Genomic DNA, 72089 nt, shown 5'->3' on the forward strand with positions numbered 1-72089 from the left:
ATGACAATACAAGAATATGAAACCAAAACCAATATGTGTAAATTTTTTCCTATAGCCCCCATATAGCGTTACCACCCGATTTAGTCCAAATCTAGTAACTCATTTTTAACGCAGTTGCAGTTGACCAATCGAACTAAAACTTTGCACACTTTCTGATTTGGATGACAATACATGAATATGAGTCCATTTTTTCCTATAGCCACCATATATTTTGTCTACATTTTTAGCCCGAATTAGCTGTCATTTGGATTTTGGGATTCCCAATGATAAAGACATTTCCCAACCAAAAATTGTGAATTTAGGTCCAGGCTTTGGTATAGCCCCCATATATCGGCACCACCCGATTTCACTCTGAGGATTTAATCTTCATTTTTAACCCGAATTCTCTGTAACTTTGCATTTGAAGTTCCCAGTGGTACAGAAACTTCTCCACCAAATATTGTGGACATAGGTCCAGGTTTTGGCATAGCCCCCATATAGCGGTACCACCCGATTTCAAGTGCTTTAGAAATTGTATCCTAATTTTTAGACCGAATTGGCTGTAACTTGGCATTTGGAGTTCCCAATAGTATAGAAGTTTCTTACAGAAACTTAAGTTTCAGTGTTTTATTTTTAAATGCATTTATGCTATGTTTACATTTACGAAATCCACTCGATTTCATCTGTCAAATCCATAGGTTAAACGTCAAATGAAATCCAATGGATTTCAGATGAGATTTCATTTGACGTTTGAGCTATGGAATTGACAGATGAAATCGAGTGGATTTTGTAAATGTAAACTTAGCATTAAACCTAGATTTCGATTTCGAATGTCAATTCCATAGCATATACGACAAATAAAATCGAGTTGATTTAAAACTTGGATTTATTTGACATATACGCAATGAAATTAACATTTTAAATCGAGTGGATTTATAAATCTAAACGTATTCTTAGCCTCAATAAATATATTTTTTCTCATGATGGAATCTCTCAAAATTAAACGCTTGTATTTAAATTAAAAATGGTGAAAAAATTATGAGAAATAATATATTTTTTGAGGCTAAGCGAAAATTATTTTCTAGTTTTAAGTGCATATAACGGTTCCTCCAGATTTTTGGTATTTTGAGGATTTTAGCTAAAATTTTTCACCGAACTGCCTGTAATTTGACAGTTGAGTTCCTAGTAACAATGAAATATCACCTTCAAAAACTGTGAACAGTTTTGGAATATCCCCCATATAACGTTACCTCCAAATTTTCGGTATTTTGAGGATTGTAGCTACAAATTTTGACCGAACTATTTGTAAGCCGACATTTGAGGTTCCCAGTGGTCACACAACATCTCCACCAAAAGCCACCCCCTCTTTAAATTGACTCAACTATCTGTAATTCGAAGAACTATCCACATTGATACATCTCTTGGTAGAGCCCCCATATAACGGTATCTCCCGATTTTCGGTTTTTTGGATTTTAGCTACAATTTTTGATCCAAGTATCTGCAATTCGACATTTTAGTTTCCCAGTGGTCACAAAACTTCTCCACCAAAAACATATACACGGTATAAAAAGTTCGGCCGGCCGAACATACCACGTTTTTACTTGTTTCTAAATTATTTTTTATTAATAAGTCAGTTTGGTGTAGAGAGAGGTGAGGCATATGGTAACCCTTTGCCTCTCAATACCCTCTCTCACCTACAAACTGACAATTGCCGCAAGGAAAATTGCTTAATGTAAATATGGTCTAAGGTAAATGCATGAATTAAAACAACAAATTTACAAAAACAACATTGTTGTTATTGAAAATTTATGGTATGTTCCAGAACTGCAAGAATCTACTAATTTTCACATAAAGGAAAAAATGTTATGGTAGTAAAAAATAGTAGCTAATTGCAGGTTCTGGAACAGACCAAATGAAAAGAAGTATTTTAAGGTCGCAAATTTCGATGTTTCAAATTTCATGAGTAGACCCTATTGTATTTTGAAAACCAATGGTATGTTCCAGTACTGCAAGAATTTTTACTACTTTTTTCGATAACATACTCGTAAAGGAAAAAATGTTATCGTAATAAAAAATAGTAGCTTCTTGCAGTTTCTGGAATAAAGCATTTATAGTTTGTTCAATCAAATCTTAAAAAATGGCCTGTTCCCGTACTTTATAAAGTGGTAAAAGTCGTAAAAGTTGTAAAAGTCGTAAACGATTTTAATATAAATTTTGTGTACAGGAACGCAAAATGTGTAAAAGTGGTAAAAATTGTAAAAACTTTTTAGTTCTGGAACAGAGCTAAAGTTACCAAACCAAAAACGAAGTTACCAAGTTACCAAACATATAAAAAGTTACCAAATTTGGTAATATTCTACCAACTGTGGCAACCGTGGTCGTCGCTGCCCTAGACAGACGGCAGCGTTAATTTGCATTAGCTGTGTCTGGTTACCCTAAAATTTGTAACAATTTGTACCAATTGTTGCTGGAAGTCGTCTGTTAATACAAAAAACCAGCAAAAGAGAGCGATTCGAGAGAGACATTTTGACAGTTCTTTCACTGAGAGCTTGCAAATTCTTGATGGACAAATTTCTTCTAGCAAGCACTTGCAAGCTCTTCTTCTTCCTGAAAACAATCAATCATCTGTTTTTAATTTGTTGTTGATTTATGTTTGTGGAAATTAAAAACAATTTTATTGTGGAAATAGCAATCCTAATTGTGTTGTTTTATGGAAAACAAATTTGTAAAGTGGAAAAATACTTTTTTGTTTCATTTTCTTTTTTATTTTTATAAAAATACAACGTGTTTGATTCCTTTATTGGCGGACAAATTGTCTGTTTTGGCAAGCCAGCTGATTGCTTGCTGGTTTTTGCTGGGAAGGTGTCTGTTTACTTTTTACAATTTTCTAGCAAAAGAGAACAAAAACCCCTTACTCTCTGAGAAAGTTCTTGCTGGAAAATTTTTGCTGGGAAAGTAACCAGACAGACTTATTAACTGCCTTAATTCAAATTAATTCGTGCATTATCCACATTCTTAATGCACAAAATGAAAGGAAATTTAAACTGAATTTAGCAATTTCAATATGGCAATGCTGTTGAAAATCAATTGTCTTTTGTCAAATTTCCATGTTTAAGAAAATAAATAAAGAAAAGCAAATCAGAAATTTTCGCGTTTCTTCAAAATAAGTAGTGGTCTTTCGCGAGTAGAATAGCAGTTAATCGTTTTTAACGCCTTCTAACAAATCTGTTTTTAAAATTTTTATTTTCACAAAAATTGTCATTACCCACCATACCAATTCTATCGAAAATAATATCTTCCTCAAATGTTCCTTTAGAGTTTTGCGACATTTTTAATATTAAAAGGACTCAAAAATATCGCGAATAAATTAAATTTATTTTTGCATTATCGTGGTGAAAGGGTCAATGGTAGATAGTGTATTTGTTTCGCATATTTTGGCGAACTTTTGTAAAACTTTATGAAATGGTCTGCTGGGTACAAACAAACAACACAAACAGCTGTTTCATAAATGCAGAAACTATCGTCTGTCAGGGTGAAAAATTAATTCAAATTAGGACATTTTTAATGCAAATTAACTCTGCCGTCTGTCTAGGGTATAATGCACGAATTAATTTGAATTAAGGCAGTTAATGCAAATTAACGCTGCCGTCTGTCTAGGGTATAAGCTAGTTAGCACCATCTGACAGAAGGGAAGCGTACTCGATGGAACGTAGGGCGCTCACGTCCCGTCCACAAGAAAGTGGATAAAACTTTGAGCTCAAATTATAGGGCCATAAGTCTGCTCCCTGGGTGTCACCGTGGTTCAATGACAATGGATGCCCGGGTTCGATTTCTAAGCCCGGCAACATCACATTTTCAACGGTGGCAAAAATACCCCTCGGCGTAATCTTGGCTATACTTACTGAGTAAACTTCTCTACAAGTGGTGTCTTAAGACACGCCGTTCAGACACGGCTATATTTACAAGTGAGTTAAAACGAAAAATTGAAATATAAGTAACATTTTCATTTATTTTAAGTGAATTGTTTAATATTATATACATACGTTTTTTGGTGTTTGAGTACTTATAATGGCAAAAAATACTACAAAACAGCAATTTGAAATGCTGGTTGAAAAAATGGAAGCCCACCCAAACGTAGCTCGTGGAGTCAGGCTTTTTGGCGAAACTAAGGCCACTAAGGCAGAGTGTGGATTCATTTTAAAGCTACAATAAAGAGAAAATTAGCTAATAATAAGAATACCGCAACTACACCAACGTTTACACAATTTTTCCTCTATTGACAGCAACACTTCACTGATACCACGGCAATGTGGGTTGAGCCATACCGAGGTAAAAGTCATTGCCATGGGATCTTTGAAAACTTCTTTTTGGAAGCCGAAAATAGCAATTAAACCTAAATTATAAACAATTATTTTGATGATTGTTGGAAACAAAACAGCTACTCACAATCCTGATGCTACGTTAAGTATATCTCCACCATCATTAAAAATGGTTCCACTGGCTTATAATTTTAGAAAAATATTCCTTTTGTTTACAATTAATTATTCAAATCAAAGTAAAAAACGCTCCGCTACATCGCCGATAACTTGTTATCGGCGATTATTTTCTATCACTTTACGTAATACAAATTTTAAAATTTGTCGCAGAGACGACTGACAACGCGACACGACTCGTGTAGCAATACGGAATCGACCCATAAGTCTCATATCATTGAGGTAATATGAAGCAGCGTGCACTCATTGACATTGAGAGTAGTCTTCCTTGTTCCGTCTGGGATGTCTGAGGGACAATTATATATTTTCATTGATCTTGGATTTTTTAAACGAATATTTTTCATTGATCGTGGATTTTATAGACGAATATTTTTTCATTGATCGTGGAATTTTAAACGAATATTTTTCATTGATCGTGGATTTTTTAAAAAAATATTTGTTAATTGATCGTGGATTTTTTACAGAATATTTTTTCATTGATCGTGGATTATTTAAAGAATATTTTTTCATTGATCGTGGATTATTTAAAGAATATTTTTTCATTGATCGTGGATTATTTAAAGAATATTTTTTTCAAAAATCAAGGATTTTTGAAGAATATTTTTTCAAAAATCAAGGATTTTTTAAATTTTTTTTTTCATTGATCGTGGATTTTTTACAGAATATTTTAGATTGATCGTGGATTTTTTTTAAGAATATTTTTTCATTGATCGTGGATTTTTAAAGAACATTTTCGAAACGTGGATTTTTAAAGAATATTTTCGAAACGTGGATTTTTAAAGAATATTTTCGAAACGTGGATTTTTAAAGAATATTTTCGAAACGTGGATTTTTAAAGAATATTTTCGAAACGTGGATTTTTAAAGAATATTTTCGAAACGTGGATTTTTAAAGAATGTTTTCGAAACGTGGATGTTTAAAGAATATTTTCGAAACGTGGATTTTTAAAGAATATTTTCGAAACGTGGATTTTTAAAGAATATTTTCGAAACGTGGATTTTTAAAGAATATTTTCGAAACGTGGATTTTTAAAGAATGTTTTCGGAACGTGGATTTTTAAAGAATATTTTCGAAACGTGGATGTTTAAAGAATATTTTCGAAACGTGGATTTTTAAAGAATGTTTTCGAAACGTGGATTTTTAAAGAATATTTTCGAAACGTGGATGTTTAAAGAATATTTTCGAAACGTGGATTTTTAAAGAATATTTTCGAAACGTGGATTTTTAAAGAATATTTTCGAAACGTGGATTTTTAAAGAATATTTTCGAAACGTGGATTTTTAAAGAATATTTTCGAAACGTGGATTTTTAAAGAATATTTTCGAAAGGTGGATTTTTAAAGAATATTTTCGAAACGTGGATTTTTAAAGAATATTTTCGAAACGTGGATTTTTAAAGAATATTTTCGAAACGTGCCTTTTTAAAGAATATTTTCGAAACGTGGATTTTTAAAGAATATTTTCGGAACGTGGATTTTTAAAGAATATTTTCGAAACGTGGATTTTTAAAGGAGATTTTCAAAACGTGGATTGTTTTAACAATATCTTCAAAACATGGATTTTTTAGGCAATATTTTCAGAACGTGGATTTTTTAAACAATATTTTCAAAACGTGGATTTTTTAAACAATAATTTCAAAACGTGGATTTTTTAGACAATATTTTCAAAACGTTAATTGTTTAAACAATATTTTCAAAACGTTAATTGTTTAAACAATATTTTCAAAACGTGGATTTTTTAAACAGTATCTTTAAAACATGGATTTTTTAAACAAAATTTTCAAAAGGTGGATTTTTTAAACAATATTTTCAAAACGTGGATTTTGTAAACAACATTTTCAAAACATGGATTTTTTAAATAATATTTTCAATACGTGGATTTTTTAAACAACATTTCAAAACGTTGATTTTTTCCACAATATTTGCAAAACGTGGATTTTTTCAACAGTATTTGCAAAACGTGATTTTTTTAAACAATATTTTCAAAACGTGCATTTTTTAAAAAATATTTTCAAAACATGATTTTTTTAAAGAATATTTTCTAAACGTGGATTTTTAAAGAATATTTTCAAAATTCTATTTTCTTTAGAAAAAATCCTCAGGTCCTTGAGTACACTTATTTATATAGAAAAAAATTCATCAGGTCCCTGATGACACTTTTTTCTATAGAAAAAAATTCATCAGGTCCCTGATGACACTTTTTTCTATAGAAAAAATTCCTCAGGTCCCTGAGGACACTTTTTTCTATAGAAAAATATTCCTCAGGTCCCTGAGGACACTTTTTTCTATAGAAAAAATTTCCTCAGGTCCCTGAGGACACTTTTTTCTATAGAAAAAAAATCAGCAGGTCCCTGAGGACACTTTCTTCTATAGAAAAAATTCCTCAGGTCCCTGAGGACACTTTTTTCTATAGGAAAAAATTCCTCAGGTCCCTGAGGACACTTTTTTCTATAGAAAAAAATTCCTCAGGTCTCTGAGGACACTTTTTTCTATAGAAAAAATTTCCTCAGGTCCCTGAGGACACCTTTTTCCATAGAAAAAATTTCCTCCTCATGGAGGTTCTCGCAGATCTGGAAGGCCAAAGTTTCGTTGGAGCGAACAAGTGAAACGAGATATCACAAAGCTACATATCCCAGATTGGGAAAATACAGCAGCAAACAGAGAGGATTGGAGATTTTTTCTTAGTTCGGCTTATGGAACAAATGTTCTGTAAAAGGCCAGCTAAGTAAGTAAGTAACGGACCTGAGGATTTTTTTCTATAGAAAAAATTTGCTCAGGTCCCTGAGGACACTTTTTTCTATAGAACAAAATTCCTCAGGTCCCTGAGGACAATTTTTTCTATAGAACAAAATTCCTCAGGTCCCTGAGGACAATTTTTTCTATAGAACAAAATTCCTCAGGTCCCTGAGGACAATTTTTTCTATAGAACAAAATTCCTCAGGTCCCTGAGGACAATTTTTTCTATGGAACAAAATTCCTCAGGTCCCTGAGGACAATTTTTTCTATAGAACAAAATTCCTCAGGTCCCTGAGGACACTTTTTTCTATAGAAAAAAATTCCTCAGGTCCCTGAGGACACTTTTTTCTACAGAAAAAAAATCCTCAGGTCCCTGAGGACACTGTTTTCTATAGAAAAAAAAATCCTCAGGTCCCTGAGGACACTTTTTTCTATAGAAAAAAAATCCTCAGGTCCCTGAGGACACTTTTTTCTATAGAAAAAAAATCCTCAGGTCCCTGAGGACACTTTTTTCTATAGAAAAAAATTCCTCAGGTCCCTGAGGACACTTTTTTCTATAGAAAAAAATCCTCAGGTCCCTGAGGACACTTTTTTCTATAGAAAAAAATCCTCAGGTCCCTGAGGACACTTTTTTCTATAGAAAAAAATTCCTCAGGTCCCTGAGGACACTTTTTTCTATAGAAAAAAATTCCTCAGGTCCTTGAGGACACTTTTTTCTATAGAAAAAAATCGTCAGGTTCCTTATGACACTTTTTTCTATAGAAAAAATCCCCAGGTCCCTAAAGGACATTATTTTCTATAGGAAACAAATCCTCAGGTCCCTGAGGAAACTTTTTTCTATTGGAAAACAATTCGTCAGGTCCCCGAGAAAAAATTCTTCAGGTTACTGAGGCCTTTTTTCTATAGAAAATAATTCCTCAGGTCCCTGAGGACTCTATAGAAAAAAATTCCTCAGTTCCATGAGGACACTTTTTTCTATAGAAAAAAATGCCTCAGGTCCCTGAGCACACTTTTTTCTATAGAAACAAATTCCTCAGGTCCCTGAGGACACTTTTTCTTTAGGAAAAAAAATTCTCAGGTCGTCGAGGTCACTTTTTTCAATAGAAAAAATTCCTCAGTTCCCTGAGGACACTTTTTTCTATAGAAAAAAATTCGTCAGGTCTCTGAGGACAATTTTTGCTATAGAAAAAAGTTCCTCAGGTCCATGAGGACAATTTTTGCTATAGAAAAAAGTTCCTCAGGTCCATGAGGTCACTTTTTCTATAGAGAACAAATTCCCGTCTATAAATACTCCCTTCAGCTCGTCTATAAAACGCCCTTCAGCTATAGAGATTCCCTTCATCCCGTCTATAGACTTCTTTGAATATAATTTGCCTCCCTTTCAAGGTTATTAAAGCCCGTTTCGGTTTCAATAAAGACTTCAAATTTCGTACGTTTGTCAATGCAAGACAAACATTCGATGTTCTTTATCTAATAATTTTATGTGTGTTTTTAATTAAATAAATTATTGATAAACCGAAATATTATTGATTTTATTAATTACTTCATTTAAAATAAATAAAATATTAATAAACAATTGTATAAATAAACGTATATAAATTGTTAATATTCCAACCTTCTGCTTTCAATTATCGACAATGGATTCTATTGGTTGGAATCGTCCTCCAAGGGGAATTTATGTAGATAGGTAGGAGGTAGCAGATAGGTGTCTATAGTCTTTGAAAGCATCCACTCATATTGACTTCTTTGGATTCCAATAAAAATATTTAAAAATACCTACAATTTTATTCGAATATTTATATTTAAGGAATCCATATTTTTAAATGCGTTTTCCTTAATCTTTGAAATGTTGGATTTTTCGTTTTTTAGTTAACGCATTGTTTAGGTTTCCACTCACACTAGCGCAAGTTATAATCTGCAAATGTGTGTTTTTGGCCATCACTGGTTTAAAGTAAAAACTCCCCACATATTTTCCCCACATTACCCAACAATAATCTGTCAACTCCCTGCATTTTTATAACAGCTGACGATCGTTACGTTGTGAATAAAAGAAACCACCGACAAGCATTCTCTGCGAGTTCGCCGTTAGCTTTCGTTTGGGACGTCTCTTGATCATCGTTGTTCTTCTCTTCACTTGTCCGACGGTTGTTTTACTTCATTTTTGATTTGAATTACATTTGTGTGTGCGTCGTGTAAATTTGTTTTTAAAAACATTACTTACGGTCAGTGTCTCCCTTCTTATTTTGAAATACCAAAGTGAAGTGTAATTGAAATTCGTAACCGATATAAAAAAATTCCGATAAAAACAAAAAAATACAAAAAACGCCATGCAGTTTTCAAAATTGCTGGCACTCTGTGCAATTATTTTCTGCTGTTATCATTTTGTGCCGGTTGTTGGTGTTCCCTTACAGGGACGTGCAGATAATACCACCAAGAAACCATGGGATCTTATTGAGGCATTATCAGCTCCGGGGTCAATACGGGGTTCCAATATTACATGGATAACAGGTAAGTGGTATTAAGACGGCCGTAATAACATGTCAAACATGTGTACATCCTACCTACAAACATATTTAAGTGTGCTTGTGACTTCTTCAAAACATTTGTAGACATATGTATGTTCAAATTAGATACACTGTGTGTAGGTGGGAAACCCAAAAGTGTTTTGTGGTTGCTTTTGTTAATGACCCATTATTGTTTGCCTTTTTTTTTAAAGAACAACCATATTTGTTAAATAAATTTTGCAATCATTTCTTAAAAATATGACAGTTAAATATTAAATTGATCCATAGATGGGAAGGTAAAAGAAATGAATAGCTCCACCTGTTCGAGAAATTATTATCGAATCACATTTTCTTTTATCAATCTTTGGCTGTTAATGACCTGTTAATTGCTTTAGCTTATCTATTTTTGGTGTAATTCAGACGTGGAGTTGAATGAATTTGTATAAATTATAAAAAGTTTTGGAAGGGACTTTTTGTAGACGAGCTGAAGGAAGTCTTTCTAGACAGGTTAAAAATATTCTTAAAAATTCCAGGTTATGAAAATATTTTGTAAAAAAACAAATTTTGAATTAAAAATATTGTTTAAAAAATCCACATTTTTAAAAAATTGTTTAAAAAAATCCACGTTTTTAAAATATTGTTAAAAAAATCCCCGTTTTGAAACTATTGTTTAAAAAAAAAAAACAAGTTTTGGAAACATTGTTTAAAAATCCACTTTTTTAAAATATTGTTAAAAAATCCACGTTTTCAAAATATTGTTTGAAAAAACACGTTTTCAAAATATTGTTTAAAAAATCAACGTTTTGAAAATACTGTTAAAAAACCAAATACTGTTTAAAAAATCCAAGTATTGAAAATATTCTGTAAAAATCCAAGTTTTGAAAATATTCTGTAAAAAATCAATGTTTTGAAAATATTCTATAAAAATCTATGTACTGAAAATATCGTTTAAATAATCTAAGTATTGAAAATATTCTTTAAAAAAACTACGGTTTGGCAAATGTTCTTTTAAAAATTAAAGTTTTGGAAAATATTCTTTAAAAAATCCACGTTTAGAAAATATTTTTTAAAAATCCATGTTTTAAAAATATCCTTTAAAAACCCACGTTTTGAAAACATTCTTTAAAAAACCACGTTCTGAAAATTTTCTTTAAAAAAATCCACGTTTTGAAAATATTCTTTAAAAAATTCACCATTTGAAAATATTCTTTAAAAAATCCACGTATTGAAAATATTCTTTAAAAATTGGGGGTATATTAAAGACGAGCTTAAAAACTCCACGTTTTGAAAATATTCTGTAAAAAATACAAAATTTGAATACATTCTTTAAAAAATATTGTTTAAAAAATCTACGTTTTTAAAATATTGTTAACAAAAATCCACGATTTGAAAATATTCTTTAAAAAATCCACGTTTTCAAAATATTTTTTAAAAAATCCACGCATTGAAAATTTTCTTTAAAAATCCAAAAATTTTCTTTAAAATCTTGTTTCTTTAAAATATTGTTAACAAAAACCCACATTTTGAAAATATTGCTTTAAAATCAACGTTTTGAAAATGTTATTTAAAAAAATCCACGATTTGAAAATATTTTTTAAAAAATGCACTTTGGAAAATATTGTTTTGAAAATAGTGTTTAAAAAATCCGGGATTTGAAAGTGTTGTTTAAAAAATCCACGTTTTGAAAGTGTTGTTTAAAAAATCCACGTTTTGAAAATGTTGTTTAAAAAATGCACGTTATAAAATATTGTTTAAAAAATCCAAGTTTGGAAAATGCTGTTTCAAAAATCCACGTTTTGAAAATGCTGTTTAAAAAATGCACGTTTAGAAAATATTGTTTAAATAATCTAAGTATTGAAAATTATCTTTAACAATAACCACATTTTGAAAATATCCTTTAAAAAAATCCACGCTTTGAAAAGATTCTTTAAAAAATCCACGTTTTGAAAATATTCTTTAAAAAATCCACGTTTTGAAAATATTCTTTAAAAAATCCACGTTTTGAAAATATTCTTTAAAAACTCCACGTTTTGAAAATATTCTTCAAAAATCCAGGTTTTGAAAATATTCTTTAAAAACCACGTTTTGAAAATATTCTTTAAAAAAACACCCTTTGGAAATATTTTTTAAAAAAATCCACGTTTTAAAAATATTCTTTAAAAATTGGGGGTATATTAAAGACGAGCTGAAGGGAATCTATTATAGACGAGTTTTCGATAGGAAAAAGTGTCCTCAAAGACCCTAGGATTTTTTCTATAGACCTCAGGGACCTGAGGAATTTTTTTCTATAGAAAAAAGTGTCCTCAGGGACCTGAGGATTTTTTTTGTATAGAAAAAAGTGTCCTCGGGAACCTGAAGAATTTTTTTCTATAGAAAAAAGTGTCCTCAGGGACCTGAGGAATTTTTTTCTATAGAAAAAAGTGTCCTCAGGACCTGAGGAATTTTTTTCTATAGAAAAAAGTGTCCTCAGGACCTGAGGAATTTTTTTCTATAGAAAAAAGTGTCCTCAGGGACCTGAGGAATTTTTTTCTATAGAAAAAAGTGTCGATTCTATAGAAAAAAATTCCTCAGGTGACTGAAGACACTTTCGTATAAAAAAAACAAAATTTTATCAGGTCCCTGAGGACACTTTTTTCTATAGAAAAAAATTCCTCAGGTCCCTAAGGACACTTTTCTATAGAAAACATAATATTATCAGGACCCTGAGGACATTTTTATACCCTACACCACTATGTGGGGAGGGTATTATAAGTTGGTTTTGGCCAAAAAGTTTGTAACGCATCGAAATAATGGCCGTAGACCCATACTTATATATACCAAAATGAATGTCTCGACGAGCTGAGTCGATCTGGCTATGTGTGTCCGTCCGTCAGGCCGTCCGTCTGTCCAACTTTTTATTTTTGCGATTTGAGTTATAATGACGAATATCACAGCTTTGGTTGGGGATCTTCCAAAAGCAAAGCCTGACTATGAAAGAAGAATATCCCACCTTTACAATGATTCAAAGCAGGTTTGCGTAGGTGGCCAAATAACGGAGATATAGCAATAGTCGGTAATACATCCCATTTTTAATTTTTTTCAAAATCGCGCTACAGGTCGCAATTTCGATCGGATCGTCACGAAATTTTGGGAGTTAATGGGGTTCCCACAGAGGAAGAAGCCTATTGATTTTGATGGTGGTCGGATAATATTCAGGGGTCGGAATGGGCAAAAACTTATTTGGAGAAAAGGTCAACGTTTTATTTCAAAGCCAATAGCTCTGTTTCTTTAAGAGGTATATCAAAAGCAAAACCTGGCAAGGAAAGTAGAAAAAATCAGCTCTACAACGATGTACAGTAGGCTGTCGTAGGTGGTCAAACAACAGAGATATCGCAATAGTCGGTAATGCATCCCATTTTCCGATTTTTTTGTAATCACGCTGCAGGTCGCAATTTTCACGAATTTTTTGGGAGTTGATGCGCGTCCCTCAGAGGAAGAAGCCTATTAAGTTTGGTGATGGTCGGATAATATTCAGGAGTCGGAATAAGCAAAAAGCTTATGTGGAGAAAAGTCAACGTTTTTTTCTTATGCTTCTGGTAGGAGTATTCCAAAAAGAAAGCCCGCCAATGGTAGAAGAAAATATCTCCTTTATATTGATGCAAAGTATGTTGGTGTAGGTGGGCAAACAACCGAGATATCGCAAAAGTCAGTAATATATCCATTTTTTAATTTTTTGTAATCACGCTACGGGTTGGAATTTTGATCGGATAGTCACGAGATTTTAGGGGTAGATGCTGGCTCCACAGAGGAAAAAGCCTATTGATTGTGGTGATAGTCGGATTATATTTAGGAGTCGGAATGGGGAAAAACTCATGTGGAGACAAATTCAAAGTTTTATTCTTTGTGAATATATCGGCTTCTAGTAGGGGTCGGTAGAAGAAGAAAATATTACCTTTAAATTGGTGTAAAGTAGGTTGGCGAAGGTGGCCAAACAAGGGATATACCACAATGCATCCAATTCTTCCATTTTTTGCAATCACGCTACAGGTCGCAATTTTGATCGGATGGTCACGAAATTTTGGTTGCTTATGGGGGTCCCGAGAGAAAGATGCATATAATGTTAGATGGCATTCGGATTATATTGTCTAAAAGAAATGTTTATCAGTGAAAAACTTATGCACAGAGGGTAGTGGTGTAGGGTAACACATGGTCGGCCCTGTCCCGACTATAGCCTTTGCTCACTTGTTTTCTATAGAAAAAAATTCCTCAGGTCCCTGCGGACACTTTTTTCTATAGAAAAAAATTACTCAGGTGAATGAAGACACTTCCGTATAAAAAAACAAAATATCAACAGGTCCCTGAAGACACTTTTTATACCCTCAGCCTTTAGGCTAAAGAGGGTATTTACACTTAGATACGACCAAAAATGTGCCTCATCGAAATAATGTTTTTAGACCCCAAGTATGTTTATACGATATCCGTTTCAGACAATTTTGAGTCGATCTAGCAATGTCCGTCCGTCTGTCTGTCTGGCTGCAGCGCACGATAACTCTCGAACGGATCAATCGATTCGGTTCAAATTTTGGGTATCGAAATATTTTGTCCAGATTTGATTTAAGTTCGAAGATGGGCCATATCGGTCCACTCCTTCAGGTACCTCCCCCGCAAAAGTTCAAAAATGTTCGGAAAAATTGTCCGCACGATAACTCTTGAAGGGAGTAACCGAATTAGTCCATACTTTGTACATCGTGTAATTTCTACCAAACTTAGTTGAGGTTCTAATATGGACTCAATCGGTCCACTCCTTCGGGTACCTCCCACACAAAATTTCGGAAAAGTTCGAATCGCTTTGATTTTTGTTTACGCAAGTTGTATTCGCTGTCCTCTATACGACGCTGTAAGTTTCATTAGGGGCAAGTCTATACTTCCTGAGAAAATAGCCTGAAAGTTACAAAAAACCCAATGACACCGTGTGTAGTGGTTAGAGCGCAAGATAATTTGGCTTTCGTAATATTTTGTCCAAACTTAGTTCAAGTTCAAAGATGGATTATATCGGTCAACTCCTTCCGGTACCTCCCTCACAAAAGTTCGAAAATGTTCGGAAAATTTGTGCGTACGATAACTCTTGAAGGGAGTAACCGATTTGGTCTATACTTTGCACATTATGAAATTTCTACCAGACTTAGATGAGGTTCGATAATGGACTCAATCGGCAAACTCCTTCGAGTACCTCCCACACAAAATTTCGGAAAAGTTGAGTTTAGGACCTGCTCTCGAATCGCCTTGGTTTTTGTTGTAACATCTTGTATTCACTGTCCCCTATACGAAGGTACAAGATTCCTCAGGGGCAAGTCCATACTTCCTGAAAAAATAGCCTGAAAGTTGTAAAACAAACCCTATGACACCATGCTTATGGGTGGAAGCGCAAGATAATTCTCGAACGGAAATGCCGATTCCGGCCAAAATGTGGACTTCGTAATATTGTTTCCAAACTTAGTTTAAGTTCGTAGATTAGCTATATCGGTCCACTCCTTCAGGCACCTACGCCACAAAAGTTCAAAAATATTCAGAAAAATTGTGCGCACGATAACTCTTGATGGGAGTGACCGATTTGGTCCATACTTTACACATTCTCATAATATCTACCAGATATTTTTATCAGGTTCGAATATGGACTATATTTGTCCACTCCATTCCGTACCTCCCACACAAAATTTTGGATAAGTTCACTTTAAGACCTGCTCTTGAATTACTTTGATTTTTGTTGAAGCAACTTACATTCGCTGCCTCAATTACGATGGTAAAAGTTGTTTCAGGGGCAAGTCCATACTTCTTGAGAAAACAGCCCGAAGGGTGTAAAAGCCCCCTATGGCACCCCCATGGTCGGTCCATTCCTTTAAGTACCTTTTCCGCAAAATTTTTGAACTCCCTAAATACATAAGTTTTTTTGTGAAAAAAGTGTTTCAATTTGCACAGGCTGAGGGTATATCTCTGTCGGCAAAGCCGACTGATACTTTTTTACTTGTTCAAATAGTTTCCATTGTGTACTACATCAGTTGGCTAACAGAACATCCAGCAAGGAAAAAAGCGGAAAGGCAATAAAAATCATTCGAAGATGCCATCATGCATTAATGCATTAAAAATTTGTCACATAAAAAAATAATAATAATAGCGAGGCATTTCACAATGACATCAAGATGTTTGAAGTGGCTAAGCTGTAATTGTTTTTTGGAATTTTTAGAATTAGAACATATGACAGAAAGTGTGATACTAAAAGGTCAAGAAATCATATAAGATCTAGCATTTTAGAAGATACAAAAGGACTTTTTATTGGCAATACATCGAAGAGAAACGGAAACTTTTTTGGAGAAACATTAGCAAAGATGATGATGATCTGATATTTTCAGGTATTTAAACTGTCATGCCTAGCTCATCAGGTTACATTCTACAGATTTGTTTACAAGCTTTTACTTGCTTTCATAACAATTGAAAGTTGGAAGAAAATGGTAATGGAACGGCACATTTTCTTTCTAGTTTCAACATATGTTTAACAATCTGTGTAATTGGAAACAATTATAAGGGTTCAGGTGTTCATAGACATGAGCATAAAATTAGGTGCTGTTTCCATTTCTTCGATATCATTATCTTCTTGAAATCTTAGTAGTTTAAACTTTCTTCTTAGCTGAAAAGAGGAAGAGTCAAATAACAACTACAAAAGTTTGTGATTATAATAATACAACTAAGTACGGAGTTGGCAACAACAACTCCACTCCCATGAGCTATGGCTTGGCAGCAAATCAAAGTTTAAAAACCTCCTACAATTAGTGCATGAAAAAGAAGAGGGCCAGCCAGGCCTAGACACCAACAAGTAGAAAATAATAGACAGACCCACTGACTGACTGACTGACTGACATAAACGTAACACTTCTTCTTCTATGTACGCTCAAAACTCAAGGCGCTAATATAGAGAGCAAGTAACCGTGAAATAAAATACAACTTAAATAGCAATAAATTATTTTGTTGGATTTTTGTTAAACCGTTCATACAAACATACTGACATTTATACGATACATGCGAGTGAGTTGGGAAGAAGCACAGCTGAACAGAGCAGACGACGATCATAATGATGATGATAAAGAAGAAGAAATAGTACTAAACAACGAACGATAAGATTTTTGTATTGTATTGTTTTTTTTTTAATTTTATTTTCCTAATAGTTTGTATTACTTGGATCGAATTTGTAATCGCATTATATAGCCATTCAATTCATGTCATTTATAACTTAATTTGATTAGATTTTCATTTATGTAGATAAGAAGAAATGGAATCGTAACTTATCTACCCAATGGGAAGGAAAGAAAGAGAGAGATAAAAAATGTTGGGTGTCTGGGTATTTTTTATGAATCTCCATGGTGCGTTAGGAAATTTGTAAGACGATAAATTGAAATAATCCAACACGAGGAAGTGTTGTAGAAGTCAGATTTGCAATTGGATTTAGGCTTGAAATAAGCTTCCTTAAAGTAATGCGCATTTAGCTCTTTAAAATAAACCTGAGCCACAATGAGTACTAAAATCTTTAGAACAGGAGATGTATAAAGTACTGGCCCTTAATATAGGTTTATTTCGGGGTCAATAACACCGGAGGTCTTGGCTTCCCTTAGCAAAAACAAATATATATAATGTTGTAGTCAAGATCACCACCATACCCGCTATTAAAATTTCAAAACGTTCCGAAAAGTGACCTTAAACTGGATGATGTACCTGAGGGAATTGACCCTCATATCAATCATTAAACTGACTCGTAATTTTGAAAGCCATTTCTTTCAATAGTTGTCGTGCCAACCCGTTATTTCAGTTGGTCATTGTAGTATTTTTTATGGCTTTTGGATCATTATATGAGGAAGCGTGTATAGAAAAAAGTGTCCTCAGGGGCCTTAGAAATTTTTTTAAACAGTGTCCTTATTATCCTATGGATTTTTTTCTATAGAAAACAGTGTCCGCAACGGCCTGAAGATTTTTATACCCTACACCACACTGTGGTAAGGGGTATTATGTCTTTGTGCATTTGTATGTAACATACGAAAGGAAGCGAAATATACCCATAGTTCCTTTTGGGGATATAATCGATTTATGCATGTCCGTCCGTCTGTCTGTCTGTCCATGTATTTTTGTTCGCAACGTACAGGTCGCATTTTTTGTCCGATTCAGCTGAAAATTGGGGACTACTATTTTTTTAGCCATATGAAGAACGCTATTGCTTTTGGTGAAAATCGGTTCAGATTTGGATATAGCTCCCATATATATTTTCGCCCGATTTCACGTATTTGCTGCACCAAACACGCTATATGCGTCCGATGTTGATCAAATTTTTAATGTGTGACTGAATTCGGTCTAGAAATAAATGTGCCAAATTATATCGAAATTTGTTCAGATTTGGATATAGCTCCCATATATATTTTCGGCCGATTTCACGTATTTGCTACACCAAATACGCTATTTACGTCCGATTTCAATGATATTTGGAATGTGTAACTGAATTCGGCCTGGAAATAAATGTGCCAAATTATATCGACATCGGTTAAGATCTGGATATAGCTCCGATTTATATTTTACATATTCACAGTGGTGTAGGGTATCATATAGTCGGCCCCGCCCGACTTTGATCCTTTCCTGACTGGTTTTCTGTAGAAAAAAGTGTCCTCAGTTACTTGAGGAATTTTTTTTTCAGAAAAAGTGTTCTCAGTTACCTTAGGGATTTTTTCTGTAGAAAAAGTGTCCTAATGGACCTGAGGAATTTTTTTCTATAGAGAAAAGTCTTGGGAATATGTGTCTTCTTTCTTCTTTTCGGAAAGATTTTCCCCTTATATATTTGCCAATTAAGCGGAACACAAAGATATTCAATTTTATACAAAATTTATTAAGGAACAAAAACAATTGACAAATTGAAATTCAGAACAACACTACTAGACGACAAGCAATAGAATCGATAGAATGAAAAAAAATATTTGACATTTTCAAATTACAATACACAATATTTTTCAAAGAAGAATATGTTTGTTGAAACAATTTAAAGCAAAGTATTTTGATACAAAGTGTTTTCCCAACACTCCACCACAACATGCATATTCTTTACATTTTGAGTTACTTCAAATTGATTAAATTGACAAATTTCTGATGTTTCGATTTCGCTAGGTTCTTTGTAAATATGTCGGCAACCATATCATCTGTTGGACAATAAACCAATTTTATTGTATTTGATTTTATTAGATCCCGGATATGATGATACTTGATGTCCACATGCTTTGTCCTTTTATGATGAACCGGGTTGGATGCCAACTGCAAAGCTCCCTGATTGTCAACGTTGATAGTAACAGTTTCTTCGTTCAGAAATCCAAGTTCGCGTAGTAATCGGCTTAAATATACAGCTTCCTTTGATGCGTTTGAAGTTGACACATACTCTGCTTCCGTACTACTCAAAGCGACTATATCTTGTTTCTTGGACTCCCAGGAAATCACACAATTTCCAATAAAAAATACTGATCCGGAATATGACTTCCGATCTGTAGTGCATCCGCCCCAATCAGCATCTGCGTAACCAATGAGTTTACCATTTCCACAACTAAAGTGCAGTTTCATATCTTTAGTTCCTTTCAAATATCGTAAAATATGTTTTGCTGCTGTCAAATGTTCCACGTGTGGATCCTTATTTCTTTGCGAAAGCTTGGTAACCGAATGGAGTATATCAGGGCGAGTTGTCAGAGCCAAGTACAGCAAGGAGCCGATCAGAGATTGATATTCGGTGGGATCTGTTTTTCTGCATTCACCTTCACACTTACTTTGAAAACCAGGAGTGTGTGGTACTGAAACTGGCTTACAGTTCTCCATACCGTACTCTTTCAAAATTTCATTTATAAAGTTAGTTTGACATATTTTAATCTCACCAGTTTTTCCATCTCGTTGAACTTCCATTCCCAGGAAGTGCTCTAACAATCCTTTATCGGTCACTTCAAAATTGGTTGCAATTTCCTCCTTCAGTTTCAAAATTTCCTTTTCATTTTCACATCCAATTATTAAATCATCCACATAGACAGCTATTAGCATTAAATGACCGTTTCGATTTGATTTATATAAACAAGGCTCGTTGTCACATCTTTCAAATCCAATCTTGCACAGAAAATCATTTAGCGTTGAGTTCCACTCCCGACCCGCTTGTTTAAGGCCATAAATGGATTTGTTTAAGCGTAGGACTTTATTTTTGTTCTTCTCATCGATAAATCCTTCTGGCTGACGCATATAGATTTCTTCATGCAAATCTCCATGTAAATACGCGGTGACAACATCTAGTTGGTGCAAGTGCATTTTATGTTCTACTGCTAATGCAAGTATCATTCGAATACTTGAATATCTTACCACAGGCGAAAAAGTTTCATTGTAGTCTATGCCGAATTTCTGACTACAACCTTTAGCGACTAGCCGTGCTTTATATCGCTCCACCTGACCGTTCTTATTTTTCTTTGCTGCGAAAACCCATTTGCAATTGATTGGCTTACATCCAGGCGGAAGATCCTGCATTGTCCACGTATTCTTTTGATGATGTGATAGCATCTCATTCTCCATGGCTTGCTTCCACTTGGCACATAATTTACTGGATATTGCTTCTTTGTATGTTTTAGGAATACTATCCTCCACCACATTATTCAGTAAGTTGTATTCTTTTCGGGGACGACCAGGTCTACCATTTCGAATAATCTTAGGTCTACCTCGTCCTCTTCGGGCATCTGTAGGTTCAGGATTTTCTTGATCATCTGAAGAAGTAAATCCGAGAAATTCTTCTGTTTCTTGAAAACTGTCATCCGAACTTGACTGTTCCTCATCGATTTCTTCATTAGTCTCCTCTATTTCTCCTTCGACAGATTCCTGGGTTTCTAAGTTTTCCGATGGCACATAAAAATACATTTCTGGCACTTACTCTTGAGATTTTTCTAATGTTTTATCTTCATCAAAGATAACGTCTCGTCTTTCCACAACTCTCTTAGATTTGTAATCGTAGAGCCTATAAGCTTTAGATACTAATGAATATCCAACCATGACCATTCTCTCGCCTTTTTCTTGAAACTTCCAAGTTGCCCTTTTGTTCAGCGCAACAGCTTTAGAACCAAAAACTCTCAAATGATTAACATTTGGTTTCCGACCAGACCATACCTCCATTGGAGTAGTGTTTTCCAAACTTTTTGATGGACTTCTATTTCTTAGATATGTTGCAGTAGCAACCGCTTCAGCCCACAAATTTTGATCGAGTCCTGATTCAATAAGAAGGCAACGTCCCATTTCAACTAATGTGCGATTTGCTCTTTCCGCTACACCATTTTGTTGTGGGGTGTAGGGGACAGTTAATTGCCTTTTAATACCATTGGTTTCAAGATACTTGTTAAATTCGTTGCTAAGGTATTCTCCACCATTATCGCTTCTCAAAGCTTTAATTTTGCAACCCGTTTGCAACTCCACCATGGTCTTAAATGCTTTAAACTTCTCGAAAACTTCGGACTTGTTCTTCATGAAATATGTGAATATCCTACGGGATTTATCATCAATAAATGTCACGAAGTACTTTGATCCACCAACTGAATCAACTCTCATCGGACCACATACATCCGAATGAATCACTTCAAGCAAGTCCTTTGATCTTCTCTCCGATTGTTTGGGAAACGATGCAACGTGTATTTTTCCAGTCATACACACATCACATTTGTCGCTACAGTGGGAATTGAATGTCATACCTTTGACCAAATTCTTTGAGCATAATTCTTTCAGACTCTGGTAATTTAGGTGTCCAAATCTTCTATGCCATAAACTATCGGAAGTGTTAATCGAACAAATTTGGTTACTTACAGGTTGAGCATCGAAAACGAACAAACCATTTTCCCTGGCAGCTCGCAATAACATACGGCCTTCATCCGTAATCATAGCACCATCTTTGAAAAATTTCACGGAACATCCATTTTCAACCATCTTGTTAACGGAAATAAAGTTTCCATTCAATTCTGGACAGTAAATGACATTCTTCAGCTTAATATTTAATCCTTTTACTCGCAATTCGACGAAACCTTTTCCTTTGGCTTTGATGACTTTCTTGTCTGCTAACATTATGGTTTCATCCGAATCTTCAAGACTTGTAAAATAATTCTTCAAGGAACACATATGGCTTGTTGCCCCACTGTCAACACACCATTGCGTTGAATTATTTTCTGTTTGCGCTCCGGCAGCAACAGCGATCACTGTGAACGATTTGTGTCCACCATCTTTGAACTTGCACTTGTTAGCGTAGTGACCCTTTTTGCCACAAATAAAACATGCTCCTTTTTCTTTCTTTTGATCACTTTTCTTACCATCATTCCTTTTTCCTTTTACACCAACAGCCCCAAATGCTTGCTGATTTGATGATATATTTCCACTCGTACCTTTTTCTCGCCGATCCCATTCTTCCAATATTTCTGTTTTAACACCATAAGGGTAGGAAGATTGTCCCTTGTTTCCATGGCTATTACAAAATTTTCATAATCCTTTTCCAAACTTGACAATAGGATTTTTACCAAAAGTTCCTCCTGGATTTGAATCCCAGCTTCTGCCAGTTGATCTGAAATGCTAGAGAATTTGTTCAAATATTCAGACATATTTTTGCTGTCCTTCATGTTGACATTTAACAGCTTCTTATACAAGGACACTTTTTGCATAGGTCCACTAGGCTTATACACATCTTTAAGCTTTTCCCAGGCATCATTTGACGTACTGCAATTTTTGATGTAGTTCAGTTGGGAAGGCTTCACACAAAGAGTCAAAGAAGCAAGAGCCTTTTCATCAACATCGTCCCATGCTTGCTTTTGTTCGGCAGTCCAACTCGAAACTTTCTTTAGATCACCATTTACATGTTTCCAGCATCCCGAGTGAATGAGAACACTGCGCATCTGCACTGACCATGTCTCATAATTGTGTTCATCTAGCTTCTCAATCTGGAACATTGGAGACGACGCCATTTTAATTGTTTTCTATGTTCTTGCGTTAACCACACAATCCAATTCCGCTTAATATTGACCACAACGTTCTGGGCCCATAACCTCTTGGGAATATGTGTCTTCTTTCTTCTTTTCGGAAAGATTTTCCCCTTATATATTTGCCAATTAAGCGGAACACAAAGATATTCAATTTTATACAAAATTTATTAAGGAACAAAAACAATTGACAAATTGAAATTCAGAACAACACTACTAGACGACAAGCAATAGAATCGATAGAATGAAAAAAAAATATTTGACATTTTCAAATTACAATACACAATATTTTTCAAAGAAGAATATGTTTGTTGAAACAATTTAAAGCAAAGTATTTTGATACAAAGTGTTTTCCCAACAAAAAGTGTACTCAGGGACTTGAGGAATTCTGTCTATAGAGAAAAGTGTCCTCAGGGTCCTGAGGAATTTTTTCTTTAGAAAAAAGTGTCCTCAGGGATCTGAGAATTTTTTTCTATAGAAAAAGGTGATGGACCTTATGGACCAGAGAAATTTCCTTCTATAGAAAAAAAGTGTCCTCAGGGTCCTGAGGAATTTTTTCTATAGAAAAAAGTCTCCTCAGGGATCTGAGAATTTTTTTTTCTATAGAAAAAGGTGATGGACCTGATGGACCAAAGAAATTTCCTTCTATAGAAAAAATTGTCCTCAGGGAACTGAGGAATTTTTTCTATAGAACAAATTATCCTCAAAGACCTGAGGATTTTTTTTATTCTATAGGAAAAAGTGTTCTCACGGACCTGAGGATTTTTTTCAATAGAAAAAAGTGCTTTCAGGGACCTGAGGAATTTTTTTCTATAGAAAAAAAGTTTCCTCTGGAACCTGAAGAATTGTTTTGTATAGAAAAAAGTGCCCTCAGGGACCTGAGGATTTTTTTTCTATAGAAAAAAGTGTCCTCTGGGACCTGAAGAATTGAATTCCTCAGGTCTCTGAGGACACTTTTTTCTATAGAAAAAAAAATTTTTATAAAGAAGTGTCCTCAGGTGTCTGAGTAATTTTTTAATATAGAAAACATGTCCTCAGGGGCCTGAGGATTTTTTTTCTATAGAAAAAAGTGTCCAAAGGGATCTGAGGAATTTTTTTCTATAGAAAAAAGTGTCCTCTTGGACCAGAGGAATTTTTTCTATGGAAAAAGTGTCCTCATGGACTTGAGATTATTTTTTCCACAGAAAAAAAAATCCTCAGGGAAAAAATTTCCTCATGGACCTGAGTAATTTTTTTCTATAGAAAAAATTGTCCTCAGAGGATTTTTTTAATAGAGGAAAGTGTCTTCAGGGACCTGAGGAATTTTTTTTCTATAGAAAAAGTGTCCTCTGGGACCTGAGGAATTTGTTTCTATAGAAACAAATTTTTTTAGAAAAAAGAAAAAATTATCCTCAAAGAGCTGAGGAATATTTTTTTCTATAGAAAAAAGTGTCCTAAGGGACCTGAGGAATTTTTTTCTATAGAAAAAAGTTTCCTCAGGGACCAGAGGAATTTTTTCTATGGAAAAAGTGTCCTCATGGACTTGAGATTATTTTTTCCATAGAAAAAAAATCCTCATGGAAAAAATTTCCATGTCTTCAGGGATCTGAGGAATTTTTTTCTATAGGAAAAGGTGTTCTCACGTACCTGAGGATTTTGTTTCTATAGAAACAAATTTTTTTAGAAAAAAGTGTCTTCAGGGACCTGAGATTATTTTTTCCATAGAAAAAAATTCCTCAGAGAAAAAATTTATATCGAAATCGGTTAAGATCTGGATATAGCTCCGATTTATATTTTACATATTCACAGTGGTGTAGGGTATCATATAGTCGGCCCCGCCCGACTTTGATCCTTTCCTGACCGGTTTTCTGTAGAAAAAAGTGTCCTCAGTTACTTGAGGAATTTTTTTTTTCTTCAGAAAAAGTGTTCTCAGTTACCTGAGGAATTTTTTCTGTAGAAAAAGTGTCCTAATGGACCTGAGGAATTTTTTTCTATAGAGAAAAGTGTACTCAGGGACTTGAGGAATTCTGTCTATAGAGAAAAGTGTCCTCAGGGTGCTGAGGAATTTTTTCTTTAGAAAAAAGTGTCCTCAGGGATCTGAGAATTTTTTTCTATAGAAAAAGGTGATGGACCTTATGGACCAGAGAAATTTCCTTCTATAGAAAAAAAGTGTCCTCAGGGTCCTGAGGAATTTTTTCTATAGAAAAAAGTGTCCTCAGGGATCTGAGAATTTTTTTTCTATAGAAAAAGGTGATGGACCTGATGGACCAAAGAAATTTCCTTCTATAGAAAAAATTGTCCTCAGGGAACTGAGGAATTTTTTCTATAGAACAAATTATCCTCAAAGACCTGAGGATTTTTTTATTCTATAGGAAAAAGTGTTCTCACGGACCTGAGGATTTTTTTCAATAGAAAAAAGTGCTTTCAGGGACCTGAGGAATTTTTTTCTATAGAAAAAAAGTTTCCTCTGGGACCTGAAGAATTGTTTTGTATAGAAAAAAGTGCCCTCTTGGACCAGAGGAATTTTTTCTATGGAAAAAAGTGTCCTCAGGAACCAGAGGAATTTTTTCTATGGAAAAAGTGTCCTCATGGACTTGAGATTATTTTTTCCATAGAAAAAAATTCCTCAGAGAAAAAATGTTTTTCTATAGAAAAAATTGTCCTCAGGTGATTTTTTTAATAGAGGAAAGTGTCTTGAGGGACCTGAGGGATTTTTTTTCAATAGAAAAGATGCCCTCAAGTACTTGAGGGTTTTTTTCCATAGAAAAATTTTCCGCTGGGACCTGAGGATTTTTTAATTTCAATAGAAAAAAGTGTCCTCGGGGACCTGAGAAATTTTTTTCTATAGAAAAATTGTCCTCAGGGATTTTAGGATTTTTTCTATAGAAATAAGTATCCTCAGGGATCAGAGGAATTTTTTTCTATAGAAAAAGTGTCCTCATGGACTTGAGAATTTTTTTTTATAGAAAAAATGTCGTCAGCAACCAGAGGAACTTTTTTTTATAGAAAAAAGTGCCCTCAGAGGATTTTTTAATAGAGAAAAGTGTCCTCAGGGACCTGAGGAATTTTTTTCTGTGGATTTTTTCTACAGAAAAAGTGTCTTCAGGGACCTGAGGAATTTTTTCTACAGAAAAATGTGTCCTCAGGGACCTGAGAATTTTTTCTATAGAAAAAAAGTGTCCCCAGGTACCACAGTAATTTTTTCTATAGAAAAAGTGTCCTCATGGGCTTGAGAATTTTTTTTTATAGAAAAATGTCCTCAGCGACCTAGGGAATTTTTTCTTTAGAAAAAAGTGCACTAAGGGACCTGAGGATTTTTTTCTATAGATCCAGTAAAATTGGAAAATCGTGGATTGGTGCAAATAAATTGTGAATAAAATAGATCGCGGTGCTTCAAACGACATATATAAGATCTTCACAGACGACGAATCTTGGGTCTATGCTCAGGAGCCCGAAACAAAACCGTAATCGACCATGTGGGTCTTTGGAAGCGAGCCAAATCCAATGAAAGTTGTTCATGTAAGAAGCACTTCGAAGCAAAAATATTATTTAAAAAATCCATTCTTTCTTTAAAAAATCCACGATTCTTGAAAAAGTATTCTTTAAAAAATCCACGATTTTTGAAAAAGTATTTTTTTAAAAAATCCACGATTTTTGAAAAAAGTATTCCTTAAAAATATTTTTTGAAAAATTGACGATTTTTTAAAATTATTTCTTAAAAAATCCACGATTTTTGAAAAATTATTCTTTAAAAAATCCACGATTTTTGAAAAAAAATATTCTTTAAAAATTTCCAAGATTTTTGAAAAAAATATTCCTTAAAAAAATCCACGATTTTTGAAAAAATATTCTTTAAAGAATCCACGATTTTTGAAAAAATATTCTTTAAAAAAATCCACGATTTTTGAAAAAAATATTTTTTAAAAAATCCACGATTTTTGAAAAAAATATTCTTTAAAAAATCCACGATTTTTGAAAAAAAATATTCTTCAAAAAATCCACGATTTTTGAAAAAAATATTCTTTAAAAATCCACGATTTTTGAAAAAATATTCTTTAAAAAATCCACGATTTTTGAAAAAATATTCTTTAAAAAATCCACAATATTTGAAAAAAATATTCTTTAAAAAATCCATGATTTTTGAAAAAAAATATTCTAAAAAAATCCACGATTTTCAAAAAAAAAAAATTAAAAATATTCTTTAAAAAATTCACGATTTTTAAAAAAAATATTCTTAAAAAATCCACGATTAATGAGAAAATATTCTTAAAAAATCCACGATTAATGAGAAAATATTCTTTAAAAAATCCACGATATTTTAAAAATATCCACGATTAATGAAAACATATTTTTTAAAAAATCCACGATTAATGAAAACATATTCTTTAAAAAATTCACGATATTATAGAAGATATTCTTTAAAAAATCCACGATATTATAGAAGATATTCTTTAAAAAATCCACGATTAATGAAAACATATTCTTTAAAAAATCCACGATTAATGAAAACATATTCTTTAAAAAATTCACGATATTATAGAAGATATTTTTTAAAAAATCCACGATATTATAGAAGATATTTTTTAAAAAATCCACGATATTATAGAAGATATTCTTTAAAAAATCCACGATATTTTAAAAGATATTCTTTAAAAATCTACGATTTTTCAAGAAAAGAAAAAAAGAATATTCATTTAAAAATTATTTAAAAATATTATTTAAAAAATTCACGATTTTTTTTAAAAATATTCTTAAAAAAATCCACGATTTTTGAAAAAAATATTCTTTAAAAAATCCACGATTTTTGAAAAAAATATTCTTTAAAAAATCCACGATTTTTGAAAAAAATATTCTTTAAAAAATCCACGATTTTTGAAAAAATATTCTTTAAAAAATCCACGATTTTTGAAAAAATATTCTTTAAAAAATCCACGATTTTTGAAAAAATATTCTTTAAAAAAATCCACAATATTTGAAAAAAATATTCTTTAAAAGATCCATGATTTTTGAAAAAAAAATATTTTAAAAAATCCACGATTTTCAAAAAAAAAAATTAAAAATATTCTTTAAAAAATTCACGATTTTTAAAAAAAATATTCTTAAAAAATCCACGATTAATGAGAAAATATTCTTTAAAAAATCCACGATTAATGAGAAAATATTCTTTAAAAAATCCACGATATTTTAAAAAATATCCACGATTAATGAAAACATATTTTTTAAAAAATCCACGATTAATGAAAACATATTCTTTAAAAAATTCACGATATTATAGAAGATATTCTTTAAAAAATCCACGATTAATGAAAACATATTCTTTAAAAAATTCACGATATTATAGAAGATATTCTTTAAAAAATCCACGATATTATAAAAGATATTCTTTAAAAAATCCACGATATTATAAAAGATATTCTTTAAAAAATTCACGATATTATAGAAGATATTCTTTAAAAATCTACGATTTTTCAAGAAAAGAAAAAAATATTCATTTAAAAATTATTTAAAAATATTTTTTACAAAATTCACGTTTTTTGAAAAAAATATTCTATAAAAAATCCACGATTTTTGAAAAAATATTCTTTAAAAAATCCACGATTTTTGAAAAAATATTCTTTAAAAAATCCACGATTTTTGAAAAAATATTCTTTAAAAAATCCACGATTAATGAAAACATATTCTTTAAAAAATCCACGATTAATGAAAACATATTCTTTAAAAAATCCACGATATTATAGAAGATATTCTTTAAAAAATCCACGATATTATAAAAGATATTCTTTAAAAAATTCACGATATTATAGAAGATATTCTTTAAAAATCTACGATTTTTCAAGAAAAAAAAATATTCATTTAAAAATTATTTAAAAATATATATTTTAAAAAATTCACGTTTTTTGAAAAAAATATTCTTTAAAAAATCCACGATTTTTGAAAAAATATTCTTTAAAAAATCCACGATTTTTGAAAAAATATTCTTTAAAAAATCCACGATTTTTGAAAAAATATTCTTTAAAAAATCCACGATTTTTGAAAAAATATTCTTTAAAAAATCCACGATTTTTGAAAAAAAATTCTTTAAAAAATCCACGATTTTTGAAAAAAAATTCTTTAAAAAATCCACGATTTTTGAAAAAATATTCTTTAAAAAATCCACGATTTTTGAAAAAATATTCTTTAAAAAATCCACGATTTTTGAAAAAATATTCTTTAAAAAATCCACAATATTTGAAAAAAATATTCTTTAAAAAATCCACGATTTTTGAAAAAAAAATATTCTATAAAAAATCCACGATTTTTGAAAAAATATTCTTTAAAAAAAATCCACGATTTTTGAAAAAATATTCTTTAAAAAAATCCACGATTTTTGAAAAAATATTCTTTAAAAAAAAATCCACGATTTTTGAAAAAATATTCTTTAAAAAATCCAAGATTTTTGAAAAAAATTTTCTTTAAAAAATCCACGATATTATAATATATATTCCTTAAATATCCATGATTTTTCAAAAAAAAAAAAATAAAAATATTCTTTAAAAATTCACTTTTTTGAAAAAATATTCTTTAAAAAATTCACTTTTTTGAAAAAATATTCTTAAAAAATCCACGGTATTATAAAAAATATTCTTTAAAAAATTTAAAATTTTTGAAAAAATATTCTTAAAAAAATCCACGATTAATGAAAAAATATTCTTTAAAAAATCCACGATTTTTGAAAAAATATTCTTTAAAAAATCCACGATTTTTGAAAAAATATTATTTAAAAAATCCACTAGTTTTTTAAAAAAATATTCTTTAAAAATCTACAGTTTTTTAAAAAGATATTCTTAAAAAATCCACATTTTTTGAAAAAAGAAAATATATTCTTTAATACAGTGAGGCATTTTGTGTCTAGTTTATTTATAGTATGGCTATAAGGAGACTTCGTTTTTCTTTTTTCTTCTTCTTAAAAGTTAATACTGCATCTCTAAATTTCCTAATTTAAATACCTTCCAGATATTCCTACTCCCAAGTTTTTTATTGGAAAAATAAAATTTTACCACGGAGCTGTCACATCAATTTGTAATTATCTTAAACATTTTTGATCTGAAATGTTAATTTTTTGCCCAACTGCCTTATAAAAATTAATTAAATATTTATTTATCCACAAGCTTAAACGCTCAATAATTTTGTTTGTGTGTCCGAACGCTTCACGATGACCATCTAATGCCCAGTCAAATATTATTAACATAATTGAAATTATGTTGACGATAATATTATTTTGGTTTTAATTTCAATAACACGATTTTTATTTGATGCGATTTTAAAGCATTTAATGGGATTTCGGATGCTGGGTGTGGTTTTTTATCAGACAGGTCTTAAATGCTGTTGAAGGTCTTAAATGCTTTTGAAGGTCTTGGGATTTTTTTCTGGGAGTGTCAACATTGAAAATTAATTTAATTTAGGGTCTGTATGTATTCATAAAATTTAAATGAATCTGAAACTCATAAAAAATACTATACAATCAAAAATGTATAAATTAGTGTCTACGTAAATGAGAAACAAACTGATCAAAATGCACGAATTATATAACAAATGTTTCTATAGAAAAAAATTCCTCAGGTCCCTGAGAACACTTTTTCTATTGAAAAAAAAAAAAATCCTCAGATCCCTGTGTCCTCAGGGAACTGATGATTTTTTTTCTATAGATCCAGTAGAAGAAGTTCATCACTATTCGGGCCTTGAAGTTAAGAAGTTAGTAGTATGACAACGGTCATTTTTGTATAGAAGTCCTATAACGACCAACTTCTAAAGGAATATGGCCTTCAAGATGCCAAAATTTCAAACTTCTCAGTTGATCCGTGATATGGAAAATCGATCTCAGAGAAATCAAACTGCAATAACGATTATCAGAAAGTAATTGGGTCTTTGCTATACATTGCAGTAAACTCCAGGAGTATTATTGATCGTATCTAGAAAAATTGAAAGTCCAATAAAATATGATTGGAATAAATAAAAGCGGATATTAAGGTTAAAGCCGTGCACAGTTACAACTGAATGCACCAGTTTTGATGTTTTTCAGAAACCAGTGAGTATTGATGAGTGTAATGAAGTTTATGTTACTGGTTGTTATTGTTACTCTTTCAAACAGTTATGGTGTGAATTGGTAAAGAGAGTAATGCTTGGTTTACATTTACGAAATCCACTCGATTTCAACTGTCAATTGCATTGCTTAAACGTCAAATGAAATCTCATCTGAAATCCAGTGGATTTCATTTGACGTTTAAGCAATGGAATTGACAGTTGAAATCGAGTGGATTTCGTAAATGTAAACCAAGCATTACATATCTGTTTCCATCTGCTTCGCCCAAACTCATTTTTTATTCCCATACCGTGTTTGCCCATTATTTTTGTGTTATTCCTGTGTTTTCAGAACCAATTTTGGCATTGAAGTCGCCAATGACTAGTAACATGTCCCGACTAGGGACTTTCGCTATAGTAGCGGTCAATTGTTCGTAGAACTGGTCTTTATTTATACTCTCAGCGTCTTCTGTTGGGGCATAACATTGAACAATTGTAACACATTTCCTCACTGCAGTATTGAGGCGTGCCGTTAAGATCCTATCACTGATCGCGTTCCAAGATTTTAATATATTTTTAATTCCGTTTTGATTTTTTGGTTATTTAATTCGACCTTTATTTTGATTATTTTAAATTTAGTAAATAAATCGAGCTCGAGGTCTTGGATGTTTGTTGTTTTTATTTATTCATTATTTTATTCGATATTTCGTCTTTCTTCGAAAGACATCATCAGGATCTGTAGAAAAACATTTACATTTTATTGTTTGCATATATGATCATATTGTTGTTGTTACACTTACAAATAGTGATTAAAACTATTACAACAATAACAATAATTTCGCCAAGCACAAACGTCGACCTGTTGCTGCTGCCATCTGTTTCGTCACTGCATTAATTTCTTCTTATTGTATTCTATTTATTTTTCTAATTAGATGTCTGTAACTGTGCGCCAAATTCTCCGTATCTGTTTTGTAGTTCATTCTTTGTGATGTTGTGCGAAAACAATTACCAAAAGAGGCTTATGTTGGAAACTCTACACATTATGAATACTCCAACATCACAAAGAATGAACTACAAAACAGATACGGAGAATTTGGCGCACAGTTACAGACATCTAATTAGAAAAATAAATAGAATACAATAAGAAGAAATTAATGCAGTGACGAAACAGATGGCAGCAGCAACAGGTCGACGTTTGTGCTTGGCGAAATTATTGTTATTGTTGTAATAGTTTTAATCACTATTTGTAAGTGTAACAACAACAATATGATCATATATGCAAACAATAAAATGTAAATGTTTTTCTACAGATCCTGATGATGTCTTTCGAAGAAAGACGAAATATCGAATAAAATAATGAATAAATAAAAACAACAAACATCCAAGACCTCGAGCTCGATTTATTTACTAAATTTAAAATATTTTTAATTCCTCTTGAGAGTATAATTCCAACTCCATTTTCCCGTCTTTCTTCTTTGCCACTGTACAAAACTAGACTTCCGTTTGCTGTTATAAACTCCCCATTTTGAATCCATCGCATTTCACTTATTCCTAGGATTCCAATGTCAAATATTTCCATTTGGGATACAACCTACGCAAGCTTTGTTGAATCGCTTAGTGTTCTTACATTCCAAGTTCCTATTCATGTCCTTTTCCGTGTGCCAAATTTCGTCAACGTTACGGGTGTTGTTATTTCATTCCTTGTAGACATTTCGAAAATCGATTAAGTTTCAGGTAAGTTGGTGATTGGTCCACTGTACCCTAGAATGGTAGTGGGGCTGCCACCTTTAAGCCACCATTCTGGCTTTAATTGTATTTATTGGCTTTTCACTCCGGCGCCAATTACTCGCCGTGTCACTACAGGGATCTCTGGCAAACTCGGGAATTTGTGGCGTTTATAGCCCCCGAGACTCTCCCCCCATAGTCGCTGAGCTGTCCGCGACTGTTTATTTAATTCGCAGCTACCCAATATATCTACTGGGCTTTCCACTATCCGCAACCCGTGGACGCGTCCGTTAGCATTCAGCCAGACTTCACGACAGGGCGGAGGTCCATACATTACACATCCTAATATATCTACCAGATATAGATCATATGGACTATATTTGTCCACTCCATCCGGTACCTCCCACACACAATTTCGGATAATTTCACTTTAAGACCTGATATCGAATCACTTTGATTTTTGTTGATTTTTGTTTCAGAGGCAAGTCCATACTTCTTGAGCAAATAGCCCGAAGGGTGTAAAAACCCCATAGGCATCATATATAGTGGCTGAAGATCCACTTCCATAATGGTCAATGTCGATCCATTCCTTTTAGTATCTCCTCCGCAAAACTTTTGAACTTTAATCCTAATCAACATTTTGGTCGGTCCAAACGCCCAAAATTTTTAAAACCCCCTAAATACTTAAGTTTTTTTTGGGAAAATTTTTTTCAATATACACAGGCTGATGGTATATCTCTGTCGACAAAGCCGACTGATACTTTTTTACTTGTTTCTATTAATATTGTTAATCCAAGATATTTTTAAGATATTTACATTAGGCCGTGGCGATTTGTATGGAAGGAAAAAAAAAAACCTTAATGGGTTCTTCGCGTTTCTGATTCCTGGGATTAAATTGAGCAAAAAAGTCTACTAGAGCATAGGTCTAGGGTGGTAATCGAGCCTCCCGATTTTGACTTTAAGTTTTTTTTATGCGATCGAACACAAGGACAAAAATTGTAGCCAAGACACTAATTAAGAATTACCTAATACATTGCAAAAGCTTTGGAACGCTCCTTCAGACAGTTTAGGCTTTGAGAAGGTGCAAACTTTTCGAAAAAATGTCGATAAATGGCACTGTGCTACAAAAGTTGACCAGAAAATATTCAAGCGTTCTGAAAATGTGAACTTAAATCGCGATTTTTTTTTGTTTTTTGGTTTTTCTCATCTATGAACATTGTAGTTTAAGAATTCGCAAAAACTTGCCCAATGTAAGCTCCTGTCAAAGTTGGTTCAAGAGCACCGTGGAAAATGTTTCTATATTAACTCATTTCGTAAACAAAAATTACTAAATTTGTCCTTATGTTGTTTAGCTTTTTGACCTTTGATTGATTAAGCAAATAAAACGAATGATTTATTGCTGTTTCATCCCGACGTTTCGTCGCTATTTGGCGACTTTTTCAAGGGAATTGTCTATTTAATAAAAAATAAAATATTACAATTAAATTTTATACAAAAACACCATGAATGTAAACAGAGTTGCACTTACAATATTATGATATTAGAACGCGTTACATTGAATCTATACTAACTAAACATATAAAGCAATAAACACGACTTAAGAACTAATATCAATGGTGCACAAGAAGAGAATGCTATTTTGGGTTTTTGTATGGGAAAGAGAGTTGTAGTTAACTTTTTCGTAAAGAAGCGTGCATGGCTGCTAATATCACAGCTCGTTTACGTTATTGCGAATCCATAACTTGCGCTTATGTTGTCAGTGTCTTCCTTTAAATTAATTGCCCGTCCAATGTTTTGTTGTATTCTTAAGCTTTCTATTAACATTCTCCTTTTTTCTTTTCTCTCTTTATCTAATTTTTTGACGTTGTCATAATCTGTTGTGTGGCCTGTGTTTAGAGCAGTGTTCACCAGCGAGCTGCTACTGAGAGCAAATTATCGTAACTTTCAATCCAAAACACACGGTAATGTATGCTCACTTCCTCTCAGTAAGGGCTCGCTGGTGAACACTGGTTTAGAGCAGGGTCGCCCATCTGTATACTGCTGGCGCCCACTGAGTTGTTTTGCCATTCTCCCTCATTCACAGTGTACGGGAGCAAAACACGACTGATAAACATCATGTGGTTGTTGTTTTTTCGCCTACACATAAACACTTGCTTCAGTTTGATGGTATTCTGTTGGGCGACGCTGGTTTAGAGCACAGCCGACCAAGAAGAGGGCACACAAAATTCTCAATATTTGCATCTTTTGACAGTGCGTTAGTAACGTTGTATGCACGCATGCTGCAAAACAAAAACAAATCAAAACATTTGTGTGCTCTTTCGTTGCGTTCGGGTCGTGTGTGTGTGAATTGCCGAAAAACTTCGTAACTTTAACAATATCAAAGCACGACATTGGTTTAGAGCAGCGACGACCACAGAAATACAACCAAAGCGAAGACATGTATGAACGTATGAGTGAACAAAGCAACAACCACATTATGTTTTTGTTTGTTTTCATTCATTTACACTGTACGTGAGAGAGAGAAGCAAATGCAAAAACAACTCAGTGGGCGCCCTCACTATACGGTCTAAGCAAAGAAGCTCGTCCCTGGTTTAGAGCAATATGTTGTAGCTCAGCTAATGTGTCGTCAAGAAGTTTATCTAATACTATATCTGCTATTGTCGGCGAGATAGGGTTACCCATAGTCATTCCAAATATTTGATTATAAATTTTGTCGTCAAAAGCGAAGTAATTGTTATCTTTTAGGCAAAATTGAAGGATTTGAAGGAAAAGTCTTTTTGGAATCTCTGTGTATTTATTTATGTAATCCCAATTTTCCATTATAATTTTAATTGCTGTGTGGACAGGAATGTTTGTGAAGAGGGAAACTGCGTCAAATGAGACCAGAATTTGGTTATTTTTGTACCATTCAATCTTGTCTTAAATAAGTCGACCAACTAATTTTTGAACAAATTCCGACATTTTTAGCACATTTATTAGATATTTTTCATAAATTAATACAAAAGTTTCGTTTTCTTGGTTCGAAAACAATTATTTGACAATCTTATTAATTAATTATGTATATTAATATAAATATAGTTTTTTCATACATCCTTTATTTTCCCATTTTTTATTATGTTTTTGCTATGCATAAGCAGCCATAAAACACAATTCTAGTTGTTCCACTTATGGTATTTACAGTATTTAAAAAATATCTGTGGTACCACAGTTATTTGAGAACGAAAAAACAAATACTGATCTTACTTGCTGTTATACAACACACAACTGTTTCTCTTTGTTATGGTAATCACAAAATCATAACCAGTGTGACCATTTTAGCATATTTGCAGCTAAATTGAGCATTATTTTTTTGTATTTAGCATTTAACATTTTTCAATTATTAATTTAATTATTTTATTTACGAAATCTTTGATTTTTTAGAATTATTTTTTATAAAAACATGTTGGTTGAATTGAATAGAACTGCTGTTTGAACAGCTCAAAACAACGTTGTCCTTGCTCTGATTTAAAGGAATGAAAATGTGAATAAGCAAATTAAAACAAAACAAGTAAAAAACGTGAAGTTTGCCCGGGTCGAACTTTCGAACTTGTTATACCCTCTACCACAAAATATTCAGAACTGATATGGAATAATAGGGTGCCACCGTGGTGCAATGGTATGCACACCCGCCTTGCACGCTGAAGGCCGTGGGTTCGATTCCTCTGCCAGTCAACATCAAACACTTTTCAACGGTGGCAAAATACCCCTCAGTAATGTTGGCGACATTTTCTGAGTATTTCAGCCTTGTACAACTTCTCTATAAAGTGGTGTCGTAAGACACGCCGTTCGGACTCGGCGATAAACAGTAGGTCCCATATCATTGAGCTAATATGAATCGGGGTGCACTCATTGATATGAGAGAAGTCTCCCCTGTCCCGCCTGGGATGTTTGTGGAACAATTATATATATGGAATAATTAGTTTTTCTTTTTGTTACGAAAATACCAATGCCACCATTTTAGGTGTAGAAGTTTTTTTGACCACTGGGAATACCGAATTTGTTAAGTATTTGGTCTAAATAGTCTAACTTTAAGTCTAAAAACTTGAAACTATGTGAAATCGAGCGGTACCGTTATATGGGGGCTATAGCACGATGGAGAAGTTTTTAACTACTGCGAACTATAAATACCAAATGACATACAATATTGCCGAAAAATGTAAATAAAAACTTAAAAAAGAACCTGTTATAGGGGGGGCCATACCGAAAAGCGGACATGTGTCCGTGATTTATGGTGAAGAAGTTGAACCCAAATGGCACCCAAAATAAATCAAATCAACGGGTACCTTTTTTATTGTACCTATTACAAAACGTCTACCTACGTCCACAATTTTTAATGGAGACGTCGTTTGTTGACAACCCTAAGTTCTAAATTATGTACAGCAAATTCGGTCTAAAAATGTAGCTAAAATCATAAAAGATACCCGAAATCGGTTAGTTCCGTTATATGGGGCTATTCCAAAACACGAACCTTTGCACGCAATTTTTGGTAGATACATTTTTTACCACAAGGAACCCTAAATATCAAACTATAACTAATTCGGTCTGAAGATGTAGCTTAAAACGTCAAAATACCAGAAATCCGGTAATAACGTTATATGTGGGCTATTCCAGAATGTGGACTCTATGTCCACAATTGTTAGCAAATCATAGCTAATTCAGCCTGAAAATGTAGGCAAAAACAGCAAAAAACTGAAATCGGCCAGTACCGCTGGGCTGTGTCAAAACATGGGCCGATATAGTCCATCTTCGAACTTTACATGGATGCAAACAAAATATGAATCTTTCCAAAAAGTCAGTGTCTTATCTGAATTTTGTGGATGCCAGGGTGGTTACCACAGACGGACGGACATCCATAGATCGGCTAAGAATTTTACTCTTATCATGAATATATGTACACATATGTATACTTTATAGGATCGCAAATGATTAATTCAATGCGCTACAAACGGAAAAACAAATTTAATATACAGTGAGTCACAGTCAAAAGTATCCACTTCAGTTTCTTTCATTAAAACTGCGATTGCTAAGAATTGGTTAATGATAGCGATTTTATTCCTTTTTATATTTTTACATTAGTGTCTTAACTTAAATATTATAAAATAAAATTAACAAAATTCAGGTAAGTTTAGATAAAAAAAAATAAAAATTGTTAAACAACATCGATTTCTACCTCACAGTGAAAAGTATGCACTCTAAAAGTTTCATGAAACAAAAAGGATTTTTTAGGGTTTCAGCCCTTGGTATGACATCCTTTGTTATCCTTTACAGCTTTTAGCCTTTTTGGCAAAGATTTAACTAAGGCAAGATATCTTCCCCATTCTTCTTGCAAGGCATATTTCAGGGTTCCTATACTTTGGATTTTACGATTTTTTATATTTGTCTCCAAACTACTCCATAAATTATCTATAGGATTCAAATCCGGGGATCGGGGAGGTGTTTGAATCACTTTTGGACAGTTACATAGCATCCATTTTGGAAAAATATGTGATTTGTGCTCGGGCTCATATATTGATAAAATTGGAATGTTGTCCCAAATCCCATTCTTTCAGCTCCTAAATTTCAAATTATCCTTTCACAATGTTTAAATAATAATACATCTTATCCTTAATTCCTTCGATAAAGACACGATTTCATACACCGGAAGCACTCATACAACGCCATACCACAACAGAGTCTCCTCTGTGCTTTACTTTTGAAATTGTGTGTTTGGGGTCCAAGGCGGTATTTGCCCTATGACATACCTTAATTGGTCCATATGACCAAAACAGGTTAAAGTTGTCTTCATTGCTTTCATTGGCAGCCTGTTTTGGTCATATGGACCAATTAAGGTATGTCATAGGGCAAATACCGCCTTGAACCCCAAACACACAATTTCAAAAGTAAAGCACAGAGGAGACTCTGTTGTGGTATGGCGTTGGCAAAAAGAAAGCTAAATATGGGTACCTGGAATGTAAGAAGTCTCTACGAACCAGGAAAACTAGCCAACACAATAAACGAAATGAACCATTACAACATAGACATATTGGGTGTAAGTGAAACATGGTGGCCTGGTAATGGCGAGTTTACATCTAACAACACAAAGGTATACCACTTTGGCAATCAAAATAACAACCTCCGGAATGGAGTTGGAATAATAGTAAAAAAGAATATTGCGAATTCTGTAATAGGATTTATACCAAAATCATATAGAACAATGCTCATAAAAATAGAAGCAAAGCCTATGGATATAAACATAATACAACAGTTGGCATTGAAGCATTCTATGACGAAATCACATACAGTATGCAAAGTTCATATTCGTACACCCCTAAAAAAATTAATAAAATCGTTATTAATTCCATATTTTATGCGCAAATATGAAATAATTTATGGGAATTACCATAACGAAGAAAGATTTAAGAATAACAAAACAAATTTTTAACTTATTTCGTCATTTAGGTAAAGATGGCGCCTGTGTGGGTGGCAAAGTTCGTATTCGTACACCTATAAGCACTATATATTTGGAGTTTTTAAGGATTTTCAAAGCAATATACCGCAAATTTTTGTTCTTTTCTTCTTTTGGAATGCCTCTGCTATAGAAAAATGTACAAATAACGGTAATTTTATTAAAAAGTTTGCATTAATAAAAAGTCGGAGGAATATTTGAAATAATTAATTAAATGTGCTAAATATGATTAACTATTGCAATTAATTCCAGAATTTTGGACGAAAATAGCTAATAGCAGTCCTTCTGTAACAATACTCGAGGTCTAATATGAAAATAAATGTTGTCAGCGTTTGGAAATGCAAAGAAACGTAATCCGGGCTTAGGTAAAGTAAACACATTTTTGGTTTTTACTTGGTGAAAATCGCACGTATCGTTTTATATTTGACATTAAATGTATTGAAGTTTTAGAATACGGTTTCGAACATCATTTTATGTCAAGACATATCGGACATTACGAGGAATACTAATTTTTTAAGGATGAAAATTTCCCCGAAAATAACGCTTTTCTTCAAAAGGTTACACCACGTTCTTTCCTGAACAATTTACTTCATTCTTTTGACATTTTTGCACTCATTTTGGATCCTTCGCTAAAGAAATATAATTTTCAACAAGTAAAAACCATTATTTTCCCAATTTTGGCAGCCATAACCCTCGTTCATAGTAAGCATAGAATTTCAGTCGTACGCGGGCAGTATGAAAACTTGTACAGTTTCATTTTTCTTCATAATTTCTCACAACTTTTGACATAAAATGATTTTCGAAACCGTATTCTAAAACTTCAATACATTTAATGTCAAATATAAAACGAAACTTTCGATTTTCACCAAGTACAAATCAAAAATGTGTTTACTTTACTAAGCCCGGATTACGTTTCTTGGCATTTCCAAACGCTGACAACATTTATTTTCATATTAGACCTCGAATATTATTGCAGAAGGACTGCTATTACCTATTTTCGTCCAAAATTGGGAATAAATTGCAATAGTTAATCAGATCTAGCACATTCTTCTTAATTATTTCAAAAATTAGTTCTACTTTTTACTCATGCAAAATTTTTAATAAAAATACCGTTATTTTTATATATTTCTATAGCAGAGACATTCCAAAAGAAGAAAAGAACAAAAATCTGCGGTATTTTGCTTTGAAAATCCTTAAAAACTCCAAATATATAGTGCTTATAGGTGTACGAATACGAACTTTGCCACCCACACAGGTGCCATCTATACCTAAATGACGGAATAAATTAAAAATTTGTTTTGTTATTCTTAAATCTTTCTACGTTATGGTAATTCCCATCAATTATTTCATATTTGGGCATAAAATATGGGATTAATAACGATTTTATTAATTTTGTAGGGGTGTACGAATATGAACTTTGCATACTGTATTTATTGAAAACTACAAAATCCCATGAAATAAATATTATCCAAGGTGACTTTAACGCACAAGTTGGAGAAGAAGCTGTACCTAGTGTAACGGGAAAATACGGACTTGGAGATCGAAATGAAAGTGGGGACAGACTGATTCAATTCTGCCAAGAATATAAAATGAAAATAACAAACTCATTTTTCTGTCTTTCCAAAAGAAGACTATCATGGCCATCATGAATAAAAATTCCGTGCGGAATTTTTTCCCTTTCCCCAATTTTACAATTTTTAATTTCCATATTTATGTCCAAAAAGGGAATATTTTTATCGATTCGGGGAAAATATTCCATAATTATGTAATTCTAGTAGGTTTTCAACGTTTTGAAATATTGATTTTAAGGGAATATCACTTTTCAAAATTATTTTCCGTGCGGAAAATTCCGAGGGAAATATTCATGATAGCCCTGTATATACTTGAAAATCTCCACAAGATCGAAAAGACAACATTGTGAGAAACCAAATAGATTATATAATCATAAATAAACGATTTTTCTCATGCATAAAGAAAACATCCACTTATCCAGGAGCTGAGGTGCCATCCGACCATAATCTTATATTAGCGAATATGTGTTGCAGAATATCCCTAGCAAGGAAAACGGTTCGGCGAAGGAAATTTGCTGTGGAGAAACTTGATAACCATAATACACTCGCAGTTGTGAAGCAACGTATAAATTGTGAATTAGACAATATAAACAGGGAGGGAAGTAGAGAACATATGGAGTTCTATCAAAAATACATTAAAAAATATTACCAGCAATAACCTAGGAAACTACAAAAACCCTAAAAATAAAGAATGGATGACAAACATACTTTGAGCTTAAAAGAGAAATTCAATCGGCAATACGAACCGCAAAAATTGAGCACTTAAACAAGCAATGTCAGGAAATTGAACGTCTGCAGGAGCTTCATGACGACTTCAATTTACATAAACGACTTAAAGAAGCCTCAGGAGTATACTACAAGTCAATACCGAAAATACTATATATTAACAACAAAGCTGTTTTTGAGACAAATGAAAAAATAAGACTATGGAGTGAATACATAAAACAAACATTTACTGACAGTAACCGATCAAACAACGTTTCGGCTAACCAACAACCACTCACAGGGAACCCAATATCTAAAACTGAAGTGGAATCTACAATAACATTATTACGTAATAAAAAAACTTGTGGGCCAGACGAAATTCCTTCCGAATTACTAAAATTAATAGACGACGAAAACATACAGCTTTTAGTATTGCTTTTTAACTACATCTACGACTCAGGCAGATACCCCCAAGACTGGCTGAAATGTACTTTCATCACGATTCCGAAGAAAAACCACCCAAGACAATGTACCGATTACAGACTAATAAGTTTGATGAGCCACGCTCTCAAAATATTTCTAAGAATTATACATTCCAGAATATATAAAAAATTTGAAGAATACATGGGTCTATCGCAATTTGGATTCAAAGAAGGCATGGGTACGAGAGAAGCCCTACTCTCTATACAAGTGTTAATACCGAAATGTACAAAAGGACGTATACATTTGTTTTGTGGATTATGAAAAGGCCTTCGATACCGTACAGCATGACAAAATGGTGGAAATCCTCATTTCTATTGGCATCCAAGGAAAGGAATTACAATGCATCAAGGAACTATATTGGAACCAAACAGCACAAGTCTACATTAATGGAGAACTTACAGACTCCATTGCAATATCGAGAGGAGTTAGGCATGACCATTACTATTTAATATTTACGCCGAAAGAATTTTTCAAGAATCAGTCTCTAACGTTCGTAAAGGCATATACATACATACATATATTGGTGGAACATTCGTCAACAACATCAGATATGCAGATGATACCACGTTAATTGCAAGTAGCCTGTCAGAATTACAATTCCTTCTGAATCGTCTAAATATCTGTAGCGAAAAGTATGGGTTAAAAATCAACATCCCAAAAACTAAATATATGGTTATATCCAAGTCCAGAAACCAAGAAACAACCGAATTACAAATAAATAATGTACAAAATAAATGAAAATTGGGATAACACAAAAGAAATACGATGTATGTATGTAGAATAGAAATGGCGAGAGGTACATTTTTCAAATACAAAAATGTCTTATGTAGTCATGACATAAACATGGAAACAAAAATTCGATTTGTTAAAACTTATGTCTGGTCTGTTTTGCTGTACGTCTCAGAAGTATGGACGTTAAAATCCGTTGACATAAAGAAACTGGAATCTTTTGAAACGTGGATTTATCGACGTATCCTAAAAATCCCATGGACACATTTGATACCCAATTCAGTAGTTCTGACAATGGTTAATCGAGAGCGTGAACTCATTACAACAATAAAAAGAAGAAAAGCGTCATATCTTGGACATATAATGAGGAACCGAAAATACAAGCTGCTCCAAACCATAATCGGTGGAACGATAGAAGGGAAACCATCCAGAGGACGGAAAGAAACATCATGGTTTGACAATATGCTGAAATGGACCGGCATTGAAAATCTCTCAATCCTACCGAGTGAAGCCAGAAATAGAGAAGCTTTTTTGGGGATCACCTTAAAATTTGTAACAAATAATGATATATAATTGTATTGGTCGCTTATATTCGAGATCGAATATGCAAATAAAGAAGAAGCAATCGCAGTTTTAATGAAAGAAACTGAAGTGGATCCTTTTGACTGTGATTCACTGTACCTTCTATACTGTGGTGGAGGGTAATTATTTTTTTTAAATAATGTATATAAATTTAGCATTATTTTTTGGCATTTTAATATTTATTTTAGCATTTTTTAGCATTATTTTAATGCTGATTTAGCTGCAACACTTTTTTAAATCTGGTCACACTAATCATAACATAACTGATACACTCATTCTCTCTTTTATACCAACAGTTACTGGTATGTATCTGTTGTATTAGTTTTGTTGATACAAACAGTTCCATCAATCCACGCCTTTAATAAAGGTACCTAAAAGGTACTTGTGAACACTATCTAATACTATGTTTACATTTACGAAATCCACTCGATTTAAACTGTCAATTCCATTGCTCAAACGTCAAATGAAATCCAATCGATTTCAGATTAGTTTTCATTTGACGTATACGCAAAGGTATTGACAGTTGAAATCGAGTGGATTTCGCAAATGTAAACATAGTATAAAGCTAAGTTGTGATGATTTGCAAGATAACTGTCTTCTAGACTATGCCGATGCAAGTTGCGCAGATGACAAAGGGGATCGCAAGTCCAACACAGAGTTCGTTTTTCATCTTAATGGTGGATCTGTTTCCGATTTCTACAGTGTCTGAAGTTATTTTAAACAGAAAATATAACAAATCTATATTACAAGTTAATACAAATTTGATGCCATACCGCAGGTTTATACATATATGCGAATATAAAAATTTCGAAAATCTTACTACAAAGACTAATGGTTCTGGAAACATACATATGTTACATAATTTGTGCATTTTGATCAGTTTGTTTCCCATTTGCATATACACTAATTTATACATTTTATTGATTTTATAGTATTTGGACGAGTTTTTAACATCAGATTAATTTAATTTTTTGAAAACATTTTAATCATCATTAGCTAGAAAGAGGTTTTGTTGCCTATGATTTGAGGGCGCGTTGATTAAAAAAAATTTAATATCATCATGGAAGTAATCACCATAATTTAAAAAAATATCCCCTCTCTAGGGTTTGAGTTTATGGTTTTTTGACTTTCAGCCAAACTGAATAATTGGATACTAAACTTAACTGTTCTTTAATTACAATCTTTCCTTGGACTTTTTAATGTTTACACTCCCAGAAAAAAATCCCAAGACCTTCAAAAGCATTTAAATCCAGCATCACATTAGTCACTTTGTGATGTACTTGTAGTATTTGATAAAAAGACACACACAGCATCCGAAATCTCATGAAATGCTTTTAAATCGCATCAAATAACAATCGTGTTATTGAAAATGAAACAAAAATCATATTACCGTCAATAAGGTAGTTAGGGAAAAAAACTACCAATTCAGATCAACAATGTTTAATATAATTACAATTTGATGTAACCGCTCCATGGGAAAAATATTATTTTTTCAATAAAAAATTGGGAGTAGGAATATCTCGAAGGTATTTAAATTAGGAAATTTAGAGATGCAGTATTAACATTTAAAAAGAAGAAGGAAAAAATAAGTCTTCTTATAGCCATACCAGGAATAAACTAGACACAAAATTCCTCACCGTATTGAAGAATATATTTTTTTTTTAAATTGTGGATTTTTTTTAAAAATATCTTTTTTGAAAAACTGTAGATTTTTAAAGAATTTTTTTCAAAAATCGTGCATTTTTTAAATAATATTTTTTTAAAAATCCTGAATTTTTTAAACAATATTTTTCAAAAATCGTGGATGTTTTAAAGAAAATTTTTTAAAAAATTCGTGAACTTTTTAAATAATATTTTTAAAAAATCGTGGATTTTTAAAAGAATATTTTTTTTTGAAAAATCGTGGATTTTTAAAGAATATTTTTTATAATATCGTGGATTTTTTAAAGAATATGTTTTCATTAATCGTGGATTTTTTTAAAAATATCTTTTCAAAAATTGTGGATTTTGTAAAGAATATTTTTATAATATCGTGGATTTTTTTAAGAATATTTTTTCATTAATCGTGGATTTTTTAAGAATATTTTTTTCAATAATCGTGAATTTTTTAAAGAATATTTTTTCAAAAAATCTTTGATTTTTTAAGAATATTTTTTCAAAAATCACGAATTTTTAGAATAATTTTTTTTTAAATGGTGAACATTTTAAAAAAAATTACTATTATTAGAATAATATTTTTTTAAAAAAAAAATACACTTTATTAAAAAAATATTTTTTAAAAAATCCACGATATTGACAAATTATTTTTTAAAACATCCACTATTATTAATTTTTTTTTAAATTTCACCATTATTGAAGAAATATTTTTTAAAAAATCCAAGATTATTGAAAAAATATTTTTTAAAAAAAATCCACTATTATTGGAAAAAATATTTTTTTTTAAATCCACTATTCAACTAAAAAAATTCATTTAAATTAGGAAATTTAGAGATGCAGTATTAACATTTAAAAAGAAGAAGGAAAAAATAAGTCTTCTTATAGCCATACCAGGAATAAACTGGACACAAAATTCCTCACCGTATTGAAGAATATATTTTTTTTTTAAATTGTGGATTTTTTTAAAAATATCTTTTTTGAAAAACTGTAGATTTTTAAAGAATTTTTTCAAAAATCGTGCATTTTTTAAATAATATTTTTTCAAAAATCCTGAATTTTTTAAACAATATTTTTCAAAAATCGTGGATGTTTTAAAGAAAATTTTTTAAAAAATTCGTGAACTTTTTAAATAATATTTTTAATTTTATTATTAATTATTAATTTATTATTATTTTTTTTTTCACCATTATTGAAGAAATATTTTTTAAAAAATCCAAGATTATTGAAAAAATATTTTTTAAAAAAAATCCACTATTATTGAAAAAAATATTTTTTAAAATCCACTATTTTTTAAAAATGCGCTATTATCGAAAATATATTTAAAAAAATTCACAATTGTAGAAAAAAAAAATTTGTTGTATAGTTAGTAATAGTGTTTTTTTAAAGAGTTGTGGATTTTTCAATAATAGTGGAATTTTTAATTTTTAAAAAATATTTTTTCTCTACGATTTAGTTTGGTTTGATGTCAGTAAATTAAAAACATGTTGTTCTGTTTTTAATATTATTTTTTTCGATATTTCGATCGTCTCCGACGATCATCATCAGGGATATTATATTTGTTATATTTTGAAACACTAGAACTTACTTCCTCATCTGTGAACAAATGTTCACAGTTGGAAATTATTTGTGAACAGATGAGAAAGTAACTTCAAAATATAACAATGTAAATATAATATGCCAGATGATGATCGTCGGAGACGATCGAAACATCGGAAAATAAAAATAATATTAAAAACAGAACAACATGTTATTAATTTACTGACATCAAACCAAACTAAATCGTAGAGAAAAAATATTTTTTAAAAATTAAAAATTCCACTATTATTGAAAAATCCACTATTTTTTAAAAATCCACTATTATTAAAAAAATATTTCTTAAAAATATTGAAAAAATATTTTTTTAATAAATCCACGATATTGATGAATTATTTTTTTTTAAAATATTGATGAATTATTTTTTAAAAAAATCAACGATTATTGAAAACAATATTTTTTAAAAAATCAACGATTATTGAAAAAATATTCTTTAAAAAATCAACGATTATTAAAAAAATATTTTTAAAATATTTTTAAAAAATCGTGGATTACTGAAAAAATATTTCTTAAAAAATCCACTATAATTGAAAAATCCACTATTTTTTTTTAAATCCACTATTATCGAAAAAGTATTTTAAAAAAAGAATATTTTTTCAAAAATCGTGGATATTTCAAATAATATTTTTTTCAAAATCGTATATTTTTTTAAATAGGAATATTTTCAAAAAATCGTCGATTTTTTAAAGAATATTTTTAAAGAATCGTGGATTTTTGATGAATATTTTTTCAAAAATCGTGGATTTTTTAAATAATATTTTAAAGGAATATTTTTTTTTAAATTGTGGATTTTGAAAGAATATTTTTTTCAAATATTGTGGATTTTTTAAAGAATGTTTTTTCAATAATGGTTGATTTTTTAAATACTATTTTTTATTAATCGTGGATTTTTTTTAGGAATATTTTTTTCAAAAATCGTGGATTTTTTTAATGAATATTTTTTTAAAAATCATGAATTTTTAAACGAATATTTTTTCAAAAATCATGGACATTTTTAAAAATTTACGATTATTAAAAAAATATTTTTTAAAAAGTCCACTATTATTAAAATAATATTTTTTAAAAAATCCACCATTTTGGAAAAAAATATTCTTTAAAAAATCCACAATAGTTGAAAAAATATTCTTTAAAAATCCACTATTTTTGAAAAAATATTCTTATAAAAATCCACGATTTTTGAAAAAAATATTATTTAAAAAATCCACAATTTTTGAAAAATATATTAAAAATCCACTATTATTGAAAACATTTTTTGTAAAAAATCCAGTTATTAAAAAAATATTTTGTTAAAATCCACAATTATAAAAAATATTTTTCAAAAATTCCAAAATGCCACTATTGAAAAATACTATTCTTTAAAAATCCACTATTATTGAAAAATATTTTTTTTAAAAATATTGAAAAAATATTTTTTAAAATATCCACGATTATTGAAAAATATTTTTTAAAAAATTCACGATTATTGAATTTTTTTTTAGATCAAAATTATTGAAAAAATATTTTTTAAAAAATTCACGATTATTGAATTTTTTTTTAGATCAAAATTATTGAACAAATATTTTTTAAAAAATCTAGGATTTTTTTTAATTTTTTATACCCTCCACCATAGGATGGGTGTATATTAAGTTTGTCACTACGTTTGTAACTATTCGAAACAATCATTGTAGACCCCACAGACTATATATATTCTTGATCAGCGTGCAATTCTACATCGATATAGCCATGTCCGTCCGTCTGTCCGTCTGTGGAAATCACTCTAGCGTCCGAACGGATTGACGTAGGTGGATGAAATTTTGGGAAAATCTATTATATGTACGTAGGACTTTTGGTATTGAAAGCGGGATATGTAGGTCCACGCTTTCGTGTAGCCCCCATACAAAATGACGCGTGACGCGTCGTCGTTTTAAGGAATTTTTAAGATATTTGTCCCATTTTACCACAGAATTGGTTGTAAATTCGTATTTTGTGTCTCCAGAGGCCAAAAAACATTCCTACCAAAGTTGGTTTATATAGGTCCACGTTTTGGTATAGCCCCCCGTATAGCGCCCCATATAAAGTACGCGTCATTTTAATATATTTTGAATGTATTGGTCCCATTTGACAACAGAATCGGTTGTAACTTTGTATTTTGTGTTTCCAGAGGCTAAGAAACATTTCCACCGTAAAGTGTTTATATAGGTCCACGTTTTGATATAGCCCCCATAGGACGATATCTCCCGATTTTCGGTATTTTGAAGGTTTTGGCCTCATTATCACACCGAGATGGCTGAAATTCGGTATTTAGTCTTCGTTGGGGGTATAAAACTTCCCTCCCAGAAATTTGTAGGTATAAGTCCGCGCCATCGTATAGCCCCCATAGAACGGGAACTTCCGATTTTCGGTATTTTGAAGGTTGTGGCCACATTAATCCACCGAAATGGCTGAAATTTGTGGTGGAGGGTATAAAAAGTTCGGCCCGACCGAACTTAACGCTTTTCCCACTTGTTTTTTTAAAAAATCCACTATTATTAAAATAATATATTTTACAAATGCCACTAAATCCACAAAAAATCCACGATTATTGAAAAATATTTTTTAAAAAATCCACGATTATTGAAAAATATTTTTTAAAAAATCCACGATTATTGAAAAATCCACGATTATTGAAAAATATTTTTTAAAAAATCCACGATTATTGAAAAATATTTTTTAAAAAATCCACGATTATTGAAAAATATTTTTTAAAAAATCCACGATTATTGAAAAATATTTTTTAAAAAATCCACGATTATTGAAAAATCCACGATTATTGAAAAATATTTTTTAAAAAATCCACGATTATTGAAAAATATTTTTTAAAAAATCCACGATTATTGAAAAATATTTTTTAAAAAATCCACGATTATTGAAAAATATTTTTTAAAAAATCCACGATTATTGAATAAAAATTATCCCTGAAGATGTTGGAAAATCCCAACGAAACGTCGGGTAGAAAAATGAAATAAATAGTCTTATTTTCATTGAAAAACAAAAGACCTTATAGCCCAAAAAGACAAAGTCTTAAACATATAAATAAATAATTAGAAGGTCGAAAAAACATTATATAAAGAATATTTTTCAAAGAATTCACTATTATTATTTTTTTAAATGATTTGTTGAGGAATATTTTTAAAAAATCGTAGATTTTTTAAAGAATATTTTTAAAGAATCGTGGATTTTTTAAAGAAAACTTTTTTATTCGAGGATTTTTAAGGAATATTTTAAAGAATATTTTTTCAAAAATCGTGGATTTTTTAAAGAATATTTTTTCAAAATTCGTGGATTTTTTAAAGAATACTTTTTCAAAAATTGTGTTTTTAAAAATAGTTTTGTAAAAATCGTGAATTTTTTAAATAATATTTTTTCAAATGTCGTGGTTTTTTAAATATTTTTTTTTAAATAGTGCATTTTTTAAATAGTATTTTTTCAAAAATCCTGGATTTTTTAAAGAATATTTTTTTTTAAAAATCGTGGATTTTTTAAATAAAATTTTTTCCAATATCGTGTTTTTTTAAGAATATTTTTGCAAAAATCGTGGATTTGTTAAAGAATATATTTTTTTAAAATCGTTAATTTTTAGGGAATATTTTTAAAAAATCGTCGATTGTTTTTTAATGAATATTTTTTTCAAAAATCGTAGGTTTTTTAAAGAGTATTTTTTCAAAAACGTGGATTTTTTAAATGCTTTTTTCAACAATCTTGGTTTTTTTAAACATTATTTTTCCAAAAATCTTAGATTTTTTAAAGAATTTATTTTTACAAAAATCTTAGATTTTTTAAACAATATTTTTTTCAAAAACAGTGGATTTTTTAAACATTATTTTTTCTAAAATCGTGGATTTTTCAAAGAATAAATTTTCAAAAATCGTGAATTTTTTTAAACAATATTTTTTCAAAAATCGTGGATTTTTTAAAGAACATGTTTTTCAAAAATCGTGGATTTTTTAAAGAATATGTTTTTCAAAAATCGTGGATTTTTTAAAGAATATGTTTTTCAAAAATCGTGGATTTTTCAAAAACCATGGATTTTTTTAAACAATATTTTTTTTTTCAAAAATGTTGTGTTTTTTTAAATAATATTTTTTTAAACATCGTGAATTTTCTAAGGAATATATATAAAGAGTATTTTTTTTAAATCGTGAATTTTTAAACAATATTTTTTCAAAATCGTGGAATTTTTAAAGAATTTTTTTTTTTCAAAAATATTCGATTTTTTAAACAATATTTTTTTAAAAAATCGTGTAATTTTTCAACTATCGTATTTTTTTTAAAAAATATTTCTTCAAAAATCGTGGATTATTTTTTTGAATTTTTTCAAAAATCGTGGATTTTTTAAGGAGTATTTTAAAAAAAAATCGTCGATTGTTTCAAGAATATTTTTAAAGAATCTTGGATTTTTTGATGAATATTTTTTCAAGAATGGTGGATTTTTTAAAAAATACTTTCAATGAATTGAATTTTTTAAATTATATTTTAACAAAAGTCTGGGATTTTTAAAGAATGTTTTTTCAAAAATCCTGGGTTTTTTCGAACTTCGTGAATTTCTTTTTAAAAATCGTGGTTTTTTAAATATTTTTTTTTAAATCGTGGATTTTTTAAATAATTTTTTTTTTAAAGATCCTGGATTTTTTGTAAAGAATGTTTTTCCAAAATCGTGTTATTTAAGAATATTTTTTCAAAAATCGTATATTTTTTAAAGAATATTTTTTTTTTAAATTGTGATTTTTAGGGAATATTTTTAAATAATCTTTGATTTTTTAGAGAATCGTTTTTTAATGAATATTTTTTCAAAAATTTTAGGTCTTTTAAAGAGTATTTTTTCAAAAAAAGTTGTTTTCTTTTTTATTTTTTCAAAAATCTTGGATTTTTTAAAGAAATTTTTTTCCAAAAATCTTAAATTTTTTAAACAATATTTTTTCAAAAATCGTGGATTTTTTAAAGAATATTTTTTAAAAAATCATGGATTTCTTAAAGAATGTTTTTTTTTTTTTGCAAAAATCGTGAATATTTTTTCAAAAACCGTGAATTTTTTAAAGAATAATTTTTCAAAAATCGTGGATTTTTAAAGTATATTTTTTCAAAAATCGTGGATTTTTTAAAGTATATTTTTTCAAAAATCGTGGATTTTTTAAAGTATATTTTTTCAAAAATCGTGGATTTTTTAAACATTATTTTTTTTAAAAATCGCGGATTTTTTAAAGATTATTTTTTTAAAAATCGCGGATTTTTTAAAGATTATTTTTTCAAAAATCGCGGATTTTTTAAAGAATATTTTTTCAAAAATCGCGGATTTTTTAAAGAATATTTTTTTTTTCAAAAATCGTTGATTTTCAAACAATATTTTTCAAAAATCATGGATTTTTAAAATTTTTTTTTTCAAAAATGTTGTATTTTTTAAATAATATTTTTTTTAAATCGTGCTTTTTTTAAAGAATATGTTTTCAAAAATCGTTAATTTTTTAATGGTATTTTTTTTAAATCGTCCATTTTTTAAACATTATTTTTACCAAAATCGTGGATTTTTTAAAAATCCTGAATTGTTGAAAGAATCTTTTTTCAAAATCGTGAATTTTTTAAAGAGTATTTTTTTACAATCGTGGAGTTTTTAAAGAGTATTTTTTTACAATCGTTAATTTTTTAAAGAATATTTTTTCAAATATCGTGGATTTTTCAAAGAATATTTTTTATAAAATCATGGATTTTTAATCGTGGATTTTTTAAACAATATTTAAAAAAAACGTGGATTTTTGGAACAATAATTTTTATTATTTAAATTACAAAAATTCAAAAATCGTTGTTTTTAAAAAAATATTTTTTCAAAAATCATGGATTTTTTAAAGAATATTTTGTAAAAAATTTTGGATTTTTTAAACAAAATTTTTAAAATAAAACGAATAAATAATATTTTTTTCAATACTATTTTATCTTATTTCAGATGAGGAATTCTACTACACAAACACCGACAGATCAATTCACAAATTTAATGCTGCAAGTGGTGAGGACAGTAGCTTTGTAACTGCAGATTTTTTGGTAAGTGAAAACATAACCTTAAAACACATAACCTCAAATATTGATTTTGTGTTGTTCATGCTTTATATTTATAGGAAATTTATAAAAGTGGCAGCTCGTTTACCCTATCTCCAGACAATACCAAAATTTTGGTACGCTATGATGTTGAGGAGATATTCAGACATTCCTACATTGCCAAGTATGATGTCTTTGATATTGCCACAAGGTGAGATGGAGGTTACATAAAAGATTATTGGAAACCAGTATTAATTATTTTTGTCTTGTTGCAGAACTTCCATAAGCATCCACAATGGTGAAAAGCTGCAATACTGTGCCTGGTCACCCATCAAGGATCGTTTGGGTTATGTTTACAACAACAATGTCTATATTCATTTTGATGATTCCATTGAGTTACAAATCACCTCGGATGGTGTTAATGGTGTCTTCTATAACGGTATACCCGATTGGGTATATGAAGAAGAAGTGTTGAGCAGTGGCAGTGCCATGTGGTGGTCACCAGATGGCAATTATTTGGTTGTTGGTGTTTTCAATGACACCAAAGTCGAGACCTATAAATATTTCCTCTATGGTGAAGCTGCAGATCCAGAATATCAATATCCCAAAGAAGTCGATTTGAAATATCCCAAACCGGGTACCAACAATCCAGTTGTGGCTCTGCGAGTTTTCGATTTAAGTGTAAACCCCACCTATGTAACACTGAAGGCTCCCACCGATATTGTTAGCGATGATCATATTTTGCAAAATGTTGCCTGGACCAGAGATCAAAAACTGTTAATCACCTGGTTAAACCGTCGTCAAAATATTGGTTCCATGCAATTGTGTAGCACCACTGGAACTTGCAATGAGGTTAAGAGATTGGAAGAACCAAAGGGTTGGATTAGCATGGGCAGTCCTCAGTGTTTGAAGGAAAGTGATAGCTGCATGTTTACCTATTGGATAGATAATTGGTATCAAGTTTGGAATTTGGATTTGCAAAGTGGAGCCAATCTATGGACCAAACGCGGCAATTTCACTGTCCTAAGGGTCTATGGTTATGATGAGGTCAATAAGAAACTGTGAGTATTTCCTTTGGGGACATTTGAAATTTCTTCAAAAAATATATTTTAATGAACTTTTTATCTATTTTTCCAGTTTCTATCAGGCCACCCTAAGCAATGATCCCTCCATTTACCACGTCTTTAGCAATGATGACTGCTTAACCTGTGACTTAAAGGATACCGATGGCGATCTGTGTAAATCAGCATCGGCTTCATTTAGCAAAAACTTTTCCTACTATACCGTCACCTGTGGTGGTCCCAATCCCAGCTATACCAAAGTTATTGCAACCAAAACAAATACCCTGGTCAAAGATTGGGAATTAAATTTGGAATTCCGTGAATTTTTAGAAACTCGGTTAAGACCAAAAATCCGTTATATGAATGTCACCTTGGCCGATGGTTCTATGGGTATTGTCAAACTACAGCTACCTCCTAGTTTGGATGAATCCGCTAATAAAAAATATCCCATGATTGTTAATGTTTATGGTGGTCCCAATTCGGTGAGAGTTACCAATGGTTTCAGCGTGGGTTTTGATGGTTATGTTACAACAAATCGTGAAGTCATCTATGCCACAATTGATGGTCGTGGTACAGGCAACAAAGGCAAAGATCTACTCTTTTCGGTTAACAATCATTTGGGAGAATTCGAAGTGGAAGATCAAATCTTTGTTACGAAATATCTGCAAACCCTACCCTATGTCGATAAGGAACGTACCGGTATATGGGGTTGGAGTTATGGTGGTTATATGACTGCGCAAACCTTGGCTCATGATAATGACAATGTATTCCAATGTGGTGTATCTGTGGCACCGGTAACCTCATGGTTATACTATGATACCATTTATACGGAGCGGTATATGGGTTTGCCAACCGAAGGGGATAATTTGAAGAAGTATTTGGAGACTAGCGTGCTGGAGGATGTCAAAAATTTCCGCACACACAACTTTTTGCTTATCCATGGTTCGGGAGATGATAATGTGCACTATCAGCAGTCGTTAATGTTGGCCAAGGTGCTGCAGGCCAATGATATTTTGTTTGATGAAATGGTAAGTGGATTATAACATATTGATAAGCGGCTAAACTAAATTTTACCCTTCCTTACAGACCTACACCGATGAAAATCACTCAATTGGCAACTTCTTACCCCATCTCTATCACACCATGGACAACTTCTGGATGAATTGCCTTAACTTGGATGTCGTTGATGAGGAGGAGAACCAGCTCTAAACTGACAAAGTGTTTGCAAAAAAACTTACTAACCCAATCCTATTTCTTGCCCCTAGAGAATTTTTTTATAGCTAAATATTTGTAACCCAATTCTATTCCTTGCCCCTAGAGAAATTTTGTATAGCTAAATATTTGTAAATTATTGTTATTAATAATTGATAACTGTGTATCATATTTAGTTTCTTAGATTTTTTGCATTTTTTATTAGTAAAAGTAAATATTTTTGCATTTAAATTGTTTGATAATAAAGACACTTTAGTCTCTTGAAAATTTCTTTCCCTAAGACGATTCGAAACAAAATAAAGATTTTTTTAAAAAATAGTCTTTAAAATAAATACATAAGATGTATGTAACCAAAAAAATCTAATTTTTTGAAAAAAAATTCTTTAAAAAATTCACGATTTTTGAAAAACATTCTTTAAAAATACTCACGACATTTAAAAAAAATCTTTAAAAAAATTCACGATTTTTTTTTTAAATCTTTAAAAAGTTCACTATTAAAAAAAATCTTTGAAAACTTCAAAATATCTGAAAAGTATTCTTTAAAAAATTCACCATTTTTGAAAATAAAAATCTTTAAAAAATTCACGAATTTAAAAAAAAAAAATATTTTTTTTAAAAATCCACAATTTTTTAAAAAAATATTCATTAAAAATTCACGATTTTAGAAAAAATGTCTCTAAAAAATTCACGATTGAGAAAAAGTATTTGATTTTTTAAAAAATATTCTTTAATCGTGGATTTTTTAAAAAATATTTTTTCAATAATCGAGGATTTTTTAAAAAATATTTTTTCAAAAATCGCGAATTTTTGGAAAATACTTTTCAATAATCGTGGATTATTTAAAAAAATATTTTTTCGATAATAGTGGATTTTTTAAAAAGTAGTGGATTTTTCAGTAATAGTTGTTTTTTTATTAAAAATAGTGAATTTTTTAAAAAATATTTTTTTTTTCAAAATAGTGGATTTTTTAAAAAATATTTTTTCAATAATGGTGAATTTTTTTAAGAAACAAGTAAAAAAGTTTCAGTCGGTTTTGCTTACAGCGTTATACCCTCAGCCTATGTGAATAGAAACTTTCATCTACGGAAAGATCCAATATATTTAGGGTATAATCAGAATTTGGTGGCCGTTTTTGGACGTTTGAACTTGCCGACAAAAATGTAGAGTAGGATTAAAGTTCAAAATGTTACGGAGGAGGTACTTAAAGGAATGGACCGACATAGTCCGTTTTGGAAGTAGATCTTATATTGGGAGTCATATCTTTTCGATAGATATCGCGCCCTCTTGTCATTTCAGTGGGTCATCGTATAACTCCAGGGTTAGTATGCCAGGAAGAATGGAAGCATGGACTTGTCCACGGAAAACGCGGGTTCACGGAAAAGCAGGATCTTTCGTACCGGATTGACCCGGAACCATAGTGTTGCGGCCAGCGGCTGCCAACCCAGCATTAAACCTATGCTTCTACGTAGGTTTATATGCTGCTACAACAACAACATCGATTTTCGAAAAAAAATCTTTAAAAGATCCACGATATTTAAAAAAATATTTTTTAAAAAGTCCACAATTTTTGAATTTTTTTTTTAAATCCAGGATTGAAAAAAAAATATTCCTTAAAAAATCCACGTTTATTGAAAAATATTCCTTAAAAAATTCAAGATTTTTTAAAAATCCACTATCAATAAAAACAAATTCACGATAAATGAAAAAATATTTTTTAAAAAATCCAGGATCAATGAAAAAATATTCTTTAAAAAATCCATGATCAATGAAAAAATATTCTTTAAACAATTAGGAAAAGCGTTAAGTTCGGTCGGGCCGAACTTTTTATACCCTCCACCACAAATTTCAGGTATTGCGGTGGATTAATGTGGCCACAACCTTCAAAATACCGAAAATCGGAAGGTACCGTTCTATGGGGGCTATATGATGGCGTGGACCTATACCTACAAATTTCTGGGGGAACGTTTTATACCCCCAACGAAGACTAAATACCAAATTTCAGCCATCACGGTGTGATAATGAGGCCAAAACCTTCAAAATACCGAAAATCGGGAGATATCGTCCTGTGGGGGCTACATCAAAACGTGGACCTATATAAACATTTTATGGTAGAAATGTTTCTTAGCCTCTGGTAACACAAAATACAAAGTTACAACCGATTCTGTTGTCAAATGGGACTAATACATTCAAAATATATAAAAATGGGGCGTTATATGGGGGCTATACCAAAACGTGGACCTATCTAAACCAACTTTGGTAGGAATGTTTCTTTGCCTCTGGAGACACAAAATACCAACCAATTCGGTGGTAAAATGGGACAAGTATCTTAAAAATTCCTTAAAACGACGACGAGTCACGCGTCATTTTGTATGGGGGCTATACGAAAGCGTGGACCTACATAGCCCGCTTTTAATACCAAAAGTTCTACGTACAAATAATAGATTTCCCAAAATTTCATCCACCAACGTCAATCCGTTCGGACGCTAGAGTGATTTCCACAGACGGACAGACGGACGGACATGGCTATATCGATGTTGAATTGCACGCTGATCAAGAATATATATAGTTTGTGGGGTCTACAATGATTATTTCAAGTAGTTACAAACGGAATGACAAACAAATTTTTTAAAGAATATTTTTCGAAAATCGTGGACTTTTATACCCTCCACCATAGGATGGGGGTATATTATATACCCCCATCCTATGGTGGAGGGTATAAAAATCCACGATTTTCGAAAAATATTCTTTAAAAAATTTACGATTTTTGAAAAAATATTCTTTTAAAAATACATGATTTTTGAAAAAAAAATATTCTTTAAAAAACCACGATTTTTGAAAAAAATGTCTTATAAGAAATCCACGATTTTAAAAAAATGTTCTTTCCACGATTTTTGAAAAAAAGTTCTTTAAATAATAGAAGATTCTTGATAAATATTCTGTTAAAAATAAATTAATTTTGAAAAAAAAAATATTTAAAAAATCCACAATTTTCGAAAAAATAATCTTAAAAAAATCTACGATTTTTGAAAAAAAATCTTTCAAAAATTTACGATTTTTGAAAAAAAATATATTTTTTTTATCCACGATTGTTGTTTAGAAATTCACGATTTTTCAAGATATTATTTAAAAAATCCACCTTGTTAGAAAAAGAATATTTAAAACTGTTTCTTTAAAAAATTCACGAATTTCGAAAAAAATTTCTTTAAAAAAAGTCACGATTTTCGAAAAAATCTTTAAAAAAAATCACGATTTTCGACAAAAATAAACATATTTAAAAGTTCCACGGTTTTCGAAAAAAGTATTTAAAATATCCACTAATTTTGATAACACATTTTTTAAAAATCCACCATTTAAAAAAAAATATTTAAAAAAATCCACGATCAATGAAAAAATAGTCTTTAAAAAATCCACGATCAATGTTATTGGATCGGTATTGCACCTTTGGTAGAGATCGGAATTGCTTATAACAATCGGAAGAGTGACGCGAATACGAATGATTATATTTGTTCACATAGCTTATGCTCTTCAAACGTCAATTTCACCCACTGTCTACTCCTGACTTGGTGTCCTCTGTTCACGCAAACGAGGATCTGGCGACCGATCATGGGCGGTGTAACCCTTACTCGTTGCACGGAAGAAATACCTGCATCACTACCAAAATATCTGTAAGAGCCAACTCGAAGTACTTGTGGAATTGGGTCTACAGATATCTGCGTTGTTATGGCGGACAAGGCAGTATGGATGGCAGCGGATGAGTCCATATAGGTCAACGGTGCCGCCCACAGACTTCCAAGAAGTTTACGCTCGAGCTTAGATGTTGTAGAGTGCCAGGCTCTCTAAGCTCTTCCTTGTGCTCACAAGCAAAGAAGAAGTCCTGACAAATTTTGCCATCAAAACATGAAAGAAAGAACCGAAATAAATGTAATTCTCCCAGGAGGTCACAGGTATATGCCAAATCCTCTCGCAACTGCGGCAAGCTCCACGTGTCTGGGAGGAAGCATTTCAAGTTCAGACAGCGTTTCAAACTTTCGTTTATGAAGAAGACTAAATACCAAATTCCAACAATTTCATTGATAATGAAGCTAAAAGCTTCAAAATACCGAAAATCGGGTGGTACCGTTCTATGGGGGCTATATCAAAACGTGGACCGATATAGCCCATTTGTAATACCAAACATCCTAGGAGTAACAGAAACTTCTATACCAAATTACAAAGCTCTATCTTAAAAATTGCGATAAACTCATTTCTTCCGATGGACCACCACCAGTGGCGTTGAAGCTTCTTTTATTTTGAGCCATTTTCTTCTTCAACATAGCTTTAAAGTGAATCCAGACTCTCTTCCACTCTTCAGGTGTTCGTGTTGGAGGTCCATGGCTGTTTAAACTGTCCGAAATAGACCTCCACGCCTCATCTGCTGTGGCTTTGGTTTCACATAAAACCAGAACTCCTCGGGCTAAGTTTGGATTTGCACTCAATTTATCAAATAATATTTCAAACTGTTGCTTTGTCGTTATTTTCACCATATTTTTGATACACACAATTAATTAATCATGCAAATTTACTGCAACTGAAAATAACTGGTTGCTGAAAAATAGCCGCTTCGTCAACTTAAGTACAGTACACATTGTCAGTTTTGAATGACGATTTTTTGCAATTATCAATAACTGTCCAACCGTTCAGCAACCACAAAATATGTTGTGGTTGCATGATGAATGTCAAAAATAAACGGCCACACTAGCAAGCAACAACAAAGCTGTCATTCAAAACTGACAATGTGTACCTAGCTTTAGATTCGCAACTTCAGTTGAAGGTTGCCATACAAAAATTAATTTTGACAACTAGCAACTCCACTCAACGATAATTGCTATCGATAATCGACCCCTTAACAATTTATTATTGGCAATCCTCTTTGTTACAACAATCCTAGGGTTGCTGGCTGTGATAACTACCACAGCATTCATTGTGCAACGTTTTAATTAAGTGAAATTTGTGTTTGGCAATGCCCTTTGAGAAACAGTTTTTTTACGTAATGTCATTAAACAATCGGAAAAAAGAACAAGTAAAAAAGTGTCAGTCGGCTTTGCCGACAGAGATCGGCAAATTGAAACACTTTTTTCACAACAAAATTTTCAAAATTTTGGTCGACAAAAATGTTGATTAGGATTAAAGTTCAAAAATTTTGCGGAAAAGTTACTTAAAGGAATTGACCGACCATATGGGTGCCATAGGGGGCTTTTACACCCTTCGGGCTGTTTTCTGAAGAAGGACTTGCCCCTGAAACAACTTTTACCATCGTAGTTGAGGCAGCGAATGTAAGTTGCTTCAACAAAAATCAAAGTGATTCAATAGCAGGTCTTAAAGTGAACTTATCCAAAATTTTGTGTGGGAGGTACGGGATGGAGTGGACAAATAGAGTCCATATTCGAACCTGATCTATATCTGGTAGATATTATGAAAATGTGTAAAGTATGGACCAAATCGGTCACTCCCATCAAGAGTTATCGTGCGCACAATTTTTCCGAATATTTTTGAACTTTTGTGGGGTAGGTACCTGAAGGGATGGACCGATATGGCTTATCTACGAACTTAAAGTAAGGTGGAAGCAATATTACGAAGGCCAAATTTTGGCCGGAATCGGCATTTCCGTTCGAGAATTATCTTGCGCTTCCACCCATAAACATGGTGTCATAGGGTTTGTTTTTCAACTTTCAGGCTATTTTTTCAGGAAGTATGGACTTGCCCCTGAAGAAACTTGCACCTTCGTATAGGGGATAGTGAATACAAGATGTTACAACAAAAACCAAGGTGAATCGAGAGCAGGTCCTAAACTGAACTTTTCCGAAATTTTGTGTGGGAGGTACTCGAAGGAGTTTACCGATTGAGTCCATATTGAAACCTCATCTAAGTCTGGTAGAAATTTCATAATGTGCAAAGTATGAACTACATCGGTTACTCCCTTCAAGAGTTATCGTACGCACAAATTTTCCGAACTTTTGTGGGGGAGGTACCGGAAGGAGTGGACCAATATAATCCATCTTTGAACATGAACTATGTTTGGACAAAATATTACGAAAGCCAAATTTTGGACCGAATCGGCAGATCCGTTCGAGAGTTATCTTGCGCTCCAACCAATACACACGGTGTCGTAGGGTTTTTTGTAACTTTCAGGCTATATTCTCAGGAAGTATGGATTTGCCCCTAATGAAACTTACAGCGTCGTATAGAGGACAGCGAATACAACTTGCGTAAACAAAAATCAAAGCGATTCGAGACAAGGTCCTAAACTGAACTTTTCCGAAATTTTGTGTGGGAGATACCCGAAGGAGTGGACCGATTGAGTATATATTGGAACCTCATCTAAGTTTGGTAGAAATTACACGATGTGCAAAGTATGGACTACATCGGTTATTCCCTACAAGAGTTATGGTGCGTACAAGTTTTGCGACAATTTTTGAACATTTGTGGGGGAGGTACCAGAAGGAGTGGACGTATATGGCCCATCTTCGAACTTGAATCGAATCTGGACAAAATATTTCGATACCCAAAATTTGAACCGAATCGATTGATCCGTTCGAGAGTTATCGTGCGCACCAGCCTGCCAGACAGACGGATGGACATTGCTAGATCTACTCAAAATTGTCTGAAACGGATATCGTACAAACATACTTGGGGTCTAAAACCATTATTTCGATGAGGCACATTTTTGGTCGTATCAAAGTGTAAATACCCTCTTTAGCCTAAAGGCTGAGGGTATAACAAAATGGAAAATGTAGTGTGAAAGCGGGAAGCTGTGTTTTACAGGAGCCAGAATGTAGTACGAAAATTCCTTAAAAGGGTTAAACGTCAAGCTGATGGCTTTGGTACAAAGACATTCTCCTCTAGAGACGAGCAAAAAAATCTGACAGTTGGTATCCAACCAGCCGAGTGTATGCATCAGCTAGTTTGCACCATCTGACAGTAGGGAAGCGTACTCGATGGAATGTAGGAAGCTCACGTCCCGTCCACAAGAAAGTGGATAAAACTTTGAGCTGAAATTATTAGGGTATAAGTCTGCTCCCTGGGTGCCACCGTCATCACATTTTCAACGGCGGCAAAAATACCCCTCAGAGTAATGTTGAGTACTTCAGCCATGTAAAACTTCTCTACAAGTGGTGTTCGGACTCGGCTATAAAAAGTAAATCTTATATCATTGAGCTAATATGAATCGGCGTGCACTCATTGGCATTGTCCCGTCTGGGATGTTTGTGTAACAATTATACATTTTTTCACTGACCCTGGATTTTCAAAGAATATTTTTTTCACTTATTTAAAAATTTTGCCTTTTTAGGCGAAGATAATTTTTAGTATTATTTCTAGGAGAAATTAATTAAAAATTAATACTAAAAATGATCTTCGACTAAAAAGGCAAAACTTTCAAATAACTGGTTCGATCTTTTTAACCACGGTGGCACACAGGAAGCGGACTTGTGCCCATCGAGTACGCTTCCCTTCTATCAGATGGTGCTAACTAGCTGATGCATACACCTTACCAGCGTATCGTCTCCGGTCTAGAACAGTTTGGCTGGTTGGATAACAACTGTCAGATTACTTTGCTCGTCTCTAGAGGAGAATGTGCTTGTACCAATGCCATCAGATTGACGTTTAACTCTTTTAAGGAATTTTCGGACTACATTCTGCTTTCAGCTTCCCGCTTTCGCACAAAATTTTCCGTTTTTTTTTTCTTTTTTCCGAAAAAGTTTTCATTTGATTTGGAAAAGGTTTCATTTGATTTTGAAAAGGTTCCATTTAATTTGGAAAAGGTTGATTCGACTTTTAGAGTTGAAACGTTACGGACGTGTTTTTCTTGTGAAGGAAATAAAAAATATTTTTCAACAAACCTTTTTCTGTGGAAAAATTTATTTTCCTTGAATTTTTTAAATCTGCTTCTAAGTTTATATTCTGGTGGATTGTATCGGTCTGGGAACTGATGACCAGCCCTTACGTATCTATGAATCCGAAAAAACCGCCTGATAAGTCCTTGGAAGACTGGCACAAGGAAGCATTGTCGCATGGAAATGAAGTTTCGACAAATTTTCAAAATGAAACAGTAATGATGATACTAATGGAATTCTGAACAGATCAATGGACTGTCATGACGCCGATTTTAATCCGCATAAAAGCGAAACTGCAAAGACGAATTCGAATTTTGAAGTCACTGGTGATAATTCTCTTGTTCAAAGAAATGTTGGGTCCCTAACTAGTTTGCCAAATAGCAAGGATCAAGTAAGTTCCAACTCTTTTACTATGGTGCCTCCTAATAAGAAGAAAAGAACTTCTGGTGGTTCGATCAAGCCAAATAGTTATGTTGATAATAATACATCTGTAAGTCAGAATAGGTATGCTATATTAGGAGATATTTTACTACTATGCCGGTTTTACCATTTTTAGAAGTAAAGGAACAGGCCATATATTTAGAGGATTCGAGGGTACATTCCGAGATGATGACTCTTCTTAGAAACAAACAAATTGACTCATATTCATATACTCCTAGAGATCTAAGGAGGAAAACTCTTGTTGTTCGAGGACTACATCCTAATATGGATCTAGACCTTATTAAGTCGGAAATTAATTATTTCGTTCCCGATTCTGTCGAATCAGTAACTAAGTTTGAAACTGTGTTTTCAAGGAAGAATGGCAAAAATACAAGCCTTTATTTAGCTACTCTCAGCACAGGTGCAAATGTTAATGAGGTGCGAGGTATTAAACGCATAGGATATCATATGGTGGGAAAAACCAAATAAAAAACAAAAAGAGGTACAATGTTGGCGTTGTCAGAAATGGGGCCACATGTCGAATAACTGTAATCGGTCATTAGTGTGTTTGAAATTCGGTAATGAACATCAACCCAAAGATTGCCCGCTTGAAGCTGGTTGTAATCCGCACTGTGCGAACTGTAATGAGGACGGTCATACTGCAAACTGGAGAGGGTGCTCTGCTTTTAAGAGTTATAGAGAAATTAAAGAAATTAAAATGAACTCCGATAGGAAAATAAAAAATATTGCTTCTGCTAATGTTGTTATGGCCACACGTTCTAATTTTGTTCGCCAGGAATCATGATTTGCTGATACGCTGAAAACTCACCCAACTTTAGGAAAAACAGAAAAACCACCCTTGATACAAGAATTTTTGACAACTGTAAAAGAATTATGTGGGCAGGAAACATTGGAAAATAAAGTTCAGCGATTCATCAGAAACTTCAAAAGTTTGACTAAGGAACAGGCTAAACGTGAATGTCTTAGCTTGTTAAATGATGTTGTTCAGTGTTATGGTCCGTAGGTTATTTAACCTCCTAACTTTTAATGTAAGGTTATTAGTTGATGCTAGTAGGCGCCTTGACCTTTTAAATACCTAAGAATTTAAAAAAATAGATAATGCTTTCGTTCAGGAAACAAGATTAAAAAAAAGTCAGAAAGTCTCGTTTCAAAATTATTATAATGTGAGTGATGATAGTGACCTGGGAGTTGCTATTGTTTTAAGATCTACTCACAATTTTAATAGAGTAAATATATCGGGTGTAACAATTCCGAACGTTTTTATACAGATCTATGTATTGGTGGGCAATGTGGAGAAAAAAATTTTATTTGGATCTATCTATATTACCACTAACTGCAATACTCAGGATTTTCATTTGAGTATGTTGAAAATCGAGCAATTTTGTGCAAGGTGTCAATCATTATAATTGGTTGCAACTGAATTCTCTCTCATTTACTCGGATTTGTAATTCATATCCTTCTTACTCAAATGGTTCTTCTTTTCTTGACCACTTTCTTGTTTCAAGTAATTTAGTGGATACTTCAACACCAAACTACAATATTTATAGTCTGGCATCATTTTCCCCTTAAGCTCACAATTCAAAATCCTAATTTTAATGTAATCTTGAATCAACAAAATTCGTTCACGTCATATAAAAATACAAATTGGAATAGTTTCCTCTACGATGTTAGTTGTGACATTCTAAATTTTTATCCTCCAATCAATCGCAACTTGAGTAACCAAGAAATAGATTACTATGTAAAAGAATTCACCACATCTATTAAATTTCTATCGAGTGTTCACGCTGAAAAAGTGGTATAAACAAATAGGAAGTTCACTGTTTCCGATGACATCAAAAGACTCTATAAAATTAAGTATGAATGGCAGAAACAACTGAAAAGATTATATAGGGCGAACACGGATAGATCTCGTCCCGAGTACGCTCTATTGTCGAAACAGATTCAGTAGATCAAGGTGTTAATAAAGGAAAAGGTGGCTATAGAACAAGCCCAGATATTTAACACAAAAATGCAGAATATTAGACCAGGCCCTCGGGCTTATAAAGATATTTATAATGCTATGGGGAAAAACGGTCCTCCTGCAAAGAAATAACGTTCAATGGATCAGTGGTCAATGACAAGTCGGAGAAACTAGAAGTTTTGAGGCAGCTTTTTGCAAATGTTTTTAGCGGGTCATCGTCCTTAAGTTCCATAACTGAAATAGAATCCACCGTAGAATCAGTCATAAGCAGTATTCCGACATACATATATTACGGCTTTTGATGATAATAACACGGCATTAAACGAAAATAATTCCTCAGACTTCATTTCCTGCAGCGATTTGACGAAAATTATAAAGTGTCTTAATGGTAAAACTTCTTTTGGCGCATATGGGATTTCAAACATTTTGATTAAGAGGCTTCCAAGTAAAGCAATTGAATTTTTGATCATAACTTATAACAATTGCCTTAATAATAGTTATTTCCCGGACATTTGGAAAGTGGCAAAAATTGTTCCAATCCCCAAAAAAGCAAATGCAACGGATGTAAATAACTTGCGACCTATTTCTTTGTTGTCAAAAGTGGGGAAGTTGTTTGAGAATGTGATAAGGTTAAAATTAGATAATGGAGTCCCTCCTGATTATATTCCACATTATCAGTTTGGTGTTAAAGGCGGCCACTCAACGGAACATGCCCTTCTTAAGTTTAAAAATGACGTCGTTTGTAATTTAAGAGAAAAAAGTGTACTATTGCTGTTGCATTAGATGTTGAGAAAGCTTTTGATAAAGCTAATCACATTAGCATTATTCACAAAATGGCAGATATCGGGTTCAAACCTAATATCATAAAACTTTGTGCTAGTTTTTTTAATCATAGAAAATTCTTTGTCTATTTAGATGGCAGTGAGTCACATATGGCAGAAGTAAATTGTGGTGTTCCTCAGGGTTCAATTTTGTCGCCGCACTTCTATAACATGAGCGATTTTTCTCATCAATTCCGCGAATGTCAGGGCATTCTATATGCAGATGATGCCTTACTTTATACACATGATGAGTCACCTAACATTGTCTTAGTTGCGATTTCTCTTTATTTAGAAAAAGTTCACAATTTTTTGTCCAATTGGGGTATCACCATAAATGTTTCGAAATGTCAGGCAATTTGTCTAAGGAATACATCCGGAAAGTGCAAGTACTATGTAGTTCCTCAAAGTAAGAACCTACATTTATCCTTGAATGGTCAGGATATTCCATTCACAGATAGTTTTCAGTATTTGGGTATTAACTTTTCAAAATTGATGAAGTTTAACCAACACGCTCGGCTTGCTCTCGGGAAAGCCTGTGGAGTTAAAGCTGCTTTTTCATGTCTATTTAATAATAAGTTTCTTCCAGCAAAAACGAAACTTTTGTTATACAAAGTAAGCATTTGTCCTCTGTTATTGTATGCTTTTCCGATTTGGTTTGGCATTTCTCCTACAGTTATGAACGAGTTTTCAGTGTTTGAGAGGTAATCGTAATTTCCAATCTATTAACAAGCGGTATTCCAATCGTTACATTTACGACAAAGCGAACATTGTTCCTCTGGCCTCTTATGCTATGAATAGAGTAGCTGCATTCGTTTCGCGTTTATCTCTTTCGCCTAATCCCCTAGTTACAGAGGCTCTGTTAAGTCAATCCTCCTTTAATTGGTCAAACACGTACTATATCTCACCACTCGGCTTTAATCAAAATGAATTAGATGCAAATTCCCTTTCATTTATTCCAAATTTTTACACTAAGACTTTGGAGAATAACTCTCCGTGATGTGTTAACGCCGGGAGCAAGCGTGTCTTCTTTAACCTAACACATACATACGTTCGTATACATTTTATGTGAAAAACACGAGTTGATAACCATTTATTGTTATTAAAATAATACGTAATAGTTTTAAGTTTTTTATTGTAACGTTTCGAATTCTTTAATTGTTATACAAGTCTCAATTAACTTCAACTTCAACTTCTTTTTTCCGATTGTTTAATGACATTACGTAAAAAACTGTTTTTTAAACGGCATTGCCAAACACAAATTTCACTTAATTTGATACGTTACATAATGAATGGCAATGTTGTGTTGGTTATCATAGCCAGCAACCTTTGGATTGTTGTTACTAAGTCCATATTTACATTAGGCAATTTTCATTGGGGCAATTGTCAGTTTGTTGGTGAGAGAGTGTGCTGATTGGCAAAGGGTTACCATATGTTTCACCTCTCTCTCCAACAAACTAACAATTGCCGCAAGGAAAATTGCCTAATGTAGATATGGACAAAGGGGACTGCCAATAATAAAGTATTAAAACTACAGTATGATGTAATGTAGGCGCGCCCTATAAGACGGAAATTGTTCCATATATTAAATTATATATAAATAATAATAAAAGCTTTGTTCCTCTACCTTTTATACCCTCCACCATAATATGGAGGGTATAATTAAATTTGTCATAACGTTTGTAACACATCGAAATATTCTTCGGAGACCCTATAAAGTATATACATATATTCTTGATCAGGGTAAAATTCTAATTCGATATAACCATGTCCGTCTGTCCGTCTGATGAAATCAAGATACAGCTCGCGATTTTTAAGATAGAGCTTTGTAATTTGGTATAGAAGTTTCTATTACTCCTAGCATGTTTGGTATTGCAAATGGGTTATATCGGTCCACGTTTTGACATAGTCCCTATAGAAAGTTTTATCTTCATTATCAACGAAATTGCTATAATTTGGTATTTAGTCTTCTTCATAAACGAAAGTTTGTAGAGGTTTCTGAAACCCTGTCTGAACATGAAGTGCTCCCTACCAGACACGTGGAGCTTGCCGCAGTTGCGATAGGATTTGGCATATGCCTGTGACGCCCTGGGAGAATTAAATTTCTTTAGGTTCTTTCTTTCATGTTTTGATATCAGATATCTGTAGACCCTATTCGCCAAGTACTTGGAGTTGGCTCTTACAGATATTTTGGTAGTGATGCAGGCATTTCTTCCAAAAATGTCAACACACATTATGACAACAATATAAAAATATTCTTTAAAATAAATATAAAATAAAATAAATAATAAATCCACGAACAGTATAAAAATATTATTTAACAAATTCACGATCAATATTAAAATATTCTTTAAAAAGTCCACTATCAATGAAAAAATATTCTTTAAAAAATCCACGATCAATATAAAAATATTCTTTAAAAAATCCACGTTTATGGAAAAAATATTCTTTAAAAAATCCACGTTTATGGAAAAAATATTCTTTAAAAAATCCACGTTTATGGAAAAAAAAATATTCTTTAAAAAATCCACGTTTATGGAAAAAATATTCTTTAAAAAATCCACGTTTATGGAAAAAAATATTCTTTAAAAAATCCACGATTATGGAAAAATATTCTTTAAAAAATCCACGTTTATGGACAAAATATTCTTTAAAAATCCACGTTTATGGAAACAATATTCTTCGAAAAATCCACGTTTATGGAAAAAATATCCTGGGATATTAAGCATTGCAGCGTTTCGTGTGGTTCCAATCCATATGCAGGTTGTGGTTTGGTATCGTACTGTCACAGTTAAGGGCGGAAAGACTTATGACCTTATACGTTGCCACCTATGTTTTACGTATCTTTGCCCCAAAAGGTACCAGTCAGTGCTTTATTTCCAGATATATGTTCTGGTTTAAGTACCCATGTGTGTAAGTAGCACAAATACATATGTATGTATCTACCTAAAATTTAAATCAGAATTTACTTTTATACTCAAAGTTTCGTAATAAAATCATCATTATTGACATTTGTTTTCAAGTGTTGCGGATATTTCCTCTAAGGATGCCAGGAATATAAGTATTCCTATGAAGAGTTTAACTTGTTGTCCAACATCAAGTTTTGTTTTAAATGTGAATAAAATGAAGACACACACACACTCACAGAATCCAAGCAATAACGAATATTGTAAGGATATCATAAGTCAAGTTTAAGGATAAGTTTCTTACAAACTGAATATAATATGTATTGATTACGAACATCTAGTATAATTTTGCCCTAGACCTTGTCACAAGTCAAGAATATTGAAAAAAAGATTATTTTCATTCATATCCTTGATTTCCATCAAGGATCATATAAGATTTTATGTGACATTTTAGTTTTATAATGCTTATGAAGCATTTGCATTGTTTTAAAAGTTATTCAAGATATTGAACTTTTTCCATTTGTTTCACTGAGGGATTTTCAAGAAATAATAGCAGAGAATATTTGTACACTTTTATTCATTCATGATGGGTCGTAATCGTTGTTTGATTGAATTTCATTGTTGGTTGGTTGGAAATTCTTTGTGTGCAATAGAAAAAATGTGTTGTTTAAGTTTTTTTTTTACAGATTCTGAAGTAAAACCTTGCATAATTCTGAAGGATAGTTATTATAATGAGAAGAGAGACGTGTGAATTCTTTAAAATTTATCTTAACAAAAAAATTAAAATACATGGATTTGAAGAATATGTTCTCAATAAACGTGGATTTTTTAAAAAAATATTTTTTTTAAACTTGAATTTTTTTAAAAAATTTTTTTTTTTCAATAAACATGAATTTTTTTTAAAAAAAAGTAAACATTTTTTAAAACATATTATTTTAATAAGCGTGTTTTTTAAAGAATATTTTTTCAATAGAAGTGGATTTTTGAAAAGTTATTTTTCAATAAATGTGATTTTTTTTAAATATTTGTTCAATAAATGTGAATTTTTTGAATATATTTGCAATAACAGTGGGTTTAAAATAATATATTTTTTAATAAACATGTTTTTTTTAAATGTTGATTTTTAATAAATGCGGACTTTTAAAAAAAATATTTGTTTAATAAAAGTGGATTTAAAAAAAAATATTTTTCAATAAACGTGGATTTGTTAAAAAACTAGTTTTTCAATAACATGGAAAAAATAGACGTGATTTGTCAAAAATATGGATTTTTTAAATATATTTCTTCGAGAAATGGTTTTTTTTAATAATTGTTTTAAGACCTGTGTTATTAAAATTAAAATTTAAAGAAATGTTTTTTTTTTTAAATTACCATTTTAAAGACGTCGATTTTTAAAAATTATTTTCAAGACTTGGATATTTTAAGTTATTTTTCAACATGTGGATTTTTAAAATTAAATTTTTAAAGGCTTGGATTTTTTAAAATTTATTTCTTTAAGACCTGGATTTTTAAAAGCAGATTTTTAATACCTGGATTTTAAAAAGTAAAATATTTTAGACCTGGATTTTTAAAATTTAGTTTTTCAAGGCGTGGATTTTTTAAAATTTATTTCTTTAAGACCTGGATTTTTAAAATGAAATATTTTAGACCTATATTTTTAAAATTTAGTTTTTCAAGGCTGGATTTTTTAAAATTTAGTTTTTTAGGGCGTGGATATTTCATATTTTTTTAAAATTTATTTTTGTAGGGCTTGGATATTTCAAATTTTTTAAAATTTAGTTTTTTTAGGGCGTGGATATTTCAAATTTTTTTTTTTAAATTATAATTTCAAGGCGTGGATTTTTTAAAATTTATTGTTTTGAGACGTGGGTTTTTAAAATGTATGTATTTTTTAAGACGTGGATTTTTTAAAATATTTTTTCAAGACGTGGATTTTTTAAAATATTTTTTTTTTAAGCCGTAGATTTTTTTAAATATTTTTTCAAGACGTGGATTTTTTTAAATATTTTATGCAAGACGTGGATTTTTTAAAATATTTTTTCAAGATGTGGATTTTTTAAATTATTTTTCAACATGTGGATGTTTTTAAAAATATTTGTTCAAGGCTTAAAATTTTTTAATTTATGTCTTCAAGAGGTGGATTTAAAAAAAATCAAGACGTAGATTTTTAATCTATTTTTTTCAAAACGTGGATTTTTTAAAAATTATTTTTTTCAAGACGTGGATTTTTTAAAAATTATTTTTTTCAAGACGTGGATTTTTTAAAAATTATTTTTCTCAAGTCGTGGATATTTTAAAAGTTATTTTTTTTTTTTAAATTATTTTTCCAACATGTGGATTTTTTAAACAAATATTTCTTCAAAACTTGGACTTTTTTAATTCAATTTTTCAAGGCGTGGATTAAAAAAAATAATATTCAATAAGCGGATTTTTGAAAACTAATTTTTTCTAGACTTGGACTTTTAAAAAAATATTTTTTCAGGATATGGATTTTTAAAAAATATTTTTTCAGGACGTCATTTAAAAAAAAAACATTTTTTTGAGACGTGGATTTTTTAAAAAATGCTTCTTTCAGGACGTGCATTTTTTAGAAAAATATTTTTGGAAGACCTGGATTTTTTATAAAAATATTTTTCAAGACGAGAAAAATATTTTCCAAGTCGAGAATTTTTTTTTTCTAAAAAATAAGACTTGTATTTTTTAGAAAAATTTTTTTTTCCAGACGAGGATTTTTTAGAAAAATTATTTTTCAAGGCGAGGATTTTTTTTAAAAAATATTTTTTAAGGTTATTTTACAAGACGAGGATATTTTAGATAAATATTTTTTAAGGCGTGGATTTCTTAAAAAAATATCTTTTCAAGAAGAAAAATATTTTTTCAAGACGTGGATTTTTTAGAAAAATATTTTTTCAATACCTGGATTTTTTAGAAAAATATTTTTTTAAGACGTGGATCTTTTAGAAAAATATTTGTTCAAGACTTGGATATTTTAAGAAACACAATTTTTCAATACGTGCCTTTTTCAACAATTCAGGATTTGAAAAAAAATATTTAAAAATACACCACTTCAAAAAATATATTTAAAAAATGCACCACTGCAAAAAATATTCTTGAAAAAATCCACGTGTTAAAAAAAGTTTTATAAAAAATACACGACTTAAAAAATATAGTTTAATAAATCCCCTACTTAAAAATATATATTTTTTAATAAATCCACGACATGAAAAAGTTTTTTAAGAAATCCACGACTTGAGCAAATATTTTTTAAAAAATCCACTATTTGGAAGAATAGTTTTTAAAAAATCCACGATATATTTGTTTAACCAAGAACGTGTATTAGAAACAAATCAGAACGAGGATTTTTTAAAAAATATTTTTTCATGACGTCTTTCAAATATTTTTTTCATTACGTGTTTTTTTAAATATATTTTCATGACGTGGATTTTTTAAAAAAATATTTTTCCAGGACGTGTTTTTT

At 31.5% G+C, this 72089-nt stretch overlaps 1 protein-coding gene across 1 annotated transcript; it reads left to right on the forward strand.

Annotated features, from left to right (window-relative positions):
• Positions 1-9270: 9270 nt before the first annotated feature.
• LOC141393916 (venom dipeptidyl peptidase 4) lies at positions 9271-54882 on the forward strand. The gene is made up of 6 exons (XM_073967543.1): positions 9271-9714; positions 52254-52348; positions 52423-52553; positions 52618-53403; positions 53480-54431; positions 54490-54882. The coding sequence occupies exons 1-6, from the start codon at positions 9534-9536 to the stop codon at positions 54610-54612; spliced, it is 2268 nt and encodes a 755-aa protein (XP_073823644.1). The 5' UTR covers positions 9271-9533; the 3' UTR covers positions 54613-54882.
• Positions 54883-72089: the final 17207 nt, after the last annotated feature.

This window comes from Musca autumnalis, unplaced genomic scaffold (genome assembly GCF_047663935.1).
Source record: "Musca autumnalis isolate F117 unplaced genomic scaffold, ASM4766393v1 scaffold_2, whole genome shotgun sequence".
NCBI classification, from domain to species: domain Eukaryota; kingdom Metazoa; phylum Arthropoda; class Insecta; order Diptera; family Muscidae; genus Musca; species Musca autumnalis.

Coding starts and splice junctions, on each gene's coding strand:
- LOC141393916 (XM_073967543.1), top strand. CDS start 9,534: ATGCAGTTTTCAAAATTGCTGGCACTCTGTGCAATTATTTTCTGCTGT. Junction 9,715..52,253: donor CAATATTACATGGATAACAG/GTAAGTGGTATT, acceptor ATCTTATTTCAG/ATGAGGAATTCTACTACACA. Junction 52,554..52,617: donor GTCTTTGATATTGCCACAAG/GTGAGATGGAGG, acceptor GTCTTGTTGCAG/AACTTCCATAAGCATCCACA.